The following is a 60948-nucleotide window of genomic DNA, read 5'->3' as shown; positions in this document are numbered from 1 at the left end:
TGCCTTCTTGTTGTTGGTGTTCAATTGCTGAGAAAATTGGGAATAATTTGTTTAAAAGGTTTTCATCAGCATCTTATTTATGGTTATGCAATTACTAGTTGTGAAAGAGTCCCAGCATATATTTTACTATAATTATTAGTGAGGGGACGATCAGAGAAAATCATGCAACTAACAAACTGTGTAGGTAGTTGAGCATTTTAATAAATGATGATCGAGTACTATTGTGACACTAGAGCAACATGTTTTTGTTTCGTTTTTCAAATTAACTCGATGAGATCTGCTTTATCACTTTTCTAAATGGAAGTTTCATTCCATTATAGAATGAATAAAATGTCTGAAGACAGTGAAGAAGTTGCAGCTGATATTCACATAGAAGCTGATGAGGCAGCTGAAAACATGGCCGCCAGAGAAGAGGATATTAGTAAAGGTGAAAATTTGGAGTCACTAACACTGGAAGAGCCATCAGCCTCCATTACTGATGGCACAGTTGAACCTATGAAAAGCATTGCAACAGACTCCATTGAACCGGTAGAACCAATTACAGTTGATGCAATGGAGCCAATAAGAAGTGTTACAATGGACTCCATGGAGCTGATAGAACCCAATACGGCTGATGCACTGGAACCAATAGGAAGCATTACAACGGACTCCATGGAACCAATAGAACCCATTATGGCTGAAGCAACGGAGCCCATAGAAACCACTGTGGCAGACTCAGCGGAACCCATGCACAGTATGAAAGTTTCTACTTTGTCAATCTTTTTCGTGCTAACATGTCTCAAAGCAACAATTATGAGCTCACAACAGGCCATTTCAAATCACTTTTAAATTATCATCTGTGATCTACATTTTCAGGCTGGGCAATCCATTCTGTTACAATAAAGTTAGTTTACTGGTTGCTTTTCTCACATGCTCTTTGTGCTTGGTTAATTTTTTATATTATTGATGTAACAGCATTAAGCACAGATATACTTCTTTAGACAGTGGATTTACTAGATAACACAACTATTCATGCAATATATTATTAACAGCTAGAAGCACTCATGTTTAGTCATCTTTATTTGTAGATATATTACAGCTTTATGTTGTAAATAGAATTAGGACAGTTGCAAGCCATACATGGCGGAGATGTGCATAGCAATAACAACAAAGTGTTCTTGTTTGAAACAAATATGCTATTTCAAGTTGTATTGTGAGTCGATTTACTGATACGTTGTTGATTTGAGCTCACTCAATAAGCTAGAAGCCTGTTTATGAAATTCTCTGTTATTAAAATTCTCTTAGATGAAATTACTGGTGCCGAACGAAACTCAACATTCCTGAAGGCTGAATCTCATTTCACTGAAGGGAGACTTGATACAGCTCTAGACTACTATTTGAAGTGTATCAAAGGAATTGAGCAAGGTCAGCTATGTAAAACCTACAGACGAGGTCAATTACATATACCTACAGACGAGGTCAATTACATATACCTACAGACAAGGTCAACTACGTATACCTACAGACTAGGTCAACTACATATACCTACAGACTAGGTCAACTACATATACCTACAGACTTGGTCAGCTACATATACCTACAGACTAGGTCAGCTACATATACCTACAGACTAGGTCAACTACGTATACCTACAGACTAGGTCAACTACATATACCTACAGATTAGGTCAGCTACATATACCTACAGACTAGGTCAACTATATATACCTACAGACTAGGTCAACTACATATACCTACAGACAAGGTCAATTACATATACCTACAGACAAGGTCAACTACGTATACCTACAGACTAGGTCAACTACATATACCTACAGACTTGGTCAGCTACATATACCTACAGACTAGGTCAGCTACATATACCTACAGACTAGGTCAACTACGTATACCTACAGACTAGGTCAACTACATATACCTACAGACTAGGTCAGTTGCATATACCTACAGACAAGGTCAACTACATATACCTACAGACTAGGTCAACTACTTATACCTACAGACTAGGTCAGTTACATATACCTACAGACAAGGTCAATTACATATACCTACAGACGAGGTCAACTACGTATACCTACAGACTAGGTCAACTACATATACCTACAGACTAGGTCAGTTACATATACCTACAGACTAGGTCAACTATATATACCTACAGACTAGGTCAACTACGTATACTTACAGACTAGGTCAACTACATATACCTACAGACTAGGTCAACTACATATACCTACAGACTAGGTCAACTACATATACCTACAGACTAGGTCAGTTACATATACCTACAGACAAGGTCAACTACATATACCTACAGACTAGGTCAACTACTTATATCTACAGACTAGGTCAGTTACATATACCTACAGACTAGGTCAGCTACATATACCTACAGACTAGGCCAACTACATATACCTACAGACTAGGGCAACTATGTACATCTACAGACTAGGTCAGTTACATATACCTACAGACTAGGTCAACTACATATACCTACAGACTAGGCCAACTACATATACCTACAGACTAGGTCAGTTACATATACCTACAGACTAGGCCAACTACATATACCTACAGACTAGGGCAACTACGTATATCTACAGACTAGGTCAGTTACATATACCTACAGACTAGGTCAGCTACATATACCTACAGACTAGGCCAACTACATATACCTACAGACTAGGGCAACTACGTACATCTACAGACTAGGTCAGTTACATATACCTACAGACTAGGCCAACTACATATACCTACAGACTAGGCCAACTACATATACCTACAGACTAGGGCAACTACGTATATCTACAAACTAGTTCGACTACATTTATCTAAAATCTAAGTCAACTACATACACCTACAGGTAAAATGTTTGGGTTAACAGTTGTTGGTAGGATATAACTATCTACTTCCAGGTTTGGAATGGAATATTTTCCTCTGCACAATGCCAATATGTTGTGTTGGAGCAACATTTGAAATCCATCCTACGAGGCTCTTTTCATTTGTCTTTAGCTAAATTAAATTATGTGTCTGTAGAATTGCTGGTCTTTTCCATTGGCATCAGCATTTATTTTTATTTTATCTTTTAATTGTAAGACTTCATCTTTTTTGTTACTTCCAACTGCCATATAGGATGAGCTGTTTGAACCTGATGGTAGATATCAAAGTTGTCCATTGTGAAGGTAACGATAGTCATATGGCCTGATTCAGGTTTCTTCAAATTTGTTTTGGTTATCATCATTTGGAAGAGTTTTTCCTTACTAAATCAGGCTAAAGACTATATTTAGTATCGTATCTTTACTTTGTGGGCTTTGTACTTGTGTGTATACCACACTAATCTTTGCCATAGTTGCCCTGAAAACTTAAAAATGTTTATACTTGCTGCCATCATTCTGGTTTAATGGTGTGTGGACATTAAAGTCCATCAGATACTAGACCTAATAGTAACCTTTGTGAATTGTTAATATTTTAATCACACAAAAACTTCAACAACCGTAGGGTATGTTATTATATGAAGTTATATGAAAGACAGTAGGCCCTACATATTAGTTGGCCTGACATTCTAGGGTCTGGCTTTCTCTACCTACCACAGTGCCTGCACAAGATAGCCGAATGCTATCACAGGAAAGACGAAGATGAAAAGGCCATTCAGTTCCTCAAAGCTGAGAAGATCTACTATGAAACAGCTCTCATCGATAGTCGACAGATGCAAGAAAAAATTGGTTTGTCCCATATTGGACATGGGAGATGATGGGCTTGTGGGATACTTGTGTATGGATTATATAAGTTGCATTGTGTACATGTGAGATGTAGTACTTGTGGAGATTTTAGCGTGTCAGATGCAGTTCATGTGAGGCAATGGATATGTGAGGTGATGGACATGTGCGATGGCATACATTTACAATTATGCTTATACTAGCGGAATGCCCGGCATTGCACTGGTATTAAAAATGAGCTTATCAACAGTGACAGGTAATGTAGTTGCCTACCACTTGCCATTAGCCTGGCACACTGCCAATGGCAAATTTGAGTAGTCTCGTTATATACAGGTTTTACTAATAAAAGCCGTGAGAGCAAGCATGAAATGAAGTTGCGCGTAATGGAGAGTGGTAGTGTATTTTAATCCACATAACGACATATATCAGCCAATGAATTCATTAATCTCGCGTAGCTCAATTGGTAAGATATTTGCCTGGGGAACAGGAGGTTCCGAGAATAAATTCAGCATGAAACGGTTATTTCATTCCTAAATTTTAATAGCTATAGCTGTACAAACCAAGACACACACACAAACCTTTAGATTTATGTATATACATGTAGATGACATTGTCATCATTACGCTGTAGAATTTCATACATCTAATGCAAGTAATGTAGTCCTGCATCAAATGAAAAGCCATGACTGTTCACTTTGGCTCAGAAAGTTCATTGGCAGTTTAGTGGGCTGTGAGAGATGGTCATGCGTGCCGATCAAGCACTGAGAGTAAGTGGCTGCCCAATTATATTCCAAAGTGTCAGGAAGTGGGTGATTAGTGTCTACCAAGATGAATGTCGCAAGTTCAAATACCGTATGATGCAATCTTTTTCCAAACCCCTAACCATAGTAGTCTGTAAATATTCAAGTACTCTCAAAGACCTCACTTCTCCAAATATGGTGCATGTAATTAGATCCAGAAGTGATAGCCGTGTATAGTTGTTTTTATATTTATATGTCACTGCTGTAGATGACCTTACAACCGGAGATGCCGATGTCGAAGTGGTTCGGGCTGATGAATATGAACGTTTGGCAAAATTATGCCTTGACAAGCACCAGTAAGTTGAATCTATATTGTTTCTAGTACACCGAGGTAGTTTATATAAATGCTCCCCCACAGTGCGTCTGCTAGATGTTGTGGTATCACATTATTATAAGTCAAATATTTATATATAAATCTCAGTGTTTGTCTGTCTGTTGGTCTGTCATTCGTGTGTCCAGTTATAGTGATAAAGTTTTAGCAACAAAAAATCCGGTTTGTACTTAATTTGAACTTGGAACCTTCAGGTCTGCAAACAGGCGCGCTAAACCACTAGACTTCGTGTCCATCCTGGCCATACTGATGAATAATTGTGAACATACTTATGCACCTGCTATTTTTTAATGCGGATTGTTTAAAATACTCATGCTTAAGCTAGCTTAAGCTAGCTTAAAGGTGGACTTGCAACAAAATTCACATTACATTTTTTGGTATCAAAATGTTCACCATGTCTTACTCTGCTGTGTTGTAGGTGCAAAATATGTGGAAGTGTGATTACAAGCTCTTAAAAGTGCAAAAACGAACAGTTAAAAAAACGGCCGTAGGTTGGAATTCCTTTATTTTGATGAAGTACTCAACTCGACGTGGTTATTGTTTTGACACCGTGAAATAAAAGGCCAATAAAAGGTTCGATATAACACTTCTCGTGGCATTAGTTTATGACAAACACTTCGGTTCTACCGAAAAGGCCATACCAAATATCGATGCTTGCTACTTTACAGTTTCGTTTCAGCTTGGTCTAATCATTTGGTCGTAATTTGATCATGTGACCCATATTTCCTGCCAAATGTTGCAAACAATTTCTGCAGCAATTTTTGGCCATCACAGGTGACAAACAGGCTCCTCATGGTCATCAGCGAATGATGTGCACTCCCTCGAGCTATGGTTAAAAAATTAAACTGATTTTTAGGCTAGATTTTGAGATATCAGTGCTCAAAGTGACACATTACAATGATGATGATGAAATAAACGCGTAATGACAATAGACATGGTTTTATTGAATGCGTGAAGTTTATGTGTAAAAATATTTTGATGAATGAGGTTGCATGAAAGTGTAAACAGAAGCACATTGTGTTAACTTATGTCACTTTTGAGCCGTTTTGGGAAGGGATTCCAATCTACGGCATTCTCATGATGGCTGCGATTAACTGTTCGGTTTTGAGCTTTTAAAAGTTTGTAATCACATTTCCACATATTTTGCACCTACAACACATAGTAAGACATGGGTAACCTTTTGATACCAAATAACTGTAATGTGAATTTTGTTGCAAGTTTACCCTTAAACTTAAGTTGTTCTAGCTTAAGTTACTCGAATTCGTTAGGTTAAGAAACTCAGCCTATCTGAAATAAATGTTCTATGCACAAACTTGTTCTATTACTCGTGCAATGTCGAGCATTCACCTAGTAGTATAATAAATGGATGGTTTTGTGTCCTGGGATGAAATATTTACACGAGTCCTTATTTTAACAGATCTAAAACATTGAATTTTTAAAAGTGATTTGATGGAAAAGCCATAGCCCGGATTCAAAACCATGAGTATGCGAGTGAAAGTTATTTATACCATGCCACCCTCAAGCGCAAATATTTGCGGAATCAAAAGAAGTTTTTGTGAGTCTGAACGGCACTCCAGAAATTGAAGTTGTTTTATCTACTTTTTGTGCTATTATTGTGTCAATTACGTTGTCCAATTACATGCTTGCTTTGGTTATGCCTAGCCGAAGCATATTCGAGTGGATTCGTAGTTGACATGTGCCGACAAATTCGCACCCTACCATTTCAATGATTCGGAGTTACGCTTTATTGACTTTTCCAAGACTAGCGATGTAATCCTCAAAAAAGAACTAGTTGAAGTAGGCTCACATTTGGGTCAGGGTCACTTTTCAATCCCAGCTTTGTACACCTGTTGCACTAACTCAGCCAGGATAGCTGATCAGAATTTTCTTTATTGTTAATAATTTTAATATCCCTTTATATTACAAAACATCAACAGAATTTACTACTTGCTATACAATTATTACTTTGAAGGTTGCAGGAACGATACTCGCTTTTAGTAAAAAAAAACTTTCTATGCTAGAAGAGTTAAGCGCGGAAAGATGTCGGCACCAGTGCAAATCTGCGCAATCGGAGGGTTCAGTTATTTAATCTATATAAATCTTATCGTTTGTCTTTTTGTTAATCCCTGTGTCCAGTCATAGCAATTAAAATCTAGCAGTGAAAAACCCCCATTATAAAATTCTTTGAATTAATTGATGCAGTATTTTCTTGGCTTTCAGATAATATAAAATTTACTGCTTTCAAAATAGTGGCTCCAGAGCTATGAAGTGCAACTTGCGTAAGTGATAGGACATTGGTTTTGTTTATCTGCCCAATGGATTAAAATTTATTACAGTTGGTATAGCAACTGTATCCTGTGACACCTTTATCTATACTGCGTAAAGATAATTTATAATTAGTATGAAATGTTCGGTTGCGCAGGTGTCAGTTGGCATTAGAATTTAGTGGAAAAGCAACAAAGTTGTACCAAAAGAATTACGGAGACGAGGATGCATCCACCCAGCGATGTTTAGACTTGTTCACGTCGGTTTATGCCCAAGTAGGCAAGGAAGAGTACACAGACAAGCTTGCTCAATATGAGAGTGAACCGCTGGAGCCCGAGCTTGCTGGTAATCTATGCATATGTGACTGACTCCATGCTTGTTATTCTAATAGTTTGATATAAGGATGCACCATAGCCTATGTTCTCTTTGAGTTCAAAACATACTACATAAATATTTAGGATTTTTATTACCAATTTACAAATGTAAATGGTTTAATCGATGCAGATTACAGACGTAGGTTACAGCGTTTACGGCAGACTTTTCTATTCAACATCATCGCTATTTCCTGTTACTGCCTTGGCGTGATTGGCCTGATAATTGTGTTTAAATGATTAGATAAAGATAGCAAGATAAAGATTTTAAAAATACAGTCATATTTCGGATAAAGATCACAGTTACATGCAAATGTTTTAACATAGAATATCATGTATATATATATACCTATTATAAATATACATTTAGGGTTTACTCTATGTATATTTAGGATTTACTATATGTATATGTATAGAATGTCATAGATTAGGTCATATATAATATTGTAATTCAATAATTTATAATAATTCAATTCTAAACGTAAAGCTTTTTTCCGGCATACCACATCCAAATTTTTTCAAAGTATTCCAGATTTATAAACTAGTTCATATGTACGCAAATATCATTCATCTTGTTTAATTTAAATTTTCCTGAACATAGCATTTCAACTGCAATAAAGTTTTGTTGATCTTATTCTTGCAACATCTTGGCAGTCAGATAACCTTACACATCAACAACAATCGTAAATGATAGATAGAAATCTCCTGAAAGCTCTTTGCTGAGTACATCAGTTTGTCGCTATAGGAGTTTCAGAGTCATTGCATCATGTCCGTACTTGGACAATAATACTTGTGTGATTAACTATTCTAGCTAGCCATAGCAGACCAGTTTACAGACTAAATGGTACTTAATTATTCAAGTAACTTAATCTAGCATATTCTGACTGCTCTTTTAACCGTTTCTGTATAAACTAGTTGACATCAGATTTTCACGAAGTTTCCATAGAGTGATAGCGTAGCGACACACCTCCATATGGCGCTGCAATGCCATCATGAAAACAGCCATGTTGTTCAGTGTTGCTATTTACAAGCGAAACGTCCATTCGATGCGTCATCTTTGTGTCATGGGAATGGCCTTAGCGACCAACAGCGTCGCAATTGTTTATGCTCATAGGTCTTGCTTTCCAGCTCTTTCACTTGCAGAAAACTTTGCTGTAGAAATGCTGTAATGTCTCTGTTTTTACTTGAGACACAAGGCGTCACACAACCATGGCTGTACTACAGTGCTCTATGAAAAGATGATCTACAGGTCGGCCCAGCGTAGCGCTTCGGCACTGGCACCCCAGGTGTCATTACACTGTTACTACGAGGAAACTTAATATACAACTTGTTACTATGTAAGTTATTTACTGCAGCATAATATTACTGTATATTACTCGATGGGGGCTAACAAAGTTCTCTGTGTATTGCAGAGATAGGCAGCAGTAGCGAGGCTAAGACCACAGTCCATCGTAGAAGGATTTCGGCTAAAACTGATACATTGGCTACACAAAGTACCGTTCCCCAAGACAACACCAGTTCTTCTCCACAAGTAGTACCAGGTTAGATTATGGTTGATATTCTGTTGAAATCTATTTTGTAGGCTAGGGTTTGTCATAGATAGGAGCATCGGAGGGTGTGCATCGGAGGGTGTTTTATTAGTAATGTTCATTAGAATATGTATGCGCTCCATAAGGTTAATATGCATTATGTTATACAGAGTGATATATTACTAATACATAGTGATATATTACTAATACATACTGCTATATTACTAATACATAGTGATATATTACTAATACATAGTGATATATTACTAATACATAGTGCTATATTACTAATACATAGTGATATATTACTAATACATAGTGATATATTACTAATACATAGTGATATATTACTAATACATTGTGATATATTACTAATACATAGTGATATATTACTAATACATAGTGCTATATTACTAATACAGAGTGATATATTACTAATACATAGTGCTATATTACTAATACATAGTGATATATTACTAATACATAGTGATATATTACTAATACATAGTGCTATATTACTAATGCATAGTGCTATATTACTAATGCATAGTGATATATTACTAATACATAGTGATATATTACTAATACATAGTGCTATATTACTAATACATAGTGATATATTACTAATACATAGTGATATATTACTAATACATAGTGATATATTACTAATACATAGTGCTATATTACTAATACATAGTGATATATTACTAATACATAGTGATATATTACTAATACAGAGTGATATATTACTAATACATAGTGATATATTACTAATACAGAGTGATATATTACTAATACATAGTGATATATTACTAATACATAGTGATATATTACTAATACATAGTGCTATATTACTAATACATAGTGATATATTACTAATACATAGTGCTATATTACTAATACATAGTGATATATTACTAATACATAGTGATATATTACTAATACAGAGTGATATATTACTAATACATAGTAATATATTACTAATACATTGTGATATATTACTAATACATAGTGCTATATTACTAATACAGAGTGATATATTACTAATACATAGTGCTATATTACTAATACATAGTGATATATTACTAATACATAGTGCTATATTACTAATACATAGTGATATATTACTAATACATAGTGATATATTACTAATACAGAGTGATATATTACTAATACATAGTAATATATTACTAATACATAGTGATATATTACTAATACATAGTGCTATATTACTAATACAGAGTGATATATTACTACTACATAGTGATATATTACTAATACATAGTGATATATTACTAATACATTGTGATATATTACTAATACAGAGTGATATATTACTAATACATAGTGCTATATTACTAATACATAGTGATATATTACTAATACATAGTGATATATTACTAATACATAGTGATATATTACTAATACATAGTGCTATATTACTAATACATAGTGATATATTACTAATACATAGTGATATATTACTAATACAGAGTGATATATTACTAATACATAGTGATATATTACTAATACATTGTGATATATTACTAATACATAGTAATATATTACTAATACAGAGTGATATATTACTAATACTTAGTGCTATATTACTAATACATTGTGATATATTACTAATACATACTGATATATTACTAATACATAGTGATATATTACCAATACATAGTGATATATTACCAATACATAGTGATGTATTACTAATGTATAGTGATATATTACTAATACAGAGTGATATATTACTAATACATAGTGATATATTACTAATACATAGTGATATATTACTAATGTATAGTGATATATTACTAATACATAGTGATATATTACTAATACATAGTGATATATTACTAATACATAGTGATATATTACCAATACATAGTGATATATTACCAATACATAGTGATATATTACTAATGTATAGTGATATATTACTAATACAGAGTGATATATTACTAATACATAGTGATATATTACTAATACATAGTGATATATTACTAATGTATAGTGATATATTACTAATACAGAGTGATATATTACTAATACATAGTGATATATTACCAATACATAGTGATATATTACTAATGTATAGTGATATATTACTAATACAGAGTGATATATTACTACTACATAGTGATATATTACTAATACATAGTGATATATTACCAATACATAGTGATATATTACTAATGTATAGTGATATATTACTAATACAGAGTGATATATTACTAATACATAGTGATATATTACTAATACATAGTGATATATTACTAATGTATAGTGATATATTACTAATACAGAGTGATATATTACTAATACATAGTGATATATTACTAATACATAGTGATATATTACCAATACATAGTGATATATTACTAATACATAGTGATATATTACTAATACATAGTGATAAATTACCAATACATAGTGATATATTACTAATACATAGTGATATATTACTAATACATAGTGCTATATTACTAATACATAGTGATATATTACTAATACATAGTGATATATTACTAATACATAGTGATATATTACTAATACATAGTGATATATTACTAATACATAGTGATATATTACTAATGTATAGTGATATATTACTAATACAGAGTGATATATTACTAATACATAGTGATATATTACTAATACATAGTGATATATTACCAATACATAGTGATATATTACCAATACATAGTGATATATTACTAATGTATAGTGATATATTACTAATACAGAGTGATATATTACTAATACATAGTGATATATTACTAATACATAGTGATATATTACTAATGTATAGTGATATATTACTAATACAGAGTGATATATTACTAATACATAGTGATATATTACCAATACATAGTGATATATTACTAATGTATAGTGATATATTACTAATACAGAGTGATATATTACTACTACATAGTGCTATATTACTAATACATAGTGCTATATTACTAATACATTGTGATATATTACTAATACATAGTGATATATTACTAATACATAGTGATATATTACTAATACATAGTGCTATATTACTAATACAGAGTGATATATTACTAATACATAGTGCTATATTACTAATACATAGTGATATATTACTAATACATAGTGATATATTACTAATACATAGTGCTATATTACTAATGCATAGTGCTATATTACTAATGCATAGTGATATATTACTAATACATAGTGATATATTACTAATACATAGTGCTATATTACTAATACATAGTGATATATTACTAATACATAGTGATATATTACTAATACATAGTGCTATATTACTAATACATAGTGATATATTACTAATACATAGTGATATATTACTAATACATAGTGCTATATTACTAATGCATAGTGCTATATTACTAATGTATAGTGATATATTACTAATACATAGTGATATATTACTAATACATTGTGATATATTACTAATACATAGTAATATATTACTAATACAGAGTGATATATTACTAATACATAATGATATATTACTAATACATAGTGATATATTACTAATACATAGTGCTATATTACTAATGCATAGTGCTATATTACTAATGCATAGTGATATATTACTAATACATAGTGATATATTACTAATACATAGTGCTATATTACTAATACATAGTGATATATTACTAATACTTAGTGCTATATTACTAATACATTGTGATATATTACTAATACATACTGATATATTACTAATACATAGTGATATATTACTAATACATAGTGCTATATTACTAATGCATAGTGCTATATTACTAATGCATAGTGATATATTACTAATACATAGTGATATATTACTAATACATAGTGCTATATTACTAATACATAGTGATATATTACTAATACATAGTGATATATTACTAATACATAGTGCTATATTACTAATACATAGTGATATATTACTAATACATAGTGATATATTACTAATACATAGTGCTATATTACTAATGCATAGTGCTATATTACTAATGTATAGTGATATATTACTAATACATAGTGATATATTACTAATACATTGTGATATATTACTAATACATAGTAATATATTACTAATACAGAGTGATATATTACTAATACTTAGTGCTATATTACTAATACATTGTGATATATTACTAATACATACTGATATATTACTAATACATAGTGATATATTACTAATACATAGTGCTATATTACTAATACATAGTGATATATTACTAATACATAGTGCTATATTACTAATACATAGTGATATATTACTAATACATAGTGATATATTACTAATACATAGTGCTATATTACTAATACATAGTGATATATTACTAATACATAGTGATATATTACTAATACATAGTGCTATATTACTAATGCATAGTGCTATATTACTAATGTATAGTGATATATTACTAATACATAGTGATATATTACTAATGTATAGTGATATATTACTAATACATAGTGATATATTACTAATACTTAGTGCTATATTACTAATACATTGTGATATATTACTAATACATACTGATATATTACTAATACATAGTGATATATTACTAATACATAGTGCTATATTACTAATACATAGTGATATATTACTAATACATAGTGCTATATTACTAATACATAGTGATATATTACTAATACATAGTGATATATTACTAATACATAGTGCTATATTACTAATACATAGTGATATATTACTAATACATAGTGATATATTACTAATACATAGTGCTATATTACTAATGCATAGTGCTATATTACTAATGTATAGTGATATATTACTAATACATAGTGATATATTACTAATACATTGTGATATATTACTAATACATAGTAATATATTACTAATACAGAGTGATATATTACTAATACTTAGTGCTATATTACTAATACATTGTGATATATTACTAATACATACTGATATATTACTAATACATAGTGATATATTACCAATACATAGTGATATATTACCAATACATAGTGATATATTACTAATGTATAGTGATATATTACTAATACAGAGTGATATATTACTAATACATAGTGATATATTACTAATACATAGTGATATATTACTAATGTATAGTGATATATTACTAATACAGAGTGATATATTACTAATACATAGTGATATATTACCAATACATAGTGATATATTACCAATACATAGTGATATATTACTAATGTATAGTGATATATTACTAATACATAGTGATATATTACTAATACAGAGTGATATATTACTAATACATAGTGATATATTACTAATACATAGTGATATATTACTAATGTATAGTGATATATTACTAATGTATAGTGATATATTACTAATACATAGTGATATATTATTAATACATATTGATATATTACTAATACAGAGTGATATATTACTAATACAGAGTGATATATTACTAATACAGAGTGATATATTACTAATACATAGTGATATATTACTAATACATAGTGATATATTACTAATGTATAGTGATATATTACTAATGTATAGTGATATATTACTAATACATAGTGATATATTATTAATACATATTGATATATTACTAATACAGAGTGATATATTACTAATACAGAGTGATATATTACTAATACATAGTGATATATTACCAATACATAGTGATATATTACTAATGTATAGTGATATATTACTAATACAGAGTGATATATTACTAATACATAGTGATATATTACTAATACATAGTGATATATTACTAATGTATAGTGATATATTACTAATGTATAGTGATATATTACTAATACATAGTGATATATTATTAATACATATTGATATATTACTAATACAGAGTGATATATTACTAATACAGAGTGATATATTACTAATACAGAGTGATATATTACTAATACAGAGTGATATATTACTAATACATAGTGATATATTACTAATACATAGTGATATATTACTAATGTATAGTGATATATTACTAATGTATAGTGATATATTACTAATACATAGTGATATATTATTAATACATATTGATATATTACTAATACAGAGTGATATATTACTAATACAGAGTGATATATTACTAATACATAGTGATATATTACCAATACATAGTGATATATTACTAATGTATAGTGATATATTACTAATACAGAGTGATATATTACTACTACATAGTGATATATTACTAATACATAGTGCTATATTACTAATACATTGTGATATATTACTAATACATAGTGATATATTACTAATACATAGTGCTATATTACTAATACATAGTGATATATTACTAATACATAGTGATATATTACTAATACATTGTGATATATTACTAATGCATAGTGCTATATTACTAATACATAGTGATATATTACTAATACATAGTGATATATTACTAATACATAGTGATATATTACTAATACATAGTGATATATTACTAATAAATAGTGATATATTACTAATACATAGTGATATATTACTAATGCATAGTGCTATATTACTAATACATAGTGATATATTACTAATACAGAGTGATATATTACTAATACATAGTGCTATATTACTAATACATAGTGATATATTACTAATACATAGTGATATATTACTAATGCATAGTGCTATATTACTAATGCATAGTGCTATATTACTAATGCATAGTGATATATTACTAATACATAGTGATATATTACTAATACATAGTGCTATATTACTAATACATAGTGATATATTACTAATACATAGTGATATATTACTAATACATTGTGATATATTACTAATACATAGTAATATATTACTAATACAGAGTGATATATTACTAATACTTAGTGCTATATTACTAATACATTGTGATATATTACTAATACATAGTGATATATTACTAATACATAGTAATATATTACTAATGCATTGTGATATATTACTAATACTTAGTACATTTTTCACACGAACAAAAACCTATCATCAGACAAAAACACAGAACTAGAATTGCTAAAAATGGAAGTTGTCCTATGCTGCATGAGGTATATGGTAACTCATGCAGCATAGGACATGAGTTATCATATACCTCATGTCCTCATATACCTCAAGATATACAAAAAATGAAACGGTTGTTTACTGACTTTCGTTAACGGTCAATGAACAAAATTAACAAATAAGCCAATGTCTGAAGCCTATGAAACAAAACTTCTATCAAAAGTTGTTTCGTTTTGTAACTTGAAAGTTTCGTATGTAGAGTCTTTGGTAAGTAAATGTTCTACTAGCTCTCCAGATTCTTTTGAAAAGTAATGGAATACACGCACTGTATGCTGTCGGGATCATGAGGGAGTCAAGCAGTTATTTATAAAATGAGTCGCATTATAAAGAGATTTATCTAGTGCTTTAACATTGATTGACATGTTTTGCAGATGGTGTGGAAAAAGAGATGTCCTGTTGCTGCCTGGGCATTCTCTGGATAACACTTGTAGTTTGCAGTATCTTGGCTATCATCCTCTTCAGTGTTGTCTACTGCAAAATGACTCCTACTTCGTGGACCTGTCACTGGGTGAGGGTACAGTACCGATCATTTGCGGAGCAGATCGGCTTCATCGCATACAAGCTGAGCAAGAAAGGCCACTGAGTGGGGAGTGTTGAATGCATCTCTCAACTCACTATAGATTGATTGTTATTTGTAGAAGTACTTCTTCCTGTTACTTGTGATATAACAGTGTCTCTGTTTTAGCTGCTAAAGGAATTACTATGTCTTTTATTGCTGCGTTTGTAGATTATCATTGTAACTACATTGCTAGTTGTCATTCACTGCCTTTTTTAACATCCCTGTTTTGTCAAATGATGCCCAAATTCATAGCTAATTTGCTATCATTGGTTTTAGAACTGATTTCCAATCTTTTTTTATATGTCAGTCTTTGTGGTTTTACATGTTCAGTATCCGTCCATCTGTTTTCGTCCATTTATATGTCCTGTTGGATCGAAATGTTACAGTTTCCTGCATAATGCGATAAATAAAATGTTTCTGTAATTTTATACTTTTAAATATTAGCAAGTTATCATAATAAAGTTTTCTAAACTAAAGAATGTCAATTGGATACAGCCATAGTATAGCTGTGTTTCTCATTTTTCTGGTTCACACATTCCCATTTGCTGAATTCAACTTATTTATGCAGTCCATAAATATGCACCTACATCTGTACACCTATTATCATTAAGCTTCCAGATAGCTGCACTTTTCCTGTGATCTAGTAGTCTAGACCACTTGACCTGTGACCATCAAGACGGGGTTCAATTTCCAAAAAAGTCACCAGTAGTAACAGAAATGGCATTACTAATACACATTGCTGTAATATATCACTATGTATTAGTAATATATCACTATGTAGTTACAGATTGTAAATTTTCAAATGTATTCTCTGTAAATGTCTAAATCACAACTGGGGCTGATCACAATGTCTCTTATCATTAAAACAGCCTCTGCTTGAGGAGCATACAGTACATACTTCCCATTACTTTTCAAAAGATGTGGGAGAGCTAGTAGAACATCTACTTGCCAAAGACTCAACATACGGAAATTTCATGTTACAAAATGTCTTTTTGAAGAGATTTTGCTTCGACTTGAGAAATATATTTTTAGACACGAATAGCCAAAACACTTTTCATACTTGAGCTTATTTGTAGTTTTGTTCATTGGTCCATTTGCTTTCTGTGGCTACGACGTAGAACGTCTCACTCAGTTTCTTTGGCTAATGAAAGTCATTGAACGACAATTTCGTTTTCCTTTATTTAATAATTTGGAGTTATTATGTACCGCATGCAGAGTAAGACAACTTTTGTTTCTAGCAATTCTACTTGCGTTTTTTGTCTAATAGTTTTGTTTACGGCGATGAAATAAATCTTTTTACGCACTTTATGTATTTGAAAACTTTTATTCTGAGCGAAACAGAACCAAGATAACAATACAACAGCCACCTCTTTGGACTTCCATCTTTTAACTTCTCATGGTTTTTATTTGCCTAATTTAGACGAACAATGGCAAAGGTAAACAAACAAACTTACCGATCATAGTTTTTGTTCATTATTTCTGTATTTTTTCTGTGTACTTTTTCAATTTATTATGTAGTAGTATACTTTTAACACACATTTGTTTCAGGTTTGAACTATTACATGTATTTATAATATGTTCAAATATTATATATCCGCGTTTTTGTAGAGGCTGGGAACGGGTTAGCGGTAGATACGAAAAGCCGAACGCGCTGAATGACCGAACAGACCGAATATCTTTGGCAGTTGCCCTCTCATGTTGCTATTTATGGATAAGAGCTCGATGAATTGCTTAGTAACATTTTAGAGACTTGTTTATTTTTGCGCTAGTGAAGCACGCTGTGAATGAAAATATTGCATATTCAATCGAAGTATTTTTGCTGTCGCTAGTCCAGTCAGTACTCGCCTTACTTTTGACAGATAAAAGAGAAATGCCTGGTAAAAGCAAAAGGTAAGTGTTTCATTTTTAGTAGTATCGTTAACCATTGATAAACTAGTAGCTAGATAACTAGACAAAATTGTTTCTTTATTCAACTGGAAATGAATATATTTATTTCTATATATGGTGACAAAGCTGTCAACTCTTCTAGATTTTGCGAGATCTTCCTTGAATTGAGATTACCCTCTTGCAAAGATAAAATCTCCCGGTAAACTCCCGGATTTATGTTTTGTTCTCAGGAAAAAATACCGAGCCATTTATTTATCAGTCGCTATAGCATTAACGCGATGCGCGTAATCTAATTATAACGAAAGACTCGCTGTATCGAAAGACACTTTCTTATGGCTTCATGCATAGAACTATCGTTCGGTAATTTTATGGCCTTTGAACAGGCACTCGAACTTTTCAGAACATTTGTTTTTCGTAGGCCCCTCGCACTACCTAGGTCTAAGCAAAGATTTATATGTATTATAATAGGGGTGGGCGTTTCCTACGGCCTTGACATTATATGGAACATTCAATTAATATTATTTATAGATAATAATTGATTTATAGATAATAGTTATAACAATAATGATAATAACAATAATAGAATTCTGAAATAACAGTTAAAATTAAAAAAAATTATATTATGTATTAATTTTAATTAAACTTGATACAATAATTTTTTTTACTACATGTATTTTTATCATCGTTAAAGCAACTATTAGCTATAAATTATCTATATATAAATACAATAGAATATTAGTAAGTGATATTTTTATAATATTACACTATTGTAGTACGCCTATAGTATTGTATAATATTATTTGTGAACTAAAAGACCATAATTTAGTATTTGATTGATCAGTCATATTATTGGGGTAAACCTTAATCATATAATCATATTTTATTTAATGTTGCGATCCATTCCTCCGATTAATTGGCTAGAAATACAGTTCAAAATTTACTGCATTTTAGAGTTCTCTGTGAGATTTGTGGATGGTATCACCGGCTGAAAGACCAGTGTGGGGAGCCAACAGTAAGTATTTTATGAAGTAGGGTTATCATCCTGTCAAGTCAAATAGAAATGCTTTGAGCAACATTTTCCTCTGCTGGTGTGAAACCCCACCTTAAAAATTGGTATTCGATCAGGATACTGGTGTAGCTAGTAGCTTTAAGCAAAGTGAATATTCCATCGTAATTCATTTCGATTCAATTCTAAGGTTTGCACACAAAGCTTTTAGGTACTAACACAGGTAACAATGTCCACCCCTAAAGCACTGGTTGCAGCCAAATATGACCTGCATACTGTCACAAGCTGTAGAACTTAAATATATCATTGCTATTACGTTCATAGTGGTTATTCATGTTATGTTCATGTCGCCTTCTGTTTATAACTTTCTTCTTTCGTTTCAAGCAGTCAAACTCTGCAAGGTAATAGTTATAATTAGCTTGTTGAAAGCCTGCTGCTTGTTTGGTTCGCTGTTAGTTTTGTAATTTCATCATACGAGTAAAGCTCCAAAGATTAATAATGAACATGTGCCTATCCATCTTAAAAGTATAACATAACATCAGCCAATGTTATTTTAGTGAAAGGAATGATGAGGAATGGGACTGTACCAAGTGCACATATATCAACCTGGACACACCATATTGCTACATGTGTGAGCACCCTAGGATATTCGACAACATAGAAACCCAGTAAGATGAAATGAATTTATATCCAAATAAAGAATGCAAAACAAGAGCCGCAAACCTTATGCGCTTAAGTGGTTTCACACTCTTGGTAGTTGGTCAAATGAACTGAATTTTTACTTTTATTGATAATTTTCTGTAATTTCTGTCTCTAGCTCTGAAGAAGAAGTGAAGTTATCCACCCCAAAAAAGAGGTAGGATATATGTGTGCACAGTGACCCTCAAATCAATGTTAACTTGAAAACCAATTCTAACAAAGCATCATATGTTTTAATACTTATTAATAGGAGTTATGCTCAAGTTGTGTCCTCAGACTCAGATTGTCAGACTTTTGAAACGGAAGAAGTCCGAGTAAAACGGAGCGATTGTAAGGTAAGCTATCCGCTGATTGATAACACATTGGCTGTTAACATTGTTTCTATTGGCACTGATATCATTTTTGCAATTTTTGTTTGATGTTTTCAATTTCATTATTGCAGGATTCAGATTCTGACTGTCAGCTACTTGAGTGTGAGTCTTCTTCCATCAAGAGGGAAGCCAGAACCAACTCATCCCTTGGAGAAAGTTCTAAGGTAAGCAATATGCTGATGTGTCCAACCTTTGCTCGGCTCTATTAGCCACATGTGGTATATTTGTAGCAAAACTTCTCTAACGTTGTAGGTGGATGTGCGCTCATTATTGGAGTGTCATAACATTCTCAAAATTGTAAGAGATCAGGAAAATTTGATTCCAATTTCACAAGACACTCCGGCTGATATCACAGACAGCATGTTGGTGGTGCTAGATATGAATGGCAAAACCCTCAAGGATGCCCTAGCAGATGGCACGGGTGTGTACAAAAATGATGGGAAATACTGTTGGAAGTATGATAAAAACTTCAATTGTTTGAGAAGTAGATATCGCAGTAAAGAAGCTGTTCTAGATAAAGATGTGTTTGTAGTGCATAAAACCTACTACAAACATAAGCACTATAAAGATGTCAAAAGAATAGTTGCATTTGTGGAAACATCTAGATGCACATTTTTTAACCAGCTCTTAGTTATTGGTTACCTCTTTGAGGGTGCTCCTCATAAACTAGAGTTAAGACCGCATGGTAATAGCACAAATGCTATTGGCTACACAAGAAAAAAGCCATCGGTCGTTAAAGAAATAGGTCTCAGTGTTGGCCATTTGTCTGTTGGTGCTTCCTTAGAGTCGCATATAAATGAACATGGGGGTAGAGCTTCTATTAGACCTGAACTTAATCCACCAATACATTTAGTGCACAGGTCCCAAAAAGCAAGCACAAATGTCAAGTTTCCAGATGATTTCGCTACCTTGATGCATTGGGCTCAGGAAAATCCTGAATGTCGGGTGATATCTGCTCACCCGTAGCCTGTGGTTGTAATAGCTACTGATCAACATCTGGTCGATCTGAAGAGGTTTGCCACTGGTGCAAAAGGGTGCCCTATTAGTGTTGACCCTACTTTTAATGTAGGAAATTTCTATGTTACTCCAATAACGTATAATAACTTATTTCTTAGAAACAGGCAAGGCACCAATGCAGTGTTTTGTGGTCCAATGCTCATTCATTACCGTAAAACACAGCGTAGTTATGGCAGTCTGATGAAATGCCTTTTAGATTTGGCCCCAGAGCTCAGTTATTTGACAGCATTTGGTACTGATGGCGAGTCAGAGCTTATCAAAGCTCTAGAGAATGCTTTCCCTGAAGCAAAAGCATTACGATGCTTTTTGCACACTCAAAAGAACATACAAGAAAAGTTGAAGTCTTTAGGCTTGAGTAGCATTTACCATCGGCTTGTTAACAGACTTAAAAGTATGTTGTTGTCCAATGACTTTGATGTGTTATTTAGGGAGATGTTAATAGAGTATTCTTCTATATATCCTGAACTGTATCTATATTTGAAAGAAAGGCAGTCAGCAATCAGTAGCTGTATCCATAATGGTCAATTATACTATACTAATGCATCTGAAAGTGTGAATTCTAAACTCAAAGCTTTCTTGGGTGGCAAACCCCTACCACTTATGGGATTTTTATCTAATGTTATCAGTTACTTTGACCAAGAAGTAGGTAAAGCACTTGATGGTTTCATAGGTAATAGTCAAGTCTATCAGCTCAAAATGGAATACCGGCCTTATTTTAAAACAGAGTCATGGTACTCGCTTTCAGAAACTGACAAAAAACTCCACTCTGAGTATATCAACAAAGTTACTGTTGAAGAAGTCTCACAGGATATGAGGATTGGTATTGTGACTAACTTCAGTGTTTTACCTGAAGTGTGTAATGTAAATGTCCCCATAGATATTCTAAGGTTGATGTTCATGAAAGCATGCCAATTAATTCAAAATCTTGGTGTGATGCCAGCACCATCATGTGATGGTTTTTCAAATTATTCCTGTGCGAGTGCAGAACTCAAGACTAATCATAATGTATCGATTAGAGAGAGTGATTACAGAGTAGAATGCCCTTGCAAGGGGTATAAGATCTACCATATTTGCAGCCATGCAATCGCTGCGGCACATGTAGATGGAACACTGTTCAATTATATACTATGGCTTAGACATAATAAAAAACAACGCCATCCTGTTGCTTTTCTCACTCAAAGTGTGAGCACTTGTAGGGCTGGTCTGAAGCCCAACCAAAAAGTTAGGAAGCGAGCACCATCCACAGCGATATCATTACCTTTGCCAGCAGCCCCTAACCAGTCAATATCACTTCCAGCGCCCACGAACAAGTCAACCCTACCATGTTTAGTTGACCACAGTAAGGAAGTAATATTGGTTAACTTGAGAAAACACACTAGGGTTTCAACGTGTATTGGCTGTGGTAAAAAGGATCTTGCCCATATCAAGCATTCAGGATTTGCCTTAGCCAAAAAGGTACATAGATCATACCCACACCCTCATACGAGAAAACTTGTAGTTACCCTCAATAAAGAATGGGGTTATTACCATGTAAATAAAAAATGTCTGTCAGCCTGTTCAGTTCATGTCTGCCCAGATGAGTTTGATAGTTTTTCAGAGGCGGATGGTTTTCTAACACAACAAGGTTTCTCAGCTGCCTAAATCATCCATCGAGCTCTGCACTCTGCAGTAAATACTAACCAGCTCAATGGGATATGTGTTCATGCTTGGTCTTACATAGAACGTTAAATTAGGAACCTAGAAGTCATTTAGCAATTATTTTTTATTTTTACAGTTTTGTCTAGAGTATCTGGATAAAATAAACTCTTCTCTGTATCAAGTTGAATATTCTTGTCTGTATTGACATGATTTTTCTATTAAAATAATTTGTAGTATGCTCTTTATAGTTTTTTATATTAACAAAGATAATCAATTATAATAATAAATTGAAAACTAGGTTTATAGTTGTCATCATATTGATATTATTTCCTGTACTTATTTCCTGTACTTATTTCCTGTAACTTGTTGACTTGGTGGAGACTGGACTGAGGGTATATAACTCCCCTTGAGAAGATCTACTGTACGAGTGATGCTAACGCTGAGCATTCTTAAGATTCAGCTCAAACTTAGTGTAAGTTGTCTGCTCTTTAATTAGCCTTCATACGGAAGGACAACTCCTAAAAAATATTCTGTTCGGTCTGTTCGGTCATTCAGCGCGTTCGGCTTTTCGTATCTACCGACGGGCTAGGGCATTTATATAGTATTGTTGTGGAAGTCAGCGCTGACTATCCACTTGCAAAGTTGCAAGTGGGTTCTGCGTACAAGTTGTCTTACACTGAATTAATAATAGCTCTCATGCACAACTAATTGTGGAAAGCAAGGTGTCTGGTGAATAGCGGCTCTTTATTAACACCAAGCTCTATAAGCATGAAAAGATAGAACAATTAGATACAATTCACTACAATCAAGCGTAATGCTGAATGAGTTACAAATAATAAACACTCAAACAGTTACACTTGTAAATGTAAGAATGATAAGATGTATGTTACAAAAATATGCAAAGCTGCACAATGGTAGGTTAATGTTACCACCGTGTTCTTAATCGCATAATCACATAATTCTCAGTCCTTAGTTTCGTCTTTCGTAGTCTGTATCACTTGCTCTGTGCTCTTTGTTCATCCCCTTAACACTGAAGCACCTTTGCTTATATAGCAAGGGCTGAGTGTTAATCAACAGACTTTCCATGCAAGCTGGCTTTTAAATTATAGGGCTAATCTGAGAATAACTGAATGCTGATGGTAATTAAAGCAGCTCATGACACCTAATATAGTAGAGGACGAGCAGTAAAGGCAGTCATCATATACTCATCTACAAGCAGCTAAGAAACCCCCTTGGAAGTAGCCCATAAGAAAAGAGACATCAATTGACATGCCAAAAAACAATTAAAAGATCCAGAACAGAACCAAACACGACTAAGACAATTGGAGTTGGTCATCATTTCCAATCATTACGCTCCCATGATGTACTTAGGATAAAATCACTCAATTGCTAACTCTCTGCAACATAATGAACAAAGCCTGAACCTCTAAACACCTTCTCACAAGCTAACAGAAACATCTGTGAGAGAGCAGCTCCAACAATTCAGCATCTGTCTCTCTCTTTTTCAAGGACCTGCGGAGGCTCCCTCTGCCTGCTCCAGAGGCAGAGGAACGCACCTCTGGAGCCTCCCTCTCGCTTCCCTTTGTCTCTGGAGCCTCTATCTTTTCCCTGTCTAAGGAGCCTCCTTCTCTGTCATCAGCTGATCTTCTTCTACTTCACTATCTCAACTACCGAGCCTCTATATATAAGGACTGCCATGAGCCTAATTTGACTGTCGAAATTTGCTGCCATACGGACCTAGCAAGTAAACATGGACGACCGTTCGAGTGAGGGTGTAACTTTTATTGGATATTTTAACCTTTGGTCATTAATATTACTGTTTATAATTGTGTTAGTTGTGTATTTTAATTGTTGAACTTGCAGAAAAAGAAGTACTTTTTACTAGTACATATCAGTATTGCTTACAATAGCTTAACACCTTCACTTGTACCCAGTGATGTAGTGCTACCCTAATTCTCCCTAACTAAGTTATGGTTAGAGAATTTGCGTGTTTTTCAAGTATAACTATACTTAGGGTTAAAAAATTTTAGACTTTGCCAATTCTCAAGGTATATTATAGCTCTATTTCATTGATTCAAGTACACTAATGTCATTATAGTCGACATTCAATGGCCATTCAATATAAAAGCAGCACACAGTGCAATACAGTGATGTAATGTTCATGTAACATGACAAGATTGTGATCCTCTACAACAAGGTTGCCTACAACAACGGCTAAGATCAGATTACAGCAAACCAATGGCAGTCAGCATTTGTACAAAAGGACAAAGGCATTGATTTTTATTATTTTCTCAACTTATTTATTACTACAGATGTGCTCATTTCTCATACCATATACATGATTTTAAAGCCCTGTAGGCTTTGGTGGTCGGGGCTTCGCCCCGGACCCACTGGGAGGCTTACAGCACCCCCAGGCTCCCAGCTGTTCCAACCGCTACTACATGGCGGTGGAGTTGCGTTGCGACTCTTGGTCGCCTACATCCACTTATCTCAACTTTACAGTTATGGTTAAAAAAAGGTTAGCACTACATCACCGTCACTATGTATTGGTAATTTATCACTATGTATTAGTCATATATCACTATGTATTAGTAATATATCATTATGTATTAGTAATATATCACTATGTATTAGTAATATATCACAATGTATTAGTCATATATCACTATGTATTAGTAATATATCACTATGTATTAGTAATATATCACTATGTATTAGTAATATATCACTATGTATTAGTAATATATCACTATGTATTAGTAATATATCACTATGTATTAGTAATATATCACTATGTATTAGTAATATATCACTATGTATTAGTAATATATCACTATGTATTAGTAATATAGCACTATGTATTAGTAATATATCATTATGTATTAGTAATATATCACTATGTATTAGTAATATATCACTATGTATTAGTAATATATCACAATGTATTAGTAATATATCACTATGTATTAGTAATATATCACTATGTATTAGTAATATATCACTATGTATTAGTAATATATCACTATACATTAGTAATATATCACTCTGTATTAGTAATATAGCACTATGTATTAGTAATATATCATTATGTATTAGTAATATATCACTATGTATTAGTAATATAGCACTATGTATTAGTAATATATCACTATGTATTAGTAATATATCACTATGTATTAGTAATATATCACTATGTATTAGTAATATAGCACTATGTATTAGTAATATATCATTATGTATTAGTAATATATCACTATGTATTAGTAATATATCACTATGTATTAGTAATATATCACAATGTATTAGTAATATATCACTATGTATTAGTAATATATCACTATGTATTAGTAATATATCACTATGTATTAGTAATATATCACTATGTATTAGTAATATATCACAATGTATTAGTAATATATCACTATGTATTAGTAATATATCACTATGTATTAGTAATATATCATTATGTATTAGTAATATATCACTATGTATTAGTAATATAGCAGTATGTATTAGTAATATATCACTATGTATTAGTAATATATCATTATGTATTAATAATATATCATTATGTATTAGTAATATATCACTATGTATTAGTAATATATCACTATGCATTAGTAATATATCAATATGTAATAACAGATTGTAAATTTTCAAATGTATTCTTTGTAAATGTCTAAATTGCAACTGGGGCTGATCACAATGTCTCTTATCATCAAGGTTCCCTTGCCACTGGTCTCAGATGTGTCTAACCAAGTTCACTGAGACATTGTTTATGCAGCAATGCTCTTCAAACAGCCTGAAAAACGACAATGCACAACCAATAGAAAATACTGCGTATGAATAACTTTTAATTGAGTCTCTTACATATAAGATGTGGAGTAATTCAAACAGATTGTAAATTCATATTTCGCTCTTCTACTTAATCTTCATTAACCGCTATTATATTTGTAAAATAAAATTTGATTAGAAATCATGATTAAAATTTTAATGATTTGTTTGCCATTTGTTTTTCTATCTACAACGGTGGTAAGTACAAAATCAAACACAAAAGTACCAGCAAATACAAACCACATTTGCTGCTGTTTGAAGTAATGCCATTGCAGCCACATCTTTAGTTAACCTAACAAAACTCAAATGTAGTGATAAATAACGTCTGTATCAAATCTGTGTGTCATAGTATCTGTGTGTCACTGATTGGATGACTCTACAATTGATGCTTTATCATTTATTGACAGAGAATTCTGCTCTTTGACCCTTCAATCACATGCCTTGTTAAACTTTGCTTGATAAGATGAACTTTAGCTTTTCCTGTGCATTGAACTAGTGTGAGATTTAGCTATATACCTTCTATCATTACTATTGGCTGGCAGTTTATCCGCAGTAATATCTTCTAAGAGCTGGTAAGTGTCTATGATTGAATTTACTTCATTGAACTGTAAATGAATAAGCTATTCATTTTAGCGATGCATGCAGTGCATCTAGTGAATTCTGTCACTGCTGCTACTGCCTTTACTGCTGTTCTTAAAGTTATTCGTTGACATGCTCTGATAGGTCCCTTTTATAGACACACACAAACTTATTTATCTTCTCAATATGTTCATGATGCAAAGGCCAGCACCTTTCACGGCTTGACATGCTTTCAATCACAGCACTTTCCAGAGTCTTCAATCTAGATTGGTTTTGCCATTATAACCTTCAAATAGCTCAACCTAACATCCATGAACTCTCAATTGACAGTCTGACAGAAAGTAACAGGTGATTGAGCTTTTAGTCTGGCAGTTTGAAGTTGTTGCAGTTCCATTTATCCCAATTGCTCTATACAACTCGCCAGATTTTATGTTCTATGAAACTCCAGATTTGAAGCACGTATTCACCTACAAGCATTATGAATGCAATGATGCCTATAGACCATACAAATCTTGTTAGGTCTCTTCCAATGATGAATAGTTTGCTCCGTTAGTGGCTGATACTTTCAAATAACATCACCTGAAATGTATTAATAGTCTGCCAACATACACAACCTGATGAATAGGAAACCCGTTATCTCTAACATAACAATAAACAATGTGCCTCACTGCGAGTGGATAAACGACAACATACTGTGCTATTTCATCAGAGTGTGAGTAGGTTTTCGAAATTGTAAATCTCTTTAAAATCTCTTCATTTATTATTACTGGTTAGAAAATTTTACAGTGTAGAGATTTTACACCATATGGCACGTAAGACAAGGTATGAGGAAAAAGTGCTTGACACTTGCAAGCACTGATGCTGATTGTGAGTATGCGTGCATACGTATGTGTTAAGAGGCATTGGCTGTGCACTGGTATGTGGAGGAGGCTCTGAAAGTGCTTCTAAGGTGTGTTGAGAGGCTCTGAAGGTGCTTCTATGTGTGTTGACAGGCTTTGAAGGTGCTTCTATGTGTGTTGGCAAGCTCTGAAGGTGCTTCTATGTGTGTTGACAGGCTCTGAAGGTTCCATGTTCGAGTTGCCAAATGATTATAGAACTAGTTTTCATATGGAATTTTGGAAATTAGTGGAAACTTATGAATATTCCAGATCAACACCTGGCATTCCTCTAGCCCTTCGATGGCCCTCAAGCTTATATCAACCTTGACATTACTAGTTCTGGCCTCCTTCTTGTATAAAGTTTGGGACAAGACCAAGGTTCCAGAAGACATACCTCTTGAAGATGTATCGAAGGTTAAAACAATAGAGTTTGCTTGTAGAGGGCTGTATACATTGGTAAGTATCTAAATCACTGATTCTTAACCTTGTTGGATGTACTAAATACTACCCGTTTCATATGCCTTTTCACCAAATCACTCATTATCGAAAAATAAAATAAAATTTTTTTCACATTCAAGACGTATATGTTTTACTGGTGTGCAAAGTTAACTGTGTAGTAATCTCACTGTGTTCAAAGAGCAAAACCAATATAATGAATAAACTCACAACATATTACATACATATCTTTTTATAAATGACCTTGCAAATCAGTGCGACTTCTGCTGTTGCCTTTGAGAAACCTTCACAGAACTCCTCAGACTGACTCAACAATTACTTTGGGTGTGATCGAACTGAGGCCAAGAACCATTTGTCTAAATGCACAAATTTCAGGTGATAGAAAATAAAGGCAGTCTAGCCCAAACTTAGAATTAAAAATTGGTTTTTAAGGAATTAACTAATTACAAAAAACTAAATCTATGCAACCCTTTTCTTCGTGTGTTCACTTCACTGATTTCTAAAGAGTAACCCTGACAAAACTTTTTTTAAACATGCCTAATGTGCTTATTTGTTCAGGCAATGAAGTGAGCAAACTTGCAGATAACAACTCACCTCAATATTGGTAATGGGTTACCTAGCTGAAAAAAATGCTACTTTACACTGGTTATAGTTTGGCCTGTTATGAACCAATCAAGAAAGAGATTTTTCTGCTAGAAACTAGTAAATGTAGATCTACAAGTATAGGAACCCTCAGCAGTTATATCAAGTTTTTATTCTACAAAACCATTTTCCATCATACTTGGGCAGCTTCACCAACCTCTGATTCTATTTAGCATTTATTCTATCCCATGCGATGCTTATACTATAATCCCTAAATCTGGTTTTTATAGGAGAAGCTCATGAGCCATTTAAACCTTGATACTCATGCAATTGGCCGACCGATCATGTCTTTTATGATTGACTTCGTACAAGGTCAAACATGGCCCTTTGCGCAACACATCAACAAGACAGTCATGGTGAGTTATATCAAACCCAAGGCATATGCTAATTTTCGCATACCCTAGGACACTTATATTTCGCTAGTATTTAGTTTCGTGAGTAGCATACAGAGTAAAGTTTCGCTGCAACTTAATTTCGCAGCTCTGATGAGTGCGAAAATCTAGTGATGTGAAAATAAATGCAGTGGAACAAACATAATTAGAACCCTCAGGTTAAGTTCACCGGTAAGAAAAAAATGTTCAATTTGGGACTAGTTTGTAATTGTGAACCGCAGGTAGAATTGTGTGGCCGAGATCGATAATGCGATTTGATCGCTTGCTGCCATTGTTTCTTGGACTATCAATGAACAAAGCTATTTAATTCCGCGTTTTCGCTCGTTCGTTATGATAGTTTAGTTTCGTTCATGAAATTTTCTCGAGAGGATGACTCCCCGAAAACGCGAAAGTTAGATGAGGCGAATACATAAGTGTCCTAGGGTAGCGATAGCATAGCTACACACCCCCATTTGGTGCTGCAATGCCATTATAGAAACAGCAGTGTCTCTCTCATTCTGTCGTATTTCAGTGTCTGTAAAGGCTGGTTCACACTGTATCACAGCTATGGTATAGTATATGTATCACAGCTATGGTATAGTATATGTATTACAGCTATGGTATAGTATATGTATTACAGCTATGGTATAGTATATGTATCACAGCTATGGTATAGTATATGTATTGCAGCTATAGTATATCGCATTATGTAGGAGTTGTCCTTTCGGCGTTCATTGTCGACTATGTGAACCGTGAGTCGATGGCATCGCCGAAGAAACGCGGATACATCGGGAAATTTTGCAGTTGTCAAAATCTCCCAATATTTCGCCAAACATCGATGACCGTCTGTACAATGTAAACCATTTCGGCAATAGTAATTCGCAGTCGCGAATAACTTGATTTATTTTAAGTTTATGATTAGTCGCTGCGAGGCTAATATTTGATTCAAGCACCTGAAAACAAAGATGTTTTTTCGCAAAAAATTTAAAAAAAAGATGAGAACATTACGTCACAGAGTATTTGCATCAGCAAATGCGGATGGGTTTGTTAAAGTGTGGACATCGTTGTCATCGACGATCACCAAAGTATTGCGGCATCAACGCCAAGTTAGGGCCATATAGTGTGAACCAGCCTGAAACAAAACACAAGTGCGTTTCACCATCTTTTTGCTATAAAAATGGCTTTAGCCACCAACGGCGATGCACTTGTGCTCGTGCATATTCTTGCATTCCTGTTGCTTCATATTCAGATATTTTTCTTGTTGAAACGCTCTAATCTACCTGTTTTACTTGAAACCTCTTAAAGATAGAACCTTGACATAAGACATCACATGACCATTGTTCCACTATAGCTCCCTATGGAAATGGGTCAGCAAGCAGATTGGCACTGTTGCACTCAGGTGTCGCCACACTATTCCTGTGTAGAAAAGATAGAATAGAGTATTGAAGGGAGTTCTGCTTTTGTGTATCTCTTACCACCTATAATGGTTGTTTTGGCATTCTGGGAGTGTACACCGCAGTAGATGCTGTCATAACGTGTCTGCGTGGTGTCTGTGAACATATTGGGTTGCTAATATCAATGTTTTGGCTACAGGTTAATAGGGAGACTAGTCCGATTTTGGTTTTGTGGCACAAAAAGGGCCTCAGTAAATATACAGTTGTTTGTACTTAAAGCTTAGGTCATGTGTTTTTCTCAATCTTTCTGGTTTTTATTAATTTAACAACTTTATTATTTAAATATATTAATAATAAAAGGGTTTTGTCTGCTTGTGCAAGTTACATTTAAAAAAATTAATGCTTCATTATTGTAATGTACTAAATCTGTTGCTTTTTCCAGTCTATTCATGATCTTCTAGAGAATATTAGCTAAGCGCATGCATTCCTTGGGAGGTATGCATAAACAAACATAAAAGCTAAGAGCTAATTTATACATATTTACTGTATATATACATGTATACATGTACTATACTAGCTGTACCTTCCGGCGTTACCTGGGTATTAAAAATCAGCTTATAAACAATGAGAAGTGATGAGAGTTGCCTACCACTTGCTATTAGTCTGGCACATTACCAATGGAAAATGGTATTAAAAATTAGCTTATAAACAATGAGAAGTGATGAGAGTTGCCTACCACTTGCTATTAGCCTGGCACATTGCCAATGGATAAGGGTATTAAACATCAACTTATAAACAGTGAGAAGCAATAAGAGTTGCTTCCCACTTGCTATTAGCTTGGCACATTGCCAATAAAAAATTCCAGTAAGCTTGCTAATAAGTGCTAGGCTGCTAATGATGGTACGCCATGACGTTGCATCAGCGTTGTCCAGCTACAGCTATTCTAATAATAGCTATAGCTGGACATACCGAAGGACGGCAGACTTTCACATTTATATATATAGATATATACTGTATAATATATACCATATATATACTGCATATATTATACTGTATATATACTATATATACAGTATATATACAGTATATATACTGTATATATAGGCTATACAGTATATATACAGAATATATACATAGTATATATACAATAGACCTATTTGTATAGTATGTATATACAGTATACATATATACTGTATATATACTGTATATATATATACTATACATAGGCTATACAGTATATATACAAAATATATACCCAGTGTATATACAGAATATATACACAGTATATATACAATATATGTATAGTATGTAGGCCTATATACAGTATACATATATACTGTATATATACTGTATATATACTGTATATATACTGTATATATACTGTATATACACTGTATATATACTGTATATACACTGTATATACACTGTATATACACTGTATATACACTGTATATACACTGTATATATACTGTATATATACTGTATATATACTGTATATATACTGTATATATACTGTATATATACTGTATATATACTGTATATATACAGTATATATACTGTATATATACTGTATATATACAGTATATATACAGTATATATACTGTATATATGCTGTATATACTGTATATATACTGTATATATACTGTATATATTTATATATGTAGGCCTATATATGTATTATATATATATTTTTTTTTTTTCTTTTATTTGGTTCTGAAACCACAAGATATAAGGTATCTGAATTAGTAAATCTTATATTTTGTATCCAAACCTTTCTCATTTTAAAAAATTAAAGAATTATTTCTGGAATTCAACATTTTTAAGCACTAACGGGTATATGTTGTACACCTCTCTTTTTACGATTTCCTATATATACAAATACAAGTAATGCTTGATATAACTATGTTAGGTTAAGATAATCCATTTCAACACGTTTATTTTGTTATGAGTTAAATATTTTATTTTCGAAGTGCTATTGTAAACAATAAAGAAAGCAATCAATTTTAATTTAGTATTTTTGTACATTGTCTGTTCATAAAAGATTATATTCTTCAATTTGTACAGTAGAATGTTTATTTAATTTTAGAAAACAAATTTTTTTAATGACAACAAAATGTTTATTTGTTTAACAAACACATAAATAAATGAAAATAATTCTTAGTTTTATTACAAATAGAAACACCTCATTTGCAGTAATACACAATTATTTTCATCATCTACAGATTTAGAATTCATATAGCATTTGTGACTTTCAACCAGTTTTAGGATAAAAATCAGCTTTCAAAATATGGTGGACTCTTTCTGCCATCAGTATCACAACAACACCAACAGTCAGGTCAGCAGTCAGCAGTCTCATCTTGGCTCATCCATACTCTACATAATACATTTATTGCTATCCCCCAATGGTCAACTTTTTTGTGTTTGTTGTGAGGTATTGGTCAGCTGTCATTCCTATGCAAAGGAAAGCTGACAAGCCAATATTTTTGAGATAAGTTGAGTGAACCTTTACTATAATAAGATCCGCCTCTGCCTGTCCGAAGCCACGGTTAGAGCTTGGGAAAAAGATAGCTGTTAATGGGAGTCGAACTCGGGACATTCAGCTTCATAGACCGACATTCTAATACATGTACCTGCATCAATCAACCATCTTCCAGTATTCTAGTATAATCGTGCAGCTATTGATTTTCTGAGCTTTTTCGGTACATTTGAGAATCTCTAGACTGCCAGGATGCTAGTAAGAAATAAAAAGAACAATAAATGCTGTCAACTTCTACAAGGCTGATATTATCAAGTATCTGGTATTTTTACTTTTGAGAGAGGACGGTGAGAGTTTTCTTTAGCTCTCTTCATACAAATGGTTTGTTAAACGCATTAGAGTTGAAAAGACTTGATTCATGCCTGGAAATGTACAGATGGACCAAAGTAATTAATGTAAGAGCTGAATCATATGCGCGTGATGGAGCAAAGGTCATGATCTATGTGTACTAAAGGGATGAACCAAAGGTCGCCACCTATGTGTACTAAATTGATAAACAGAGGTCATGATTTATGTGCACTAAACTACAAGGCAGCAGGAGTAGTTTTATTGCTATTATATCCAACTGTATATTGACGTGTAAGTGCAGAAGGAATGCTAATATGTTATATAATTGGTATGCTTGTTTGGTTATTATACAGCTGTTAGATTATATTTATTTAGGTGCAGAGCAGGCATCTGGGAGGAGTGCCTGTCTTACATTTTAAATACAATGAAGAAAAGGAAAAGAAATCAAAACTTCAAGGAGTCATAATTTATTTTCATGGAGGAGGTGGAGAGTGGCTTACTGCAGGTAAGTACATACTGCGGAGACTGTAGATATAGTGGAAGTAGAGAGTGACTTACTGCAGGTATGTACATAATACAGAGACTGTAGATACAGAGGAGTTGAAGAGTGACTTACTGCAGGTATGTACATAATACAGAGACTGTTGATTTAGAGGAAGTAGAGAGTGACTTACTGCAGGTATGTACATAATACAAAGACTGTAGATATAGAGGAAGTAGAGAGCGACTTACTGCAGGTATGTACATAATACAGATACTGTAGATATAGAGGAAGTAGAGAGGGATTTACTGCAGGTATGTATGTACAGACTACAGAGACTGTAGATATAGAGGAAGTAGAGAGTGACTTACTGCAGGTATGTACATAATACAGAGACTGTAGATATGGAGGAATTAGAGAGTGACTTACTGCAGGTATGTGCATTTTACAGAGATTATAGGTAATGACAGGTATTGAGAATAGGATTTTGAAAACTGACGTTTTGAAAGGTAAAATTGTATAACAATAAAACGTATCAATTAGTTTAGGCTTGACTTACCACAGGTAAAGGATTTAGATCAACATGAAGAGATGCGAAGTCATATGGAAGAAAATTATTTACAAATATCAATATTCACCCGCCATGTGTTTGACAATCTCGCATAGACAATTAACCAATAATTATTAACCAATAATGATCAACCAATAATCAGTAGTCAAGCATGAGTCAATAATCAATAATTAATAATCATTAGCCAATAATCATTAGCAATAATCATTAATTAATAATGATCAATTAATAACCATTAGCCAATAATGATCAACCAGTAATCATTAACAAAAAATCGTTCAGCAAAAATCTGCTTTCTCAGCAGGCTCGCGGAATATTGCAAAAGTTCTCATTTTAGTAATGTCATAAAATATCCCTACAGGATGGATAACAACTCTTGAGTACTTGTTAACCCACAAAAGGTGGTTACAACTTTATTGTTTCTATTTAGAATTGTCTACTCACTCCTAAACACCTTTACTCAATTTGCTAGTAAGCGATCAACACCAAGAAATATGATTTTGGCAGCGTATCCACAGCCCACACTTCGCAGGCTGACTGAGAGCCTGAGGATCCCTAGCGTATCAGTCGAGTACCGACTAGCTCCAGAACACCCCTACCCGGCAGCATTAGCGGATTGTCTGAAAGTTACCAACTATATTTTGAAGAACCATAAAGAATTGGCAGTCGATCCTAACAAGGTCATAGTTGCTGGTGACAGCATTGGTGGTGAGTAGCAGAAACAAGCTCGAGCTTGGTATAAATCAATGACGTCTCAGTATTCACATTTTAAGCAACTGATGCTATGGATGGTACATAAGTTTACTGGCCGCTTGTCATGTATTAAAGTGGTAACAAAATTAGAGATAAGCTTGCGAGTGAACTTATATGTAGTTTTAAGGTCTTGCTGCCTTAAAAGGCATTGCTGCCTTAAAAGGCATTGCTGTCTTGCTGCCATATCGTGCTGCCATATCTGGATTGTCATATCTGGATTGTCTAAATGCTTGCAAACTGAGTAGCTTTTGAAATTTAACGTATTTTTCATCCAGAATTGTTACATAAAAGACATTTTTTCTGGCATTGTTCTACGCTCCAATTTTTTTAAAAACTTTAGTCGTGCAGCTGCTATTGCCCAGCTACCAACAGCAATAAACGAGTGCCTAGCAAGTTTTTCCACATATGAGCAACGTGACCTTTCTAAAAAATTTGGTAAAAGCTAATGATGATGAATTTGTTCCTATATAGCCCTGACATATCTAGACCTTGTAATATACGAGAGTCCCTGTCCGACATTCTGTAATGTCAGACTAGGCTGTGCGGTAATTGGGTGATACTTTCGAACTGAACTAATAGCGAAGTGGTTTTTTGGTGTCTTGACAGGTAACCTCGCAGCGGCAGTTGCTTTAAAACTAAAGAAGAAGATACGCCTTCAAGTTTTAATCTATCCAATCCTTCAGGTCTTTGATTTCCTTACTCCATCTCACAGAGAAAATGCCGCAACACTCAAGTAAGTAAAAATTGGACTGAAGGCCTTAGAAAAGGGAAGATCTTTGTGCTTGGTGAATTTTGCTGATAGTAATAGCCTCTGTATTACGAGTTAACCAAAGTAGAGCCATCTAAGATTGATTATGAGTTGGCTATTGCTTGAATGGAAAGGTAATAATGATAAGCCACAATGGCAGGACAATGGTAAGGCAAATGAACATTTTGTAACATTTAGCAATATACATTTAGCAATGCTACATTTAGCAATATAGCAGTAGCCAAGCATGAGTCAATAACCAATAATTAATAATCATTAACCAATAATCATTAGCAATAACCATTAATTAATAATAATCAATTAATAACCATTAGCCAATAATGATCAACCAGTAATCATTAACAAAAAATCGTTATGAAAAAATCTGCTTTCTCAGCAGGCTCGCAGAATATTGCAAAAGTTCGTACATTTGTTATATGATATTTATATATCATGTTACAAATGTAAAATATTTATGATATATTTTACATTTGTAACATGTAAAACATATCATACAGTATTTATAATACAGTGAAACTTTGAATTACAATTACTCTAATACAGAAATCCTTTGACGTATTATGCAAATTTTAGTTTTTCAACTACAAAGTGATTTTCAAAATACGCCGTCTGAAGTTTCTTGAACTATCTCAGTTTTGTAAATTAATACTTTCTGCAATTTCTACAGTGTCTAAACAGTGCCCCATACCTTACATTCTAGTTTTAGATCCAAGAAGACTAGGGCAATAAGTAATAGTGGTAAAATGATAATGAAAACAATGCTTTTCTTAGAATTAAAATAAAAAATATTTAAAAGAGCATGAGCAAACATTTTCAGATTAATCATTTAAAAATCTTCAAAACTGTCTAGCAATTACATTGAGAAAGAAAGGGAAATTCATAGGAAGAGCTAAAAGTATGAAACTAGTGGAAGTGGAGAAATAGATAACAATAATAGGTCAAGGTCATAATATATAACGATATAATAACAAAGTATCCAATGGTAGCAAACAAATATAATTTATTTATGATAATTATAAGTTCGTGCCATCCAAGAGCTCTGTATCTTGTCCTCTACTTACCACGATCTTTTTCCATTGCCATGGTAGTAAGTTAACTCAACCATCTTTGACATTAAGGTGAAATGGCAATAAAATATTTTTATTGATTACTACTGAATGCCAGGCGTTGCACAGGTAATAAAAAAGGCTTTTGCACAGAAAATTTATTTTTAATCAACATATACAACATTTACTATTATAACTTTTAAACTTTAGTTTGGTTTGTGAGCTGTGTTTGTTTTTGTGTACTGTGTTTATTTCTATGTAATTCACCCTTTGCCGGCTGCAGTTCCTCCTACAAATCTATATTGATTGCAATAGTCTTGTTAGCCACGTCACTTTAAGCCATTTTCTTCACGTGGCGTGATGCATAATGCTAGTTGCAGAGTTGAGCGTGAAGCCATGCAAGATTGGCAGGTGTTATAAGTATGTGCACAATTTATTCCTTAATATAGCCAGTTGGATAGCGTAATGTAATAGATTAATGCCTGAGTTCTAATATAGAGAGCAGTGAATTTTTCATTCCTGAAACTTTATCGCTATAACTCTCCAGACGGACAGACAGACAAACATAGAGATTTATATACATGTACATTGATATATATACATGTATATTGATTACTTTACTCATCATACAACTTTCGAGCTGTGAAGCCGATTAAACAAAAATGAAATGTACACTTATAAGAACATTTGTTCCAACATGCTATACTTTGACATCTAAAGCAAATGATCACACGAATTCACTTTGTATGTCAAGGTTGGACGGTATTTGTAAAATGTTTCCAAACGTGAAACTTGTGACAAGTTTATCAACTCTCTAGACCCTGCGCACTTCTGTCAGCAAATGTTCTACTTTGTCTACTTATCATGAATCTCAAACTGGGTGATATGCACGGAAGCACAACTCTGAAACAGTATAATCCAGGCTTAGTGGCTTGCAACCACGCATCTGTAAATGTAACATACATGTGCATGTAGGTAAAAACCATTAGGCCCTGCTTTAAACAATGCATTGCTACGAAGAGGGCGGTTGGCTCTGCTTTATCAGCATTTCTATAAGTAAATTGATTGCCTTGCTCCCTTGGTCAACCGTGACCATGTAGGTCATCATAGACCAGCCAATATCATTACCATTTTAATATGTTATATACAGTAGGCTGAAACGTGCCCACTTTCAACTTCAATTTTAATCCATTTGAAAGAAATTTCAAATTTTTAAAAATTCTTTCAACTGGAAGTTTTAGTAGAAATGTTTGGTTTTGGACTAGCTGTTTTGTCGAGCAATATGATTGGGTCATGTGAGCTTCAACATTTGTATTATTGGTGAACTAAATTAGCGTTTGCTCTCTTAGACATGTATTTAATCTTAGAACATGAGAAGATGATTCACAGACCATGACATAAGTTTCTTATTGCTGCAAAACCCTCTAAACTACAATATACATGTATAATGAAAATGCAACTGAAAAATAATTTGAAACCAAGAAGATAACGTCTGTTTACAAATTTCAAATAGAGTATTGTTTAAATTTAGAAGCATTTAAGATTGCCAAAAATGAACTTTACAAGAGAACAGCTTAAAACAGTAGCCATAGTGATATGAAAATGCTTTTGTATTTGTTGTGACCAAGCCATATTTGGTAAAAGAATTATCTACTGATTGCATGACAAAAACTTCAGTATTTGGCCTATCAGCATCATCGACCACACAAAGCTATGTGAAGCTCTCGAAAATCTGTGGAACAGTCAGTGATAATAATGACAGCTCCAGGAGCCGGCCACCTGCCACAGTTGCTATAAACAGCAGGTGATACAGAGTTGGAAACAATGATGGTAGAGTCAGTTACTATTAGATATAAATGTCACAACTCTTACAGCGGAGACTTAGTCCCCTTTTCACTAACCTCGTCTCTGCTAGGATGCAGCCATATAAGCAAGCTGTTAGTAATGTGGAGCATTTGAGGCTAGTTGAAATAAAAACATGATTGATTTAGAATGAAACACACATTTGATTTAGAATAATGTGTTATATAATACATTACATGCTTTCGCTTGAGTGACTGCTTTTGCAGATCTCATTATTCGTGTCGCAAAGTTTGCAAACCATCTAATGATTTCTACCCCTTAATTAAGGCTGGTTCACACTATACCACAGTATGGGGCTTTAATCTTAATATTGATCAGTGACCATTTATGTTTCTGTTGGCACTGTTACAAACACATCTGTGTTTACATAGTCCGCAGCATAGCAATCTCATTAAACAATTCAAGTGCTGAAACGATGAAATGCTAGTCTCCAGCAACTATCACGAAGGGAAATATATTGTAAGCAAAGCAACCCATGACAGCCAATCACCATCGCCGAAGTGGTATACAGACTGTCCTGGATGCTCAGTGAAATATCTGGAAAGCTGCAATGTTTCCTCGACATATCTGGGTTGCTATGGTAATGTCATCGGTTCACGGTGCGCATAGTCGACGAATAATCATTGAGAGGACAACCCTTACATATGGCGATTCAGTGTGAACTAGATTTTAGCTGATCTCATAAGTTTAGAATTAAGAACTCTCTGATCTCTGCTTCTATATGTTTCACTAATCAGCTATTTTTGCACATATTTTAGATACACACTGCATCCCGAGTTCCTGAGCAAATGTGTAACAAATTATGGGGGCTTGTCACCTGATGCCCACGCTTTGATTCTTGAAAACAAGCATATATCCGAGGACACAAGATCTAAATATAGCAGCTACGTGCATTCGGACCTTATGAAAGGCATGAATATAACCCAACTATCCTCCCTGCCTCACCTAAGCATGGGATACTCTACAGACATAAAATTAGTCGAGGAGATCGAGCAACGTGCCCTTGACCCCTTTTTTGCGCCACTCATGGCTGACACACTAGACAATGTCACAGATGCGTATATAATCACAGGGCAGCATGACACACTCAGAGATGATGGGATTTTCTACTGCCGCAGACTAAATCAGGCAGTCGATGTTAAATGTGAACTTAGGAATTATATGGAAGGATTTCATGCTTTTATGCATTTTGTAGAAGGACCTTTGCAGTTGAACTCAGCAGAGCAAGCCTTGAATGACCTAATAGAGTTTATTGATGAAAATGTTATGAAAAATAAAAATTGAAATCTCAAGTTTTCATTGCCTTCTGGAAAAATATATAAAGAGAGTACAGATTGATAACAAATATCTAGTAATATATAATTATATTAAATCGTATTGTGGTGACTAAAATTGTATAATGTAAAAATTTAAACAGACGCAAATAAACACTTAATATGACCAAAGCAGCTCATGTGATACGAAGCAACAGCGATTAGAGGTAATAGTTGGTCTGAACATTTTTGCATACCAGTTATCATATCGGCAGGAAAATATCTGTTTGTACAGAATCACATGAATTACTGCCCGAATGCATGTCCTAATCCATCCACAACAAAACTAAAAGAAGCGCTGGACTAGATACATACAAGAAAAACTTGTTTTACGTTTGCATAGGGAGATTGGGTAAAAATGTTTAATCATACACATTTGCTTTTATCATTCTATTCCTCATTTTAGTCACCAAAACCCATTTTAACTTCTCTGTACCTAACTGTCCCCTTTGCTCTTTAAGTATGCCTCTCAGCACTGTACCTATGCCTCTCTATACTGGCTATATTACAGTTACTAGAAGCCTTGGCAGTCTCATCCACCATAAGCTATCATCATGTGTGATCAGTATATGCATAATTAACCTGTGGTGTAGTAAGGTAGTAGTGTAGTGGTTAGAGCTCCGGTCTGGAAAATGCAGGGTCTGAGTTAAAGTACTATGGGAGGCAACTTTTTTGTTAACGCTGTTACCGTCGCCTCGAACAGACGAACGGACACTGTTCTTATTATAGTAAAGATTTGCTTTTGTGAGATTACACAAAATTATGTTTCTTGAGCGACTTCAAAATACATCATTGAGGTATTATTATTATTTAATGATAATACCTCAATTATGTACAAATTATTATTAATAACATTATTATTAATAATAACATTATTAACTATAATATTAATAATTAGTATTAATAAATAATATTATTAGTAATATTATTATTAATATATCATTGTTTTCTGATTGACAGCTGTAATGTGAATTGTGAAGCACAATGCTACATTTTCCATCAGCAACACATGTGATTTCTCGCAAACATAACATTGCCAATATTAGATTAGTATAATAATATAACATTATTATTATAATAAAGTAAATTAGGCAGCAAAATATTAGACAAGTTTAATAGCGCCAGGAGCTAAATAATGACATTGGTGACATGGCTGGCTGCAGACTAATGTTATTTGTAAAAACACTGGTCTTGTAACCTAACGCCTCTCATACAGTGCACATAATAGTAGTGTACATGATTTGCTGGGCAGATAACATCATTCAGGACATCCTGCAGCCTTTCACCGTGGAAACAATTGCTAACAATTGTCTGTTCGTACTGCGTGAATTTTTGACCAGATGAGAATATAATAGCTGCTTCAAGTGTTGTATGAACTAGTAGTATAATGGAGTATTTCTATGAGTGTTTTCTATTTAGTGAAGCTTTTATCAAAACATGTGGCACCAAATGGTATTGAAAACTATTATCAGAGTGTCATGTATTTTGTTTGCAGCTTCCTAGATGTAAATATGACGACTAATCTGTCTAATATCCTGACTTGCAATGCCATCTCATTGACTTAGTACCCTTTCGTCATAGGAAATATTGTCTTTGCACTCACTGAACATTGTGCTTCTGAATTCAGTACTTAACCAATCATGTAACTGGTTTATTATTTTACAGCCTAGGATCATCAAGTCCGGTGTTTCACAGATGCAATGTGCATTCATTAACCCCTGTTCTAGTGAATATCTACTACAGTAATACTGTGTGGTATCATCTGTACAACCAGTTATCATTATGAGCTGCTCAGACCGTCCAAATATTTCGGCGTATGTATTTGCACTGCTATAGACCTGAAAAACTTCAGGTGTTACAGATATAATGTGGAGTGTGGTTTCTTACCATACATACATTATAGTTCCAATGCAAAAAAGAGGTGACTTTTAAAATGTGTTTTAAAGCCATTCAGAGGTTTCAGCAAAAATTACAAAGAAAGAACCGACAACTCCAAAATTGAACTTTGTCACACTTTTCGATTCAACAAACAATTATGGTAGAACAATCTTCACCAATATGTACTACGAGTAAAGCTGTGGTAGAAAAATTCCATATAACGAGTAATATATATAGAATCTATTGAACAAACACGCTTGCCCCATAATATATACACATATAAACGTAATGGTGAGGTCACTGAGCACAAAGCCAAACTAAATCCATAGCACCAACTAATCTGAGATACTAAGCCTTAGCTCTCAGCAATGTAGCGAAGTAATGGGCCTGAGGTTGTAGCTACTGTCTTTACTTCCTCTGACCCAATTAACGCTAAACAATAATATGTCATTCCAAATTTATCAGTTTTTCTGCTTTCTTTCTCAAGCAAACCAGATAGAAGTATTTCCTTAAACTTGGCTTTTCGTATGAGTGATCTGATAAAGGCAAGGCCATCATTGAAGGCGCGAAGGAAGAGTGATGCATGGGGTATAGAAAGATAGTACACACCTGCAACACATAACCTTAATTGTAAAGAGATTTAGCTAAAACACTAAAACGTATGACTACCTGAAAACACCACATTTATGGAGTCATCTGAGTATATACAATATGCTTTCCCACATCATTTATTACGAATAAAATAATGTCTTGCAAAATATAACAAGCAGAAACCAGACTAGAAAGAAAATTGCCATCTACGGAGCACGCATCCTCACATACAGTTTTACTACCATTTGCATCAAATTGCCTTATCAATTTTATTAACTTTGCGGAAAGTCATTACTGCAATATCTCGCTCATAACATTTTCCAATTTCTTAAGATGCTTGTTCGAACTACTACTTTCTGCTACTTGTGAGAGCAGCCGTGACCTAGTGGTATAGAACGCCTGACTCGCTAACAACAGGTTGGTGTTTCAGTCCCAAAAAGACCACTGGAGGTGACAGGAATACCATCCAGCTTTAAATTGCTCTCTGTATATGGGCATGTCTACAGTCGTCGAGGTTCCCTTTGCACTGAACTCAGACATGTCTAGCCAAAATCACAGAGACATTGCTTGTACAACAATGTTCTTAAAAAACACGCACACAGGGTCTATCTTGCAGTAAGCTAAGCAAACATCAAACTCGATCTTCGAGGATCACACAGACTTTTGTTCACACACACACACACACACTTTTCCAAAGCGCAATTAGGTTCATAAAACCAGCCCATTATAAGGCTCACCCGTAAAAAAAGCCAGACCATTATAAGGCTCACCCGTAACCTCTGACGTCAAATAGCCGGCCCTGACCAACTCCGTCACATGAGCACCAAGACAAGAGTGTAATTGTTTTGACGTGATTTCCACATTCAGCTCATCTTTGATGCAGAAGTCAATAAAGTCATCCCCGACACATTTACTGAGCTCATCGTCATCGATTTGCTTCCGCACTGTAACACAAACCTGAAAACCTGACGTTACAGCACTGACAGGTGCTGTGATGAGCATAAGAGAGAGAAGGGACTCGCAGCGTTTATTCTTTCTAACCTATAAGAAAGCTTTTACTTTAAGATAGTCACAGCTTATCCAGTTATGATTTCATTAGGATCACCATATTAGTCTAACCAAAACTCTGTAGTCTCCATGAATACGCGAGAAGCTCAAAATGGAATATGAAGGTAAAGCCAGCAGCATGCTTACGCATAGCCTTGGCACTCTGACCTGATGAATAAGACTTTGATTCATCAGCTTTACAAAAACGAAAGCCTGATGAATTCAAGTCTTATTTAGAATTTGATTTGTTAAGTTTTCATACCTGACAAAAACCTGGTTTGAAACCAGATGATATGATAAGCCTATCATGTCATTCCAAAACATATCATTCCAAAACTGCAGTGAATTTTTAATTAAGCAACATATCATAAGTCTTTTGAGTCAGTTTTTTACATGTAAAACAATAAGCCTTTATCAATCAGATTACCTGTGTTTGTACTCATGCAACTAGCAAACTAGGCTTTACAAATAAAACAAGGTCTTTATTAACCAATCAAGCTTCAGTTGGTGTCACGGAGATGCCTATGAATTTTTATATACCCCACATTACCTGTTTGAAGGTACTGCTCCTTGTCGACTATCCCATAAGTTCCCAGGTCTAGCTTGATGAAGATTATTTTGCCCTGGAACCGAAGTTGATTAACCTGACTATCGATCAGAGTGTGATCAGTGAAGAGAGCGTAGATCTGACTCTTAAGGACAACCGGAGGGAACCTGTCTATTGAAGATATTATAATAGCTAAAGGCACTACTACAAAGCCTTACATATGCAATACTACTGAATGCCCGGTAGTAAAAAAGTCTTTGCACAGAAAACTTATTTTTATTTAACATTTAAACATTAACATATAACGTCAGTTAACATTCTCACTTTCAAACTTCATATCATGAAAAAAGTGTTTTGTGCAGTGGGAATAAATTAGGGAGAAAAGATAAAACAACTGTAAAGGTGCTTAAATGTAAGTGTGTTACTGTAGTTACCTACATTAACTTTAATGTATTTAGTGGTTATGATCTGCAAGAAAATGTAATATTACAATGTACTATGTGCAGTACGTACCGTGAGGAGTTATCACCTTCGAAACAGACGTATAATATAAACGTTGAATTTACAATAACTTGAATGAATTCAGCTTACTAAACACAAACTTGAAGGTAAGTTTTAGCACATATTTTACTAAACTAAACATCAACTTTGCTATAGGCTTTATTTTATCACTCATCCGTTTGCGAATTTCTTTTTACTATAACTTATAACGCTGAACTGAGATAACGAGCGTCGTATATCTTTTTCATACGTTGTGGAAGGGATTTCAGCGAATAGCATATCGCCATTTTCGTCGTAATCAATACACCGACTGCCAAATTTTAATTTTGAGAAAAACTTTCGTTCACATTGTATAGCGAAAAACAGATTTGCCCTAGTATGATATGGACGAAAAAGCCTCGTGTTTCAGAGAGTAAGGCGAAAAAATCTTACGACAGGGGCATCACAACCCTTGGGCGCACTGCATTAATTACTAATTTGGCGGGAGCAATCGCTAAAAGGGTATACAGTATATGGTAAGAGTGATAGGAATGGTAAGAACGACTTCGCCTTGCAATTAGGCGCGCGTGTTTACAAACTTGCGGTCGCAATCTTTGTGAGTTAAAATCCAATGTGAAGCGCAGTTTTCATTCCTGGGGTGTGGTTTCTTACCATGCATACATTATAGTTCCAACAGCAAAAAGAAATGTGACTCTTGAAAACGTGTTTCAAAGTTATTCAAAAAGTCAGCAAAAAATTTAGGTGAGAAAACAGATAACTCCAAAGTTGAATTTTGTCACACGTAGATATTTCAACACTTCAGAAGATACAGAAGACACTTCAACATACAATCATGGAGGAATAAGCTTCAGTTCTTGACAAATATGGCAAAAGCTAACAAAAGTGTGTGAAACTTTTTTGTGGCAAGTCGATAAAATTTTATAATTGATCATTTTGTTTACAAATTTAACTGCTGTTATTCATATGTAGATAATTAAGTGTACTCCATGTACTGCCATTAGAATATATTCTTAAAAGACATAATAAGCTGTAGAAACACTAACCTAAAAACTTCCTCCAATCAACGAGGCCTCGGATATAATGCAAGCACTCAGCGACACTTGTCGGCCGAACTGTACCAGAAAACGAAAACAATATATCAAGCTTTTCTTCTTCAGATTTTCTTTTTGCAACCAATGCTTGTTCTATGTTAGCTTTCAGCTTCCGCTTCAGCATACCACATCTACAGGTAACAGCAACTACTAAAAATAGACATAGCGTCATGACTCCTTTATGACATATGGTGATGTGCATGTGTATAGTGTATTGTGATATATGGTGCTTATTAATAGTCGACATGATAAGTGCGACACCAGATGTCATGTTAATTAAATAAATATATTATTGATCCCAAACTGTCTTTAAAAGGATGTTCTTTTCCCAACAAATTTAGAAATATTTAATCAGCAGCTTTGGCTTTATCTGTGCAGCCATAATATATCATGTGACGTAGCAACAGTTGGTGCAACAAACTAGGCGGCGACACCATAATTTCAATGTTTTTTCTATCTTGAATCGTCAGAATAAATGCATCCTTAATTGTGGTTCAGCACGTTTCAAGCTCTCCATTTGTATATGCAAAACTGCTTTAAACTTTATTAAAAATTTTGTTGAGATTTTCAAAGGCTTCGTGACTTACCCTATGTGATTTACTCAGCTCTACTCAAACCTGATGCACCCCGTTTTCATGTTCTATAATAGCATGACAGATTTGAAACAATAGCAAATTGCTTAAACTAGGCAAAATTTGCAGCACTATTTACATTAGTGACTATCACTGAGAAAACTGGTAGCGATGTTGAAAAAGGTCCAAGATTTTATAAAATTGACGCAAACCTTCAATGAGTCTCTATGCATTTTTATGTAAACACATTCTAAGTCAACCTTACAGCGCAGCAGTAAAAAGTCATTACGGTTATTCAGATGCCTTGCCACAAATGAAAAGGTTTTCCAAAGTCAAAGTTTACAACAATTTGCACATTGTAAATCGAACAATAATGAAATATAGAGATTTATTATTAAATTATCAAGGAATGATTTGTCTCTTAATTCATTACTATTCATTGTGGAAACCAGGGAGCTATTACAAAACTTAAATATTTTGGATTGTCTGCCAGCATTGAAATGAAACCAGCAAACAAATTACTCTAATTCTCAAATTCAAATTCTAACTCAAAGTTTGTTCAACCTGTTGAGCCAGTCTCATTTACTTTAGCAGGCACAATCAAAAATCAATGCTATCAGTTCAAATAAAAAAGCATAAAAAACTATATCTATTTTCAGTTTATGGCTTGGATTCAGACAACAGAAAAATACTAAAGTTGCTACTGCATCCAGCACTGCACATTGTGCAGTAAGCAATACTGCCACTGCACAAGTAGGTAATACTGTCACTGCACCATTAGGCAATACTGTCACTGCACCAGTAGGCAATAATACTACCACTGCATCAGCAGGAAATACTGCCACTACACTGGTAGGCAATACTCCCATTGCCCTAGCAGGCAATACTGCTACTTCACCAATACTGCTTACTGCACAAATATAGAAAATAGTTGTACTGTATGTACACTGCAGACTGGGAGTAGTAAAAATACGCAATGCAATTATACTGCAAGACTGTGACATGCTTAATACTGATCCCCTACTGATACTGTTAAAGCAACATAATGCAACTACTGTATATAGATACCCAGGCAAAAGTTTACTGCAAATGCAATACATTTACATCTGGGCATTAATGAGTACTTATCAATGCACAGTTGTGATCTTTGTAATGGTGACAGCCCTGCGTAGAGTTATTTGACAAGCTTTCGTGATAATGGGCATTAAAAAGCATGAATTGAGGTGCCTACACGGAAAATGATGCAAAATAAAATACATATATAAAGCAATATATGATGCTATCAATTTAATTGAATTGTAGCTTATGTAGCAACACATTTGATAAACGTCTGTACAGCAGTAATACTACTAAAAATACACGCAGTTCTTCGGGCAACTTCCGCGGCATGAACCGGAACTAAACCGCGCATGCAGTTTATACCATCGATGTGGAAAATGCGAATCGCATTCAGGCTTCACGCAATATCGTCCTCAAGCATGTAAATAGTACATACCGTACTGTGTAAGAGATTATCGTCAACTGCAACGAAAAGGTTCGACAAACTCCGCGGCAGGACGATTCCCATATCGAAAAAAACTGATACCATTACACCAACTTTCTCTTATTCTCTAACTATGACCAACTATGCATGTTTAGCTTACCTATAAATAAAATGACACATACTTGTCTATTGTGCTTGTTAAAAGCTTGAAAAAGGACTTGGTTACAAGCGCTATTTTTATTGCAACCTGAGCTAAATGGTTTAATAATTCTGCAAAAAAAGAGATAAAATTGCACACATAAAAAAGCCAGATGTTGGATGGCCCTGAATGGCATGTAAAGTTGTCATAGAAAATTTATATCATATAGGCAAACAAATTATAAAATTCTTGGAAAATGTCACTGTTAACTACAACATGAAAAATAGCTTTGTTTATAAAAAACAAATGGGAAAACTGTAAAACAGAGTTTCACAAACAGGCAGAGGTACTGATAGCACTTAGTTTTACGATATCTACAAAACTGAACAGCAATGCTACATGAATGATATTTACTAACTCATCTCTGTTGGCAATCAGCTACCCGAAGGATCAATGCACACTGCTTAGAGAGCAGAACGAAAGACAACAGACCAGCAAACGGTTGAATGTACAATGTTATGCGAGCAAAAGAAGCTGTCGCAGCTGATTGTTGAAACAGAAAACACTCGCAGTTTGAGCACATTAAAATTATGAGATAAACATTCTGAATCACAGTTGGAATGGTATAATAAAACTGACTACCAAGGGAAGTATAAGTGAAGTTTACAAGGAATTGAGGTAGTCTACATATAAGAGAAAACAGCCTTTCGCACTGGGTGCAAGGACACTCCACAACGTTGAGTCTCTGAGAGTAGGAATCTGGCTATGCGGAACAAGCTTAATGTCAGTGGATTCATCTGCCTCCAACTGGCTTCCTTCGTGATATAACTTTACAACCTCCTCCCCAGTTAAACTTGTTCTAAAATGGGAAAACTAAAGATAGAGATGTTGTTATTCAACTAGATAATATTATTGTACTAGTTAACAGTCTAACTGCTATCTAGTACAATAACAATATCCTACTGCAGCTGAATAATAATATCCTATTAATAGGATATTATGGTTAATTAAACATATCCTAATAATAATGACTTTGCTACCTATAACAAGCATTTATAACACTTATAAATACTTGTTATAGGTAACTTAAGTACTACTAATTGGTCTTATTGACCAATGATGAAATTATATTATTATTATTTATAGCTTTGTTAGCGATATGGACACATATTGATGGTAGCGAAGGCCCCTCTTGTCCATCCCTTCTGTAAAACACTTATTCCGGAGATTATATGAGAGTGAGTGAGTCTGTAGTATTTCTCACTACCTGTTGCTCATTGCCACACCATCCTATCCATGGCCTGCGGTACAATCTAATACCTCAACATGGTTCCTCAATACAACTCGTGTTTAACCAATAAAATACTTCAGTCAAATCACATGCCTCAATCTTTACTATAATAAGAGCAGCATCCATCTGTCCGTTTGAAGCCACGCTAGGTGTGTTAGGAAATATTGCCTTGCATGAAAATTGAACTCGGGTAACCACTCAGCTGCCTAGCCAATTCACAAATTGATCATGCACATACTGGTTACTCATTACTGTCTCTCACAGTGCATAGGACTGCCAAGCATACTCGTATAATATTATTACATATAACATTATTATAATATTACCGCCAAGCGTACCCAGATTCATTATAAAAGTATACATGTACAGTACTAGAAAAGCTTAAAGGTTGACTTGCAACAAAATTCACATTACAGTTATTTGGTATCAAAAGATTCACCATGTCTTACTCTGTTGTGTTGTAGGTGCCAAATATGTGGAAATGTGATTACAAGCTCTTAAAAGCTCAAAAACGAAAAGCCACCGTAGATTGGAATATCTTTATTGCGATGACGTAACCACGAAATTTGGTTATCGTCTTGTCACGTATGTTCTCACGTGAATTAAAAGGCCAATACAAAGCTCAATACAAAACTTATAGTAGTACTAGTTTATGACAAACACTTCGGGTTTTACCGAAGACCCCGTGTCAAATATAGATGCTCGCTACTTTACAGTTTTGTTTCGGCATTATTCAATAGCCAAGTAGTAATCTGATCATGTGACCCAATACTTCGCAAATAATTTTTGCAGCACCTTTCGATTATCACAGGTGACCAGCAGGCTCGTCATGATTATCAGACAATGATATGTACTTATTCGAGGTAAGGTTAAAAAATTTAACGACTTTTTACGGTAAGTTATAAGATATCAGTGCTAAAAGTGACAGCATTACGATGACAATAAAACAGACGCGTAAGATCAATAGACATAGTTTTATTGAATGCGTGAAGTATATTTGTGAAAATATTTCGACGAATAAGGTTGCAAGAAAGTGTAAACAGAAACCATCTCTCACAACTACATCACATTTGAGCCGTTTTGGAAAGGGAATCCAAACTACGTCGGTCTCGTGTGGCTGCGATTTTCTGTTCATTTTTGAGCTTTTAAGAGCTTGTAATCACCTTTCCACAGATTTTGCACCTACAACACAACAGAGTAAGACATAGTGAATCTTTTCATACCAAATAACGGTAATGTGAATTTTGTTGCAAGTCAACCTTTAAAACAAATGGCTGCAAGCATCAACAGCTTCGCATACCTGATGATAAATTCAGAGCTGGGTCTTCCTCCGCTGAGTGTGTTAATGGCAACACCAAGGAGGAGTGGTTGGTCAAGAGATACCGCAGGTAAATTCACCTCATCATGAATCTCTCGCAGTATAGAAGAGAATACTTCCTCTCTGATGACATCTTCGGTGAACAAGGAATAATCAGCATTTCTGATGCTCACTTTACCCATGATCTCCTGCGAAATAATGAGAGCTGATGAGCTGACTAGAGCTCTTTGCTGGATGATCCACAGCACCAGCGGTGGGTGAAACACTTAACATTGTTATTGGGAAGTGAGTGGGTCACATTGCAAGGAGAGAGCTGTCACTTAGTGGTTTTACCGGTAGATGAGTAGGCTGAGAATCCGTGACTGAGTGAGCAAGCAGTCAGTTTAGGTACTAAGGCTTAACTAGACACTTTTATCCTAGGAACAAATGAGTCTTATGAGAATGCTTCGGCTTCATGATTGTTTCAATTGTTAAAGGTCACTCAGATTAAACTTTAAAGGTTGACTTGCAACAAAATTCACATTACAGTTATTTGGTATCAAAAGATTCACCATGTCTTACTCTGTTGTGTTAAAGGTGCCAAATAGGTGAGAATGTGATTAAAAGCTCTTAAAAGCTCAAAAACGAAAAGCCGCCGTAGATTGGAATCTCTTTATTTCTCTGGCGTAGTCATGAAATTTATTTATTGTCTTGTCACGTATGTTCTCACGTGAATTGAAAGGCCAATAAAAAGCTCAATATAAAACTTATCGTAGCACTAGTTTATGACAAACAATTCGGGTTTTACCGAAGATCCCGTATCAAATATAGATGCTCGCTACTTTACAGTTTTGTTTCGGTTTGGTCTAATCGGCAAGTCGTAATCTGATCATGTGACCCAATACTTCGCAAATAATTTCTGCAGCACTTTTCGATTATCACAAGTGACCAACAGGCTCGTCATGATTATCAGACAATGATATGTACTCCTTCAAGCTAAAGCTAAAAAATTAAACGAATTTTTACGGTAAATTATAAGATATCACTGCTAAAAGTGACAGCATTACAATGACGATAGAATAGACGCATAAGAACAATAGACCTGGTTTTATTGAATGCGTGAAGTATATTTGTGAAAATATTTCGACGAATAAGGTTGCATGAAAGTGTAAACAGAAACCATCTACAACAGCTACGTCACATTTGAGCCATTTTGGAAAGAGAATCCAAACTACGACGGTCTCGTGTGGCTGCGATTAACTGTTCGTTTTTGAGCTTTTAAGAGCTTGTAATCACATTCCCACATATTTGGCACCTACAACACAGCAAAATATGGTGAATCTTTTAATACCAAATAACTGTAATGTGAATTTTGTTGCAAGTCAATCTGTAAAATTCGATGCGAGTGACCCTTTAAACGTATTTGAACTTCACCGATAATATTTCCTGACTCATTCCCCATCGAAGGGTGAGTCATCATCAAGTACTAGCAGTGGAAGAGGTATATTTAAGTGATGGCCTAGTATGGAATTGACAACCATCGACCAACTTCCATGAAAACAGAAAAAGATTTGCAAAACTTGTAATTTGTAAGTAGTCACTTTAATAATGTACTTTAAACTAGTTGGTTCTATGAAAGAAATTTTGTTATATTTGGAGTTGTCCACTCTTTGTCAGTGAATTTGAATGCGCACATGGAAAAGTGCATTATTCTCTTCAGTACCAGGAATTGTAAACTGTCGGGATACTGATAACGCAACAGGCTTCCATATCAAACTAGGTCAATATTTGAAAAAGTTCGATACAAAAGTCATTAATAAATATGTATACGCAATTGTGGGCATGATAACTTTCATGATCACTGTTAAACTTCGACTGAGCTGTCAAAAAGTTGTTAAATTATCACACAAACCTGGCTTTGAGAAGAGGCAAATTATGCATGAAAACTTTACAATGTTTTCCTTAAATAATATCCAGCTAAACTACTGCTAAGAGAGAGGAGCAACCGAATGGAACATCGATTTGAGAAAAGAAGTTCAAGTAATCGAAGTCAAAGGCTTGCAACTGAATGGCTATAGTAAACAGTTTAAATCAGCCAAATTCAACCGAAGGTCACTCTTGATTAGATAACATATTATTAACAGATTCAATATTCACTTTAATTTTTTACCAATGATTTAATTGTCATTAAAAATACAACTAGAATCATGCAACAATAAAACAGGAAATGGCTATAACATCGACGATTTCCTGAATTAGATTTTGACCCCAGCCATTGTTCCTTACAAACTGATGGCTTCGGCTGATATATACGCACTTTCAAAGCTTCGATTTAGTCTCTGTATGTCCACCCCTTCAACTAAGGAATAGTACTGGCATTAAGCCAAGCTCTGATATCATGTCATAACAAAGTTAGAGCATACTAACTTGTGGAGAAGTATACGAGTTTCCCGCAAACACGGTAACCTTACAGCGCACCATTAATAGTCTATTAGTAATCGATATACGATCAAAGCCAAGAACTGCTCGGTCTCCATGACCAGTTTTTCATCTCAAGTTCAATGTCTCCAACTAACCTGTGGCTCAGGGTGCCCCCCTGGTATATCATAGAGTCCTGGTGCTTCAGCACAAGACATGCTTCTCTTCAGCAAAACTATCTGATCATCACTGGTAAGTAGCAGAGAGCCAACGCCTTTAAACCGAGAAAAACAAGTTGAAATCCTTCTTCATCCAGCATGCCCTAGTTACACTACAGTACAGCGTTAGTCGAGCTATAGTTACATTACAGTACATAGTACAGCTATAGTCACACTACAGGACATCTTCAGTAGAGCTATAGTTACATTACAGTACATCTTCAATGAAGCTATAGTTCCACTAGAGTACATCTCCAGTAAAGCTATAGTCACACTACAGTACACATTCAGTAAAGCTATGGTTACACTACAGTACACCTTCAGTTGAGCTATAGTTACACTACAGTACATCTTCAGTAGAGCTATAGTTACACTACAGTAAACCTTCAGTAAAGCTATAGTTACACTACAGGATATCTTCAGTAGAGCTATAGTTACACTACAGTACACCTTCAGTAAAGCTATAGTTACACTACCATACACCTTCAGTTGAGCTATAGTTACACTACAGAACATTTTCAATAGAGCTCTAGTTACCAGATGTTGTACTCAATTCCATGACCTCTGCTTTTTAAAATTCAATCAAAACTCAATGAACATTATGGTTTCTGATAAACTTTTATACTAAGTAAAAGAACACCAATAAATCAATTTGTTGCAGAATAACCAGTTGTCTTCTCTTCAAAATGGAAGCAGAAACAATTCTCAAATTAGTATTTTAGTAAGCGATCGAGTACAGTACACTTGCAGATCGTTCACTAAACAGTAACTTATATACTTTACCCAGGCATTTGGTGAACAGGTAATAAACTTTCAACTATCAGGAACAGCATAAGAATCAAATTTATGACTCAAATAAACATACTAGCAACCATGATAGGATGATAGTGTGTGTAACCTAATACATGTACATAAAATTTTACATGAAAACTAAAATAAAGGATAGTGTACCGTTTATAATTATTGTAATACATTATGTATGTAGCTACACATGAACTCTTAAGTTGAATGGAACACACAACTGTCAAAAATGTTTCAGAGTTATGTCCTCAAAAACACGATTTCTCTAAATAATGCTAGCGAGTACAATAGACAACTCAAAAAAATAATAAAGCGAAGTAAAAATTATGACTATATAAGTAATCACTATAATTATGTAAATATTCAGCAGTTTTGGGAGTTCACTCAAGACTTTGTTCAAAAGATAAAAACTCTGATCATACTCAAGTGAATATAAAATAGCTTGACTTATATCATCTAGTAACTACTAGTATGAGGTAGGCTAAATATCCTTTTATCTATAGCAGTGTTCTTATAGGTTGACTTGCAACAAAATTCACATTACAGTTATTTGGTATCAAAAGATTCACCATGTCTTACTCTGTTGTGTTGTAGGTGCAAAATATGTGGAAATGTGATTACAAGCTCTTAAAAGCTCAAAAACGAAAAGCCGCCATAAATTGTAATCCGTTTATTTCTCTGACGTTGTCATGAGAGTTTGATTAATGTCTTGTCACGTGATGTTCTCATGTGAATTGAAAGGCCAATAAAAAGCTCAAAATAAAACTTATCGTAGCACTAGTTTATGACAAACACTTCGGGTTTTACCGAAGACCCCGTATCAAATATAGATGCTCGCTACTTTACAGTTTTGTTTCGGCTTGATCTAATTGTCAAGTCGTAATCTGATCATGTGACCCAGTGCTTCGCAAATAATTTTTGCAGCACTTTTCGATTATCACAGGTGACCAACAGGCTCATCTTGATTATCAGCCAATGATATGTACTCCTTCGAGATAAGGTTAAAAATTAAAGAATTTTTATGGTAAGTTATAAGATATCACTGCTAAAAGTGACAGCATTACAATGATGATGAAATAGACACGTAAGGACAATAGACATGGCTTTATTGAATGCGTGAAGTATATTTGTGAATATATTTCGACGAATGAGGGTGCATGAAAGTGTAAACAAAAACCATCTCCCACAACTACGTCCCATTTGAGCCGTTTTGGAAAGAGAATCCAAACTACGGCGGTTTCGCGTGGCTGCGATTAACGGTTCGGTTCGCTTTTTAGCTTTTAAGAGCTTTTAATCACATTTCCACATATTTGGCACCTACAACACAACAAAGTAAGACATGGTGAATCTTTTGATATCAAATAACTGTAATGTGAATTTTGCTGCGAGTCAACCTTTAACCTTGTTGGATGTACTAAAAGCCAGTTGTTTCATATACAATTTCACCGAAATCTCCTTGATTAAAAAATAAAACATAATTTTTTTCACATTCAGGAAAAGCATGTTTTACTGATACACAAAGTGAACTGTGCATTATCATTATTATATTATTATATAATATAATGCATGAACTCACAGCAAACTACAGTAGATGATCCTATAACGTAAATAATTTGTTCCAGGAATGTTTATGATATAGGGAATCTGTGTTATAAGAACAGTAAAATGCATGTACATAAATTGCCTAATCCGTTCCAAGACCTTTCCAAACTCACCCCTTTGGGCCATGCAAAAAAAAAACTTTACTTGACTTAATTAATTTGTGGGCTGTACCGTAACTGCAAAATTATTGGTTTGCATCAACAACTTTTCTCCTTTTTATGATCAATATCACTGGTTTTATAAACCATGATTGCGGTAAAGTTACAACATGTTGACATGGACGTCACATTTTCGACGTTCCTTTACATCAATTTGCTTATTTTTCAGAACAGCAGTCTATTCTGCAAAGTAAAGCTAATAACAAATATTTTGTACGCCTACATTAAGGCAAAACAACAAAACATTTTTATTATAAAAATTAGTTTTACCTGTTCGTCGTCTATCACTATTAATGTGTCACGATTAGGAAAAAAATAATTTTCGACGATACTCCAACTCATTAAGACATTAAGACTAGTAGACCGACGCTGTAACACCTGCACCAATCGATCGCTTTTGTATTCATGAACCATTGTGCCAGCTATCCTATTCGCCTTTTTGTCGACACATTTAACGATATTTCACGACGAACTAGAGTGCCGCGAAAGTTATATATAACACATATAACGCTAAACGCATGGCATTTTTTTCCTGCAATTATGGCAAAATAAACTACTATTGAAATCGATTTTGAAAACTCGCCGACTTGACACTTTACATCATATAGAATGTTTTACGTGGTAAGAAGCAAAAACTTCACATAAATTTTTTTATGTTATCTGGAATTTACGTCATAGGAGGTATACGTTATAGGAGCGCCTACTGTATACCTATATCTTTTCATAAATACATGACTTTGCCAACAGGTGTGACTTTTGCTGTTGTCTTAGAGAGACCGCGTATTTGTCTAGACATCCGACAAACCCCAGTGATTGACTTATTGAACCCTAGGGTTCGATCGAACCTAATTCAAGAACCATTAAAAAAACAAACGAGAATTAAGTTTTTTAAGAACCAAAAAAACAATGTGTGAATATAAGATATTATTAATTCATTATTAGTTATATTCCTTATAATTAAATATAGCGTTTGACACACTTTATCTAGGATATCAGCATACACATCACCTAAGATATCAACATACACATCATCTAAGATATTAACTAACACATCACCTAAGATATTAACATACACATCACCTAAGATACCAACATACACATCACCTAAGATAACAATATACACATCACCTAAGATATCAACATACACACCACATAAGATATCAACATACGCATCACCTAAGACATCAACATACACATCACCTAAGATATTAACATACACATCATCTAAGATATCAACATACACATCACCAAAGATATCAACATACACATCACCTAAGGGATCAGCCATGTACGCCTGAGCGTTTTCATAGTCTGCTCTGCCACGCTCGTGCAGCTCTCTCGCCATCTTAGACAGATTTGTCCCAAGAAAGTCTTTATAGTCCGTAAGACCTAGATCCCAGACGACACTAAAAGCGTTCAGTTTGAAATTCACAAAAGAAAGTCATTGGTTTATAGATGAAATTTGTAACACGAATACTGTAGCCATAGAATTTCACATATTATGTTCTACTTACTTTGACTTACCCAGCACCATTGTGCCCTTGGACAAACATACTTTCCAATTCTGAAACCATTTGATAAAATTATGAAACAAATTTTTTCGTGGTTTTTGGTTGAATGAATTAGTTTTTCTATGGAATTAACAACCTAAACCATGACATGGGTTTGATGAAGTAATAACAGACTAGAGGTCAAGGTAGCAAGGTGACAGCTTTAATAATCATGTTTAGAATTGATCATTTCACCAGAAATTATGAGGTACCAAGAGAATACTAATGGAGCAAGTGCACAGTGATTAAAATGAAACTTCCTAAAACTTCTTAAAATGAAAGTGCACACATTTCAGCCAAAGCAACCGAAGTTTGTAACGAGCAGCCACACGATGCTGAACTGAACTCGATAAATTAACGTTATTCCAGGTCTTTCTCGTGTCAACATCACACAATTCCACATACAGTAGGCGCTCCTACAACGTAAATAATCCGTTCCACGGATGTTTACAACATAGGGATTTTACGATATAAGAAAAGTAAAATACATGCAAATTGCCTAATCCATTCCGTGACTTTCCCAAACTCACCCCTTTCGGCATACAAAAAAGAAAAACTTGACTTTTTGTTAATCTGAGAGCTGTACCCTAACTGCAGCAACATTAGTTTGCATACACAACTTCACTCCTTTTTATGATCAATCTCACTGGTTTTATAGACCAAGATTATTGAAGTAAATTTACAATAATTTGATGGAGAGCACACACCTTCGACATTCATTTACAACGGTTTGTTTATTTTCTCTAAACAGCAAAGTCTACTCTGCAAAGTAAAACTAATAAATGTTTTATACGTTTACAAAAAAGCAAACCAAACCTTTTAGGCTAGGTTTTGAGATATCAGTGTTCAAAATGACAGCATTACAAAGATGATGAAATAGACAGGTAAGGACAATAGACATGGTTTTATTGAATTCGTGAAGTACTGTATATTTGTGAAAATATCTCGACGGATGAGGTTGCATGAAAGTGTAAACAGAAGCCATCTTGTTCAGTTACGTCCCATATGAGCCGTTTTGGAGAGAAATTCCGACCTGCGGCGTTTTTGTGATGGCTGCGATTAACTGTTTGTTTTTTAGCTTTTAAGAGCTTGTAATCACATTTCAACATATTTTGCACCTTTCAACACAGCAGAGTAAAACATGGTGAACCATTGGATACCAAATAACTACATGAATAATGTGAATTTTGTTGCAGATTAGCCTTCAAGCAAAGCGGGTCAGCATCCTTTGCAAAAACTTATTTTCTGATGTAAAACTTTCAGAGCATATATAAAAATGGTCAACATTAATGCTTAAAATGTGTAGCTACATCAGCGCACTGAGAGGTGAGATGCCTGTGAAGACAATATCAAAATATGTCAATGTTTACCATTGGATAAGCAATTCATCTAACCTGCCATCCTTATTTTTAGTGATTGAAGCAAGTCTAAACTTGCTGCCATTCCACAAAGTAGGATTAGCAGCATATCTCTCTGACCATATACTGTCTATCGCATCGACTCCCAAACTGTCAGGAAGAGGGTGTCGGTTATTGCTTTTAGAAAATGACAACAGGAGGTCTGGCCGTGAAACTGGATTGCCGCCATTGCTATAAAGAATGTATGCCTCATCTGATTCTTCACTCATATTCTACAAGTTTGTTCACTGGTATGGTTATTATAATTAAAATAAAAAATATTCCAGTTTATGCCAAATCATCGCAATTCATAACATTCGAAACTGAAATTTTTAATGTTCTTTATTATAATGTTCGACTTCATATGTAACCAATGACTTGAGCTCAGATGTAACCAATAACTGAATTTAAGATGTGACCAAGGACTTGAGTTCTGACGCAACCAATGACTTGACTAAATTACCAGCCAAATTCAAAAGAAGACAAAGGTAGTGGATGATAATCTACAAATCTCAACTTTATGCTTGATTTAACTCGTTCGCTAACAAATTAATTTAGCCAATTAAATGTTCAGTAAAATCTAATATTTGACAATGGTTCACATAAGTTGTCATAACTTATGAAACACAAGGTACATCAACAAGATTTTGATACCAAATTAATCAGCACAAAATTTTATATCAACTGGTGCTATAAAAACAACTATATAAATGCTTACACAGAGGCTAAAGAGCACAACAAAGTCAATAACACAAGAGACCAAAAAATGACTCTGATACGCCCACGAAATCATAATCTGTGTTAAAATGAACGCCTTATTATAATATTTGACCTCTCAAGTTAGCCAAGTATCCCATAGCACGCCCAGACCTCTAACAAAACAACATTGGAGACCCAAACCTTCGAACACTTGTTGCCTGCCAAGCACCACGTTGAGGTTTGAGTACGATTTCGAATGACTTTTTTGTGTTCGTTTTTTTATTCATTTTTTCAATCTATTATTACCTGTTACAGTATTACAAAGCCTGTTGGCATTGAACTAGCTTCCACCCAGGAAGCTCTCCGTAACAAAGGAAACAATAAGGCATAGCAGAAAGATTTTTATAACGGTAGAAGAAGCAAAGAAGTATAATAAATAGTTATATCTATTTATGTATATTAAGTATGCACAGAATATATACATAAAGTGCTTGATATAAATATGACTGCCTCACATTTCGGAGAGCAAAGTTAAAATACAACCGCGTGTACAGCGTGAGAACTTATCTTATACATACCCATAATATTTGAGCGAGTAGAGTAATTTTAATATATGGTTTATTGGTTAAACAGGATTCAAAGATATACCTATGATTGTGTCTAGTGTGGTAGAGCCT

At 34.1% G+C, this 60948-nt stretch overlaps 3 protein-coding genes across 8 annotated transcripts; 2 read left to right on the top strand and 1 right to left on the bottom strand.

Moving 5' to 3' along the window:
• The first annotated feature begins 325 nt into the window (after positions 1 to 325).
• Positions 326 to 17066, top strand: LOC137396708 (uncharacterized). Its single transcript, XM_068083022.1, has 7 exons — positions 326 to 733; positions 1285 to 1404; positions 3560 to 3715; positions 4717 to 4804; positions 7262 to 7449; positions 8888 to 9016; positions 16412 to 17066. Exons 1-7 carry the CDS (start codon positions 331 to 333, stop codon positions 16621 to 16623), a joined length of 1296 nt encoding a protein of 431 aa, XP_067939123.1. The 5' UTR covers positions 326 to 330; the 3' UTR covers positions 16624 to 17066.
• An 844-nt stretch (positions 17067 to 17910) lies between these two features.
• LOC137396263 (neutral cholesterol ester hydrolase 1-like) lies at positions 17911 to 41133 on the top strand. Of its 3 annotated transcripts, none has more exons than XM_068082456.1 (7): positions 17911 to 18035; positions 28779 to 28964; positions 29837 to 29962; positions 34571 to 34700; positions 35755 to 35955; positions 36607 to 36733; positions 40437 to 41133. In XM_068082456.1, exons 1-7 carry the CDS (start codon positions 18027 to 18029, stop codon positions 40960 to 40962), a joined length of 1305 nt encoding a protein of 434 aa, XP_067938557.1. In that variant the 5' UTR covers positions 17911 to 18026; the 3' UTR covers positions 40963 to 41133. The 3 variants fall into 3 exon arrangements, with proteins under 3 accessions (XP_067938557.1, XP_067938558.1, XP_067938559.1); XM_068082457.1 differs by lacking the exon at positions 17911 to 18035 and adding an exon at positions 27257 to 27623 and having other exon boundaries at positions 40437 to 41132; XM_068082458.1 differs by lacking the exon at positions 17911 to 18035 and adding an exon at positions 28320 to 28346.
• A 1657-nt stretch (positions 41134 to 42790) lies between these two features.
• Positions 42791 to 59702, bottom strand: LOC137396207 (inactive serine/threonine-protein kinase 19-like). 4 transcript variants are annotated; one of them, XM_068082377.1, is made up of 8 exons: positions 59570 to 59691; positions 57898 to 58031; positions 54005 to 54120; positions 51432 to 51637; positions 46599 to 46777; positions 45058 to 45225; positions 44231 to 44404; positions 42791 to 43478 (listed from the first exon to the last, which is right to left on the bottom strand). In XM_068082377.1, the coding sequence occupies exons 2-8, from the start codon at positions 57968 to 57970 to the stop codon at positions 43225 to 43227; spliced, it is 1170 nt and encodes a 389-aa protein (XP_067938478.1). In that variant the 5' UTR covers positions 57971 to 58031; positions 59570 to 59691; the 3' UTR covers positions 42791 to 43224. The 4 variants fall into 4 exon arrangements, with proteins under 4 accessions (XP_067938478.1, XP_067938476.1, XP_067938477.1 ...); XM_068082375.1 differs by having other exon boundaries at positions 57898 to 58014; positions 59570 to 59591; XM_068082376.1 differs by lacking the exon at positions 59570 to 59691 and adding an exon at positions 58140 to 58174.
• Positions 59703 to 60948: the final 1246 nt, after the last annotated feature.

Source organism: Watersipora subatra, chromosome 5, assembly GCF_963576615.1.
Source record: "Watersipora subatra chromosome 5, tzWatSuba1.1, whole genome shotgun sequence".
In the NCBI taxonomy this organism is placed as follows: domain Eukaryota; kingdom Metazoa; phylum Bryozoa; class Gymnolaemata; order Cheilostomatida; family Watersiporidae; genus Watersipora; species Watersipora subatra.
This window is presented reverse-complemented; position numbering and strand designations above follow the sequence as displayed.

What these genes read in the sequence shown, in the direction of transcription:
- LOC137396708 (XM_068083022.1), top strand. Translation starts at nt 331, where the DNA reads ATGTCTGAAGACAGTGAAGAAGTTGCAGCTGATATTCACATAGAAGCT. An exon ending in CTCAGCGGAACCCATGCACA is followed by an intron (nt 734 to 1,284) that starts GTATGAAAGTTT and finishes AAATTCTCTTAG; the next exon opens with ATGAAATTACTGGTGCCGAA. An exon ending in TATCAAAGGAATTGAGCAAG is followed by an intron (nt 1,405 to 3,559) that starts GTCAGCTATGTA and finishes CTGACATTCTAG; the next exon opens with GGTCTGGCTTTCTCTACCTA.
- LOC137396263 (XM_068082456.1), top strand. An exon ending in GTAGAGGGCTGTATACATTG is followed by an intron (nt 28,965 to 29,836) that starts GTAAGTATCTAA and finishes TGGTTTTTATAG; the next exon opens with GAGAAGCTCATGAGCCATTT. An exon ending in GAAAATGCCGCAACACTCAA is followed by an intron (nt 36,734 to 40,436) that starts GTAAGTAAAAAT and finishes CACATATTTTAG; the next exon opens with ATACACACTGCATCCCGAGT.
- LOC137396207 (XM_068082376.1), bottom strand. Translation starts at nt 58,159, where the DNA reads ATGGTGCTGGGTAAGTCAAA. An exon ending in AGCTCTGAATTTATCATCAG is followed by an intron (nt 46,778 to 51,431) that starts GTATGCGAAGCT and finishes TGTTACCTGTAG; the next exon opens with ATGTGGTATGCTGAAGCGGA. An exon ending in TTTGACGTCAGAGGTTACGG is followed by an intron (nt 43,479 to 44,230) that starts GTGAGCCTTATA and finishes TATGTGTTGCAG; the next exon opens with GTGTGTACTATCTTTCTATA.